Genomic DNA, 72,089 nt, shown 5'->3' on the forward strand with positions numbered 1-72,089 from the left:
ATAAAGTCGCATCATACAGGAAGTGTAAGTGTCCAAGTTGCGGGGATGAGAGGGTGGGGGGTGTTGTGATCATGAACAAAATCTGAAGGTTAAAGGACACCCAGACAGACATTCCTAATAGAATCGTTCCTCTGCTGGGGCTCAAGAGGCTCAAGTTATGATCAGAAGGGACAAAGAAGAGTGAGATGATTTGACGGAATTTTTATCTAGGTGCTCACAACTGAGGCCGTGATGCAGCAGGCTGTGCAGGGGGGTGGGGGTGGGGGGCTGGACATGTACCCATCGACTTATTGTGAAAATAGGGAGTTGGGAAGCAAGCTCAAAGGACAATGAAACATTTCGTGGTATTAGATAATTAGTTGCATAAACTGATGTCTATGGCTGGCAATGAGGAGAGAGAAGTAGGTAGGGGCCCCCATCTAAACAAACGTACAAACAAGCTGGGAGCTGGGACTCACTATTTAGGTATTGGTGAATCAGGCCTCACGGATTTACTCACTTTGTGTAAAACGTGAACTGAATGACTCAGAACAGTTAAGCCAAATGCTAAAAAATTTCATTAACATATCTTGACTTATACTATGAGATTACTAAAGCGCAGACAAAATGAAGGTACGGCTACCTCCCCTCCAAACACACAGTGGTTGTGACAGCTGCAAACAAGAAGTTCATATAGCGAAGAATTAAAGAGGGCACAGAAATCCTAGTTACAGAAACATTGTTTTACATTATATTCTAAGGACCACACCTCACAGTCTGGGTTTGGAAATAACACCTTCCGGTGAGGCAAGCTTGCGGAGAGGAAGTTGCCCTATGACATAACGTTTCAGATCGCTCAGTGCCTGACATGGCACTGGAGTGTATTCCCATAGGAATGCTAAAGGTAAGAGACAGGGATATTCTGTCATCTTCTGGAGCCCCGGGGAACCACGGCTTGCAAGGCCTCACTAAAGCACCTGGTCTCCACAACTTTCACATGTGCTGTCTTTACATTTGAGTCTGATCTCAGGCTTCTGAGATCTAGTGACATCATATACAATGTTTATGACAAGACATAAAAAGCCAGGAGACAAGCAGTCTCTATGCACACCATCCCTAGATGGGGTATGCTGGCCAGACTTGTGCAGAAGACTTGAAAGGAAGCCAATCCTTTCCCTTGGGTAAAATATTCCCCAGGCAGAAGCTTCACAGCTCACCTATTTTTGTCTGGACTAATTCATAACAGTCACCACTTATGAAGGATCTGACCTTAGGTGGGCAAATGAACGCCTATCTTCTATGGACAAGGAGACAGTCATGGATTCATCTCGCCAGCAGGGCTGGTGTAACAGGCACAGCCGCCTACAGCGGTTTTCTGTACAGCGCAGAACTCATTCTCTTTTGTACATGGGAGAAACTCATACAGTGGCCATTGATGGCCACCATGACTGTGAGCAGAGTCAGCCTATCAGACAGCAACTCAACTGTGTTTTATTACCACTGAGAAGGAGCAACAGAGGGATCTGGACAAGGAAGGCCTCGTGTTTGTTTTGGTTCTGGCATTTTCCACATACACAGCCCTGGGAATCCTAAAGAAAACGTATCCTCTTCCCAGCTCTGCTCTGCTCCCATTGTACTCCAATTCCCTCACTGATCAAAGTGGAAACGAAACCCACACAAACACCCCATTGTTAGCTATGAGATATGTACTGGCAACTGCGAGTATTAACAAAATAGTCCTGCTTGTGTCATGACGAGATGTTGAGACCGGAGGGCGTTCCAGGAGCCTTTCCTGCTTCAGAGGTGTGTCCTGAACTTTTGCCGAGGTGCTGAGGCGACAGGACTTTGGGGTTTTTCCATGATACTCATGTAATGCTGGATTTGATTCATTCAGTATGCACTGGCAGCCTCCGTAGGTTTCTGTGAGAGCTGCTCAGCTGCCGGGCTGAGGCTCAATCCCTGCCAGGTCTCCATAGTAAATACAACATGCACAGAGAGAAAAACAAACATAAAGAATTTATTTTCTTGTGTAAAAGATGACATTGTTTTCAACTTCTGGTCCTACTTCACTTTGTCACTTGAGCATGCTAACTGGGTGTCATGCAAGTATGTCATTCCAGGCACACACACAGAAAACAAGTGCAGATGACTTGATGCACACACATCCAGTGGAGCTGAATGCAGACAGGTTCTGGAAGGACGATGCTGTGACCTTTGTAGACATCCCACACCCTTGCACAGGTGACCAGTGTGGGCTTCTCTAGCTCCAGCCCCAGTAGATCCATGGGTCATGTGACTCCACAGAATGGGAAATTCTTCCTCGATTGTATTTTGCTGTTTCTAAAGGCACATTGCTTCCCACCACTGTTGTGCTCAGATCTACTTCCCAATTCTGCTTGTAAGCTCTGAGAGCAGACACCCTGTCCACTTGAGTTCAGCATCACCTCTAAGGTGGTGGACAGAGCCTGGCACAGAGGAGGTGACTGGGAATTGTTGACTGAAAGCCAGAACTCTATTTCCTTTCCTCCCTTAAGCATATAAAAGCTGTTGTCTGAAATTGAATAGTTTCTTCACTGTTTACCAAGTGCTAACAACACAGAGACAGGAACATATGCACATACATGCACGCACACACTTGTGCGTGCACCCCCCACCCCACCCCTATTGCCCTGGCTCAGCTGGCTCAGGGCAGTGTAAGCAGTTTGAAGTGTCAGACTGGCAGTACTAAACCTTCAGAATCTTATTAGTGCCATTAAAAATCCCCTTAATTTTTTCCTGTACTATTTTATGTGTTTAACAACAGCCTTACAAGGTTTGCAACTGTCTTTGGTGATTTTTATATGGGAAAATGTTTTCAGGATTGTATGACCGTTAGATATGGATGGACTCAGAGAAAGGGCTTTGGAGGAAAGTCACATGTGAAAATGTGTAAAGCTTTTTACAAAGCTCTAAGAGTACAAGCTATTGTTAAAACAAAACAAAACAAAACAAAACAAACAAACAAACAAAACTAGTCAAACAGAGACAGGTGAAGAAAATAGGAAAAGCTGTCTAATAACTCTTCTATTCTTTTATTTGGAAGATGTTAATTATCTTAGAAGAATATAAAACCTCTTCTAAAGTTTGCTGATATCAAAATACAATGAGTTAGAAATAATGTCCTTTAGTAAGGAGAGGTACAATATTCCTATCTGTCCTTCTGTTCTCTGTTCAGGACAAAACGTTTGATTCAGCCAGGTGACTGTTCAGCAAAGAAGATTACCGTAAACGCAAGACCTGAGCTCGAGCCATCTTCAGTTCTCACGTAAGACCAAGCTATGGCATATAACTTTTTTTGCTCAGAGATTCCAGTCTAGGGCTCAGTCAACACAGCGATACAGGATGAGCTTGGGCATTTGAAGGTTTGGCTTTAGTACCAGCGAGGAGCGATGTGGAATACTGAAACCATTAAATGTATAAGCAATTCTTTCCTGATTTTTCTAATGACTCAAATGTATGTGTCTACATGTTGGCATGTCTTAACTTATTCATTAAAAAGTCTTTCTTCAATGCCCAGGAGAACATCCAGGTGGAGCAAGACTGAGTATCTCACTTCAAATGACTCACCGCTGCTTTATAAATAAAAGCCCCACATAACTACCAACAAGATAGAAAATAACGCCAAGGAAAGAACAGTCAGTTTCTGAAGGGTCTCAGGAAAGACTATATAGGTCAAGCCTTGGCAATGAGAAATATACACGCTTTTCACAGCAGTTAAGATGGTGGTCTCAGGCCAGTTAACTTGCAAATCTCTTACCAGTCTGCAAATTACGTGGCTTTCCATTTCCTTGTGTGACATAACCTAGTGTAAAATGGGTATTTCTAGGTAGTGGAGTGCAGCCTATTAAAGGAAGACTGTACTGGCTAGTTTTGTGTCAACTTGTCACAGCTGGAGTTATCACAGAGAAAGGAGCTTCAGTTGGGGAAATGCCTCCATGAGATCCAACTGTAAGGCATTTTCTCAATTAGTGATCAAGGGGGAAAGGCCCCTTGTGGGTGGGACCATCTCTGGGCTGGTAGTCTTGGTTCTATAAGAGAGCAGGCTGAGCAAGCCAGGGGAGGCAAGCCAATAAAGAACATCCCTCCATGGCCTCTGCATCAGCTCCTGCTTTCTGACCTGCTTGAGTTCCAGTCCTGACTTCTTTGGTGATGAACAGCAGTATGGAAGTGTAAGCCAAATAAACCCTTTCCTCCCCCACTTGCTTCTTGGTCATGATATTTGTGCAGGAATAGAAACCCTGACTAAGACAAATACTAAAAATAATTTATCAGTTCAGTCTGAAAGACAGCGATTCTGTTTTTATACATGTATGTAAAAATCAAAGCATTATTTTATCAGCTGGATTTTTCCTGTAAGCAGAAAAATATAGTAACAGTGGGGAATGTTTAAAATGCAGTGCCCTAAAGAAAACATACCTCTTAATGTTACCATTAAATTCCAAACATCTTTCTTTGGAATGACGTCTTTCCCTTTTATTATGTCACTATTGTAAATACAAAATAGACAATACAAACTAGACATCAATATACCTAGTAATAGATATATGTTTGCCCTTGTCCTTTTCTTGGGATATGAAATCATTAGTCTGTGTTTTCCTGCTTACACATGTCAACTTTCAGCAAGAATGGGGTGTCAACTGATGTAACTCACAAGCTGGGCTATCCTCTAAATTTAACAAGGAAAAATATTAAACAAAACTCAACTGGGTTTTCCGTTTTTATTTATAGTTATTGTGTTCAACTTAGGGGGATGAAGATGACTCATCCTATTCCCCCCAATTAATATGCCCAGGGATTCGTTCCTTCACCTGCTCCCAGATGATCACAAAGCCAATTCAAGGTTCTTCCCAGGGCCTCCTCTCCCAAAACAAGCACAGTAACTTCCTAGGGAAGCGCAAAGCCTACCTCACCCTTCCCATTGGGGAAGCACCCAGACTCAAGCCCTTTCTGGTGTAGTTATGTAAAAGTCCGAGGGCTTGCCTCACTCCACCCGAAGCTGAGGCCTGTTCTTTAAGTATCCACTTGGGCCGTGTCTTCTCTGAGGCACTGACAAACACTGAACAAAGTAAGATTTATATTTCAAGAGCACACTGTATTTTAGAGAATGCTCCAGAGGTTAAGTATCCAGTGACAGGAATGGAGGGTTTGGAGGCTATGGGATTTCTGAGCTTGGCGTACAGAGGGAAAGAGGAGGAGGCACAAGTACGTTTTGTAAGTTGAACGTTCTTCCTGACTAAGTGACTCTTCTCCTGGACTTCACCTTCCAGGCTGACACTACAGGACCCTGGGGAAGCAGGTTTTGTTGTTTTTCTGTGTAGATGTCAGCCTTCTTGTAGCACATGTGCCAAGAACAGAAGCAGCCATCTCATTCCTTCACTACAATGGCCAACGGTACCACCTCACATTTCCTAACAAGGGCCCCCATCCAGGCCAGGGTCTGGTTTCAGAGCCTCTTTGAGGCTGAAGATGGATTTTTTTTTCCTCCTAAGTTTTAACTCGCTATGTCTGTGGGCAGCTTTCCTTCACTTCTAGCTACTCACACATTTACTACATACAAAGCAGGTTATAAGAAAAGAATTATTGATACTGACTACCAGGGTGCTCCTCTTAGATTCTGTAGGCTGCAGCCAGATGGACTATAAAGAGAAAGTGGAGTTAATGAATGGTAAAGCTTATTATGGCCTTGGTTCTGAATGAGACAAAGAACAGGAGGACTCAAGTTCTCTCCCAAAACAGGGCCTCAGATCCTCTCTACTCTGGCCCATGATGCTTCCATTGGGCTGGGAAGTGATAGTCACTCAGGTCATTCAGGTTCACTGTCAAGTTCATTTCTCTAGTCCCTGAAGCATCACAGTTTCAGAAGAGTGTGTTATCTGGCCTGCCTGGGCCAGTGGTGTGCCTGTTTCTCAAGTTATACCACAGAACACAGGTGGCACTCCTCCTGCCTGCCCTACCCTTACCCAAGCTGTGCCTTCCACATTATGTATGCAACATAAAAACCCAGGTTATAGCAAAACTCATTTAGAAATGTCTAACTGACTCCTCCCTAGTGGTTAAGGTGCCAACAGGCTATTTCTGTGATTGGTTCCCATCCATAACAAACCCAGTCAGATATGTCTGAGGGCATAGTAAGCAAAGCCTTTGCTTTCCTCTTAGCCACAGCTAGTGAAAAAAGCACACAGACATTCCGTTCACAGACTAAGTGTGGGCAGAAACAGCAGGAGGAGCATGAAGGGGGCAGTTTGTCAATTAAAACAGGAAGACTACGTTTAATGCCAGGACAATGATCTCACTCACCAGCGAGGTAAGGGCCATCTGAAAACTACAGATGCAGCCAGCTTTATCTGTCCACTGCTGGTCACCAGAATGTTCTGCAGTTTCAGATCGTGATGCACTACTCTGTGAGAATGAAAAAAGTCCAGACTTTGGAGAAGCTGAAACATCATATCCTGTAGGAAACAACAAACATACAACAGTCAGCAGATGCTCAAATCAGTGTGTGCGAGCCACAGAATTCCCAGCAGTCACCTGAAATGATGCCAGTCTCCCCCCTTCTCATGCTCCCACAGGACACCATCAAACACAATGCCCCGTGAGTATTATATTAGGAAAGGACAGCTTAAGAATAGTCAGACTGGCGGTTCCTCAGAAAACTGGACATAGTACTACCGGTAGATCCAGCAATACCTCTCCTGGGCATATACCCAGAAGATGTTCCAACCGGTAAGAAGGACACATGCTCCACTATGTTCATAGCAGCCCTATTTATAATAGCCAGAATCTGGAAAGAACCCAGATGTCATTCAACAGAGGAATGGATACAGAAAATGTGGTATATTTACACAATGGAGTACTACTCCGCTATTAAAAACAATGAATTTATGAAATTCTTGGGCAAATGGATGCATCTGGAGGATATCATCCTGAGTTAGGTAACCCAATCACAAAAGAAGTCACTTGATATGCACTCACTGATAAGTGGATATTAGCCCAGAAACCTAGAATACCCAAGATACAACTTCCAAAACACAAGAAAATCAAGAAGGAAGACCAACTATTGGATACTTGATTCCTCCCTAGAATAGGGAATAAAATGTTCATGGAAGGAGTTGCAGAGACAAAGTTTAGAGCTAAGACGAAAGGATGGATCATCCAGGGACTGCCCCACCCAGGTATCCATCCCATAATCAGCCACCAAACCCAGACACTATTGCATATGCCAGCAAGATTTTGCTGAAAGAACCCTGATATAGCTGTCTCTTGTAAGTCTATGCCAGTGCCTGGCAAATACAGAAGTGGGTGCTCACAGTCATCTATAGGATGGAACACAGGGCCCCCAATGGAGAAGCTAGAGAAAGTACCCAAGAGCTGAAGGGGTCTGCAACCCTATAGGTAGAACAACAATATGAACTAATCAGTACCCCCAGAACTCGTGTCTCTAGCTGCATATGTGCAGAAGATAGCCTAGTTGGCCATCATTGGGAAGAGAGGACCGTTGGTCTAGCAAACTTTATATGCCCCAGTACAGGGGAATGCCAAGGCCAAGAAGTGGGTGTGGGTGGGTAGGGGAGCAAGGAGTGGGGGAGGGTATAGGGGACTTTTGGGATAGCATTTGAAATGTAAATGAAGAAAATATCTAATAAAAATTTTAAAAAGACCCCCCCCAAAAAAGAATAGTTTTCCCTGGTGTAGGAAATGTTCCAAAAGGCTAAACCTCAAACAATCACTGGTGGTTAGTGCTGGGGGTGGGGGTGGGGATGGGGGGACACAGCATAAGGACTGAGCAAACTTAGGGGGTTGAATTTTACTTCAAATAGCTTTATTCATTAAGTAATTTCAACTGTCAGTATATAGCAAATGATATAATTTAAGTATTTTCAAAATTGTTATTTTTATAGTGCTTATACCTAAGTGTCACTTCTCTGTTTAGCAAGTTTTCTGTTTAGCAACTTATTTAGCCTAAACCACAACTCTGAGATAAGTCGCCCTATTTTCATAGGTCAAGAAACTAACATACTGAAGTAAGCTAGATATTGGGTCAAGGTCACAACACCAGGGTACTGATTTAGTGAAGAGTGTAAAACCAAAACAAAATACAAAACAATGTAAATCTCTTAACACAGTCCTTTATTATTTAAACAGGAAAGAAATACAGAAAGCAAGGCAAGCTATTTAAAGTCCCCGACTCGGTGTTTTCACTATGGCTGTTTCTCCTGCCATCTCTACCCTGAACTTAAGATGATTGCTTCCCGTGATAGATGGTAAATGCCTGAGCTGTGAGCCAAAATAAAGCTCTTCTCTCTCAAGTACAGTCAGATACCCTGTCACAGCAACATAACAGTTACTAATACAAACTTGATATGGGAAGACAGATTATTGCTGTGATAAACCTGGACACATGGCTCACAAATGGTTAGAAGTGGTCTGCAGGAAGCATGCAGGAGGAGTCCTAGGATGCTGGAAGCAGAACAAACTTACAGGAACATTCCACTGAGAGTGTGCAAGGCCAGAGTGCCAAATGTGGACAGTAGACGGCCATCATGAACTTTCAGACAAAACAAGAATTCAACCAGGGATCGGAGTGCAGATAACTGACAAGATAAGTAAATGTGACTGAGTTGTGCTGTACCCTGAATGGCTGAGTGAGGCTAAATTGAAACCTAATGGGATTGTTAGGCAGAGGATACTTTAAGATAACAGAGTGACCAGGCTGTGGTGTGGTCACTGTTCATTGCATTTAGACAGGTTTATAGTAGGATTTCAAAACCAAAAATGGAACAAGATAGTGAAAAGAAAAAAGAAAAATCTGCAATTTGAGAGCACAGAGTGCCCTAGAGCCGTGGACAGGGCTGAGGACGGAGGCGAAAGCAATTTCAGCTGTAAAGGAGATTAATACATGACGAGAAAGAGAAGCCACACTCTCCATGAAGACAAGGGGCCTCTGTGGTCCCACTCATAAAAGAGGTCAGAGTATAAAACTGTAAGCTCATTTTAAAATCTGACATCTGAAAACAGAATCCCAGATTTAAAAGCAATAAGCCTGAGCAAAGAATAGCATCACATAGATCGCCTATTCCAAAGGGCTGCACAGGGAGACATTTCCCCTGGTTTGCTTGCAGGTGCTTGGACGCCACTGCAGCCATCTCAAGCTGGCATCAGACCTCATCACTTAGGGTGCTGTTGCCAGGCAAGCAGAATGTAGCAGTTACAAGGTAATAGATGCTCACCTCAAGGTTCCAGAAGAAAAGAAACAATGTGTAGTAGGGAGAGAGAAGTTGGGAAGAAGATCTAAGAAGCTGATGTGTACAGCTGTGGAAGGGAAGAAGCCTATATTTCAATGGAGACTACATACTATTGGAGATGATAGCAATGAGTTTCAGTCATGCTTTCATTGCTATCCTTCTGATCTTCCCTTTTGCAATCAATGAGAGTGTTTGCTCCATGTTACAATACATTGTAAGAATGTAGCTTGTTTTCCATCTTTACAGGGGCTCACAGCTAAGAGTTCACCCTGAATTTTTTAACCGTTCCACTTATTAACTCTGGGGATTCTTGAAGGTAGACTGAATAAAGTTTGTATTAATTATGAAGTGGTCATGAGTCTTTGAGGGCCAGGAATGCAGTGCTATGGTTTGGATGTGAAATACTCCTCACAGGTCCTCTGTTTCTTGGCTGTCTCATACTTTAGCTGCTATAGCTGTGACCTGCTGCCACCACTGCGCCTGCCTATGACAGGCTATTCTAAACTGTGAGCCCAAACTAATCTCTCTCCAACTGAGTTGTGTCTGTTCAGTATTTGATTAGGACAGCAGAAACATAACTAAGAGCACTGCTAAATCAGTTCACTGAGAACAGCATATGGTTTGGGGGTAATTTTCTAGAGTTTAGAATTCTGTCTTCTGAAAATCAAATTCTTCACTCTTCCACCTGTCACATGGAGAAAACAGCATTTACTTTTCCTAATAAGAGGTTCAAATCAACCAACATAATGCAACATTTGAGGAGAGTTTCAGACACACTGGAAGCATTTAGCAGATGGGAATTATTACGGGGGAGAGGGGAATCGCTGTTTGCCTCCTGTTTCCTGGGAGAGCCAGATTCACAAACAACTAAAGGAACACATAGGCAGCCAACACTGTAAGGTCAGTGTCCACAAGGTGCAAAGAGGGCCCAGGCAATGACACGGGAGTGTGGGCATGATTTCTGAGGCTCCTAATGGGCATTCTGAGCTGGCAGGAGCTACCTCCTAAGCTTCCAAATGTATGATGGACCTGCTCTGGTGAGGGGTGGCCTTGCAATACTTGGGGACTAATATCAGTCAACAACTGTGCGAAAGCAAAGCACAGGCTACCAAACCGAGTTGTCTTCTGCGGAGGCAAATCCATCTTTCTTGGGAACACATGCACACAGCATTTTTAAAAAGCATGACTAACTTCAAGTAATGTCATGCTGGCTCATCATGCTAACTTCCTGTCCACTAACTATCATTCTCTTAAAGTAGCACAGGGAGAGAAATCTGCTTGGTTCACACTGAATTGTTCAAACGAAAGGAGACAATTCACAGTATAAAAGCTAAAAACTTGGACTAACTTATTAATTAATAAAGCCCACGTGAACTTATAAAACGCCTGAACTGTAGAGTAAAAGAGTATGCATTGCCTCTGTGTTTTATATAGAGCATTATATAAAACTAGTAGTTATAAACAACCATCAGTTTAAAGATGAACTGTATGCAGCAGAGGAAGGAAACCTACATATAATTTAACTGCTGAGAACAGAGAAAATGTCACTGTTAAACAATCTTTGTGGATCTTTCTGTTTCCTTTTTGACACATACATTATATTTATAGACATGAAAATGTATTTAATTAATGGTTAGTATGTTTGTGTGTTAAATTACAATTTATTGGATTGGAAGAAAGGTTACTTACTGGGTAGAAGCCCTTGCTGTACAAGTTTGATGGCCTCAGTTCAACCTCTGGAACCCACAGTGGAAGGAGAAAAGTGACTCCAAAAGTTTGCCCCTAGACTTCACAAGCACACATGCACAGGCAGGGGCACATGCAGAGCATCCATGCAAGCGCAAAGCTATTGGGAAGCTGTTGTAAGTTACTTCCTACTTTTATACAACATAATTTTAGTGGCTACGTAGTCTTCTTTCCTGAGTAATGTCATAACTATATTACTTGGCTTTCTTTGATGTCACTTTGGCACCTAGAGGAGAGGTGCCAAAATGTTTGTTTAGAGCAGTGGTTCTCAACTTGGGGGTTGTGACCTCTTTGATGGTAGAAAGACCATAGACCATAGAAAACACATTACAACTTATAACAGTAGCAAAATTTTGGTTATAAAGTAGACAGGAAAATAATTTTATGGCTGGGGCAGGGGGTCACCACAATATAAGAAACTGTATCCCTAGACTGCCTTGACCTACCAGCTTCAAAAATGACAGAGAGTCTTATATTTATTTACAAATGCTTAGGTCTTATAGCGAGGCTTGTTCCCAACTAGCTCACATAACTTCATTAACTAGTTCATTCTAATCTATGTTCTGTCATGTGGCTCATTATCTCTCCTTCAGCCCTGACACCCGTTCCTTCCTCCATGTCTAGCTGGCAAATCTCTAGCAGCTGATTTCTTCCCAGACTCTCTATCTCTGCCTGGAGGCCCCACCTTTCCTCTCTTGCCCTATGTATAGGCCCACAACCCTTTATGAAGCCAATCAGGAGGAGATGGAGAAGAACGTTTGTGAAACACTGAGACAGATGATGCTTAATAAAAAAACAACAATACCAAAGTCTGCACAGTGCTTAGCTCTCCGCTGGCACAGAAATCAAGATTTGAAAAATAAAGACAACCTTTACCCAGTGCACAGGAAGATTACCTCAGCCAAGTCTCTCAGCATCAGGAAGGGTGAGAATCACCGAGTTAAAGGCTAATGGGACTTGCTAAAACCACACCTAACATGGATTAAATAGTATGGATCCACGTACCCTCTTTCAGTCAGTCCATGCTAATGACACCTGCGAATAGTTGTTCTATGTAAGAATGTATCAATCAGAGCTGGGCATGGTGGTGGCATGCCTTTAATCCCAGCAGTTGAGAGGCAGAGGCATGCAGACCATTGAGTTTGAGGTTAGCCTCATCTACAGAGTGAGTTCCAGGACAGACAGGGACACACAGAGAAACCTTGTCTGGAGGGCAGGAGGACACTCCAAACTTGGAACTGTGTCTTAATTTGGAACCCAACTCCACAGAACAGTAATAATGAACGAACTCCAGTATCATTCAAGAATCTGCTTCAGTTACAAGAAGTGCTTTTTTAAAATAAAGAATTCAAAGGGTTATCTTCATGCTTTATCTCACATTATAGTGTTATAAACCATACCATCAAACAGTTCAAGATTTTAATATAAATTATTCTGTCCTATACAAGTCCCAAATACCCCGAAGTAGCTCAACTGAGGCAGTGCAATGAGACCAGAGATCCATGAACCCCAGGGTACTCCCAACTTGACCCTTCCAGGTAAACACACCTTCAGATGATTCCGCTAAAACCCATCAAGCATAGTTTTGGTACAAACGGCCTGTGCTGAGCTGTCACGTGGAGGGCCAACTCTCTCTGCCTAAGCCATGTGACAAGAAGCACATTGTCACAGAATTCTAGGGCAGAGAAAGGCTGGCTCTGGGTGACAGTGGCTTCGAAGGAAGTCAGCCCTCTGCTGCTCCCTCAGAGACTCCAGACATCCCAGGAATCTCCAAGACTTGCTAATGTTGTTTTCAGGGGCTCTAGCACTTGAATCTGCTTACTGCTTTAAATAAAAAATAAGCAAACTAAAAATGACACCGAGGCTTATAATGGTTAAAAGGTTTATGATAGGGTCCTACTTTCCATCTACAGATGCACAGGCTAGTTTTCCAATGATACTGAAATAGCCAACATAGACCATCTGACAAGTCTCAGAAATGGCAGTTTTAAAATGAAAATGACTAGGTAAAAATGAATGTATGCGTGTATATAATATTATGATATATACATATGTATATGTATATATTTGAGCTATTTGCTCAGGTTCTCAAAGTTTATTCCTAAAAATGTACAAATGTTTATTCATTCAAAAATTAAAAATAAGACACATAACAACGTAGACAGTACCACTTATTTTTCCCCTTATAATGCACAAGCCACATTCTTTCCAAAGACGTCATTACAGTTTCTTCAGAGCTGGGTGATGTGGCACCTACCTGTAATCTGAACACTCAGGACCTGGAGCTTGAGGCCAGCTTGGATTGCACAGCAAGAACTGGCCCTTCCAATAAAGCCCCAACCCTACATATGCATAATATCTTGTTCCCAAAGAGTGTCTGGAGTCTGCGGTTGAAAATGTCAAATGTAAAGCAGGACTTGTCCAGCCAACCTGGTGGCAGCAGATTGAACGAAGGCAGGTATTATGGGTACAGGAGGTGTGGTGCAGGCTATCTGAGCCAGCCCACAGGAAGTGATGATGGTTAAGTCAGAGGGAGACCAGCAGTGAAGGCCAGTAGTCCCAGAATCAATTTTTCCTTATTACTAATACTGATACACACATTGTTAATTGTAGTACAGGAAAGCGCTGACTTCCTACTTTGGACCATTTTAACTTAGTGCTCAATACTAAGCCTGAGAGCCAACGTTACTACCTGGGAGCCGATCTGTATAACCGTTTCATCTCACAAAACTTGAAACTCTGTAGACTCCACCACAACTCCTACTTTCCTCTCCTCTCAACCCTGGCAACTACCTTTCCTCTGATTTTCCTCCAGAAACCTCACGTGTGGAATCAGCGTGTATCATTTGGAATTGCCCATTTTCTTAGAGTAAGTCTCTATGAGGGGCTGTGTAATCAGCTCATCCTTTTCAAGGCTGTATAGTATTTAAACACATTAATTCCCACCCGTTCATCCAGGGATGAACACAGACTGCCCCTGGGTGTTGGCTTCTGTGGAAATAGGCTGCTTGGAACGTAGGTGTGCAATTATCTCCTCTTTCAAATCCTTTGGATACATTACTCAGAGGGGTTTGCTGGATCTACTCCTAGCACCTTAAAAAAAACCCCTCAGTTCTTCCACAAAATGGTGCAATATTTTAAAATATAGAACTAAACAGAGACTAGCAGGGCCATGCTAAGGTCCTGTTCAAGGAATCATGTGGGTTAACTCACCCCTCGGGAGATTGTGCCCACAGCTTTCTACACTATACAACTTTCCACACTACACCACACCTTTCTACACTAAGCACATCAAGCTTACACTTTTGACTTATCTCAAAGCTCCAAAGGCGCCTGCTCCTATTGCATTCTCTGGTCAATTTCTAATGGTTATGACAATCTTTAGGGACTTCTATACACAGTCCTGCATGGATAAGACTGACTTCTCACATCAGCTCACAAGAAAATGTTGCCCTCAAAACCCACAAAGAGCAATAAGCTCTTAGGAAGTGAGGGCCGGCTTAAGGTAGATTCTCTCTCTCTCTCTCTCTTTTTTTAATTTTTTATAAGATATTTTCTTCATTTACATTTCAAATGCTATCCCATAAGTCCCCTATACTCTCCCTCTTCCCTGCTGCCCTACCCACCCACTCCCACTTCTTGGCCCTGGCATTCCCCTGTTCTTGGGCATATAAAGTTTGCAAGAGCAATGGGCCTCTCTTCCCAATGATGGCTGACTAGGCCATCTTCTGCTACATATGCAGGTAGAGACAGGAGCTCTGGGGCTACTGGTTAGTTTATATTGTTTTTCTACCTATAGGGTTGCAGACCCCTTCAGCTCCTTTGGTACTTTCTCTAGCTCCTGCATTGGGGGCCCTGTGTTCCATCCTATTCCATCCTATACATCCACTTCTGTATTTTCCAGACACTGGCATAGCATCATATGAGACAGCTATACCAGGGCCCCTTCAGCAAAATCTTGCTGGCATATGCAATAGTGTCTGGGTTTGGTGGCTGATTATGGGATGGATCCCCGGGTCGGGTAGTCTTTGGGTAGTCCATCATTTCATCTTAGCTTGAAACTTTGTCTCTGTAATTTTTCATGGGTATGTTGTTCCCTATTCTAAGGAGGAATGAAGTATCCACCCATTGGTCTTCCCTCTTCTTGATTTTCTTGTGTTTTGCATATTGTACCTTGGGTATTCTAAGTTTCTGGGCTAATATCCACTTACCAGTGAGTGCATATCAAGTGACTTCTTTTGTGATTGGGTTACCTCACTCAGGATGATATCTTCCAGATAAGGTAGATTCTTTAAAACACTCAGCTCTATGAATAGTGAATTTGAAGTGGACAATTAATCAAACCTTGAGACAGGCTCCAAGAGTCACACATGAGCTCTGTTCCAAAGAAGAGTCTGGTTAGCCTGTGCCCATTGGCTTCCTCTTTACTTAGTGCCTGTCACTGGGCGTGAGGGAAATGGGACAGCAGGGTGGCAAGCCACATCACAGCACCTCACAGAGAAACAAAGGCCCGAGACCTCAGAAGTGCAGGCCTTAGTCAAATGGATAAAAGCATGGCCTATGTGGCTGTTTTTAATTATTTATTTTTTTGTGTGTATAAATCTAATTCATCGAGTGGCAGTTTAAGGAGTCTGTATTATTATTATTATTATTATTATTCCCTAGAGGCGGTGAAAATGCTGAGACAGCAAAGACTCGGCCTCAATTACACAGAAACGAGAAGCTCCCTTTCAGCAAAAGTCAAAATGGCACTGGTATTCAGGGGACAAAGCAATGACATAAATGGACAGGCTGGAGGAAGAATCATTACCTCATCACAATGGCTATTATTAACCCACTGTAGAAAGTCATCAGGAAACAAAACTACAAACATGCAATGTTAATTATAACTTCTTCTGAGCAGGATATAAACCCCAGCACTGTAGAAACAGAAACGTATGAAGCTGAAGTACTCGGGTTGCTGGCCAGTGACCCAAATGATCCTGGATTTATTCACCTCGTTCTGCGAAGCTTTCTTTAAAAACTGGATGGCCCACTGGGACCATTTCCCCATTTCCCTGCATGTCCTAAATGAAATAACAGCCTCACACTTTTCAACAGTCATGCCTTTCTCTGTTCTCCTTCTCGATTCCTTCTTTTGAGAGTCTCTCTGGTTACTTCACACTTCCCTCCTCAATGGGGTAACGTGTAACGGAAGTTAGTATCCGTGGGTAGAGGACACAGTCACCTGCCTGCCTGCTTGTCTTCTGCACAGACACTGTGGTGGACAGCTGGGAAGGGATAGTCCAAGGATACCAGGACAATTTTATTTCCACTCACAAGCAACTGATCCAGGGGTGGGCAGGGTGGACAGGCCTGTGTGGGCGAGCAATCAGTCTGGAGAAGCGCTCTCCTCCTCGGTTAGAGCAGCACAGCCGAGGGCACTCACCTTCCTTCCACCTCCCACCAGCCTCTACCCATGGAAAGAAAATGAACTAACTGGATTCAGAGCTAAGAATTTGTGCTTACTAGTCATATAAACTAAGGCAGGTCCCTCTCATCATTGTGAGTCTTTGTTCCTATGTCTACAAAAAGGAAACAACCTCAAAAGGGGAGATTTAGACAGGTTCTAAACTATCTGTATACTTATGTTATACTATCTATCATTGTCTATCATTTATCTATCTATCTATCTATCTATCTATCTATCTATCTATCTATCTATCTATCTATCTATCTATCTATCATCTATTTATCTATCTATCTATCTATCTATCTATCATCTATATATCAATCCACATCTTAGAACACATTATGTAGAATATTATATTCTAAAGCACTTAATATATTTTAAATTACACACACTGACCAGCTACCATTTATTTAAGAGAACTATGAAGCACCTACAACATAGAAGACATCACATTAGGCACTGTTACCAAACAGCACCCAGAGACTGGGGCCCAAGGGGCTCTTTAACAAGGATAGAAGATGTGAGCTTGTACCTACACACTTCAAGCTGGTTTGTGACAAGGACCACATGCGCTCTTATATGCACTGAGGCTGAAGGAGCTTCTGAGCCAACCTGAGCCGTGGGCTAGATCTGTCTGGTGGGGGAAGTGTCTGGCATGTAAGAGAACACTAGCAGAGAGAAGTTTAAAGAGAGCTTGGGGCTTCAGAGTGAGGAGCCCAGCTGCATCCTCACCAGACAGGACCCTGGAGAGGACACCTAAAGCAGTACCACACTACAGAGAGCTTCATTGCTGGGTCTTTAAAGTATCGTATCTTACAGTTAGTGTGGATAAGGAATACAGACTAGGAGGTTATTATTCAAAGTTTAGCATATAGGATGAACAGAAGGTGAAAAAAGAGGTTGTTAATCTACTAAGGGCACAAACTAGAATAACAAAAAGAGAGTAAAGAAAAATAGCAATCAACGGGACCAATGTGATCTTTCATTTTCATGGGTAAAACTACACTGTGATGTCTTCTGAGAGGTTGGTCACATCTCATCCACCAACATCTTGTCTCATGTTCCTTATTGTAAAGAATGGACAACACTCTCTCGTAGAGTGGTTGTGAGGAAACTCCCAGAGTGAGGAATGGGCTCCAGAGTGGTATCATTAAATAGAGGCTCCATAGTCATCATTGGCCAGGGCACTGGCACACACGGCCATCCTACACTTTGGCTTTCCATCTTCCCAAACACTTGTTATTAGGATCAAGAAACAACTGTGCCCCCATCAAAGTACAGAATCTTTGAACAGTTAGCATTTTAACTGAATCAAGTGTCATGTGGCCTGTACTTAATTTGAAACTCCACAGTTTGCTAGTCTTAGGGCTGGAAGGATCTTCAGAATTTATGTTATTACTCAGTGAGCAGAGTAATAAATAATCCAACTTTCTAAGGTACATGCAATTTTTTTTTCTAGTCTACACTTAGAGAAACTTTTCTCTGGGGCCCTCCAATGATTGAAGGTTCCTTCAAATTGTCTTCTGAGTGTTCTTGCACATCAACACCTATATAACTCAATTATGTAACTTTAAATTTTACTTAGTGGTTACACACACATGCTATAGAGGAGGGGGTTTGGTAAGGTTTCTCATGTAATTATTTCCAGTTGCTTTCTCAGCTTAACAAATAAGAACTAGTATTGTGACTTTATTTACATATGTTATCCATTACTGACCTGTGCACATTCCAGTACAGAGAGGTGGGGAGTGATGTTCAATGGTGGTGGTGGGTGGGGTTCAGTGGTGGGGGAGGAATGGGAATGGATTCTGAAAAGAACCTTAGCTTCATTTGATCAAAAATGGCCTTTACAAGGGTTTTTATTATGGGTTATAAAAGACTGCTTACCACAGTGTTACCTCTTCACTTGAAAAAGAAAGGCCCTTGCACAGTGGTAAGAGACTTAGAACAGCACAGAGAATAAACTCGGCCACGTGACTCCAATGCTAGGGAAAAAATATCAATCTGTCCACCCACTAATACATGTGCATGGGAATGAACGCAGGTCTAAAAATACACTGTGATTCAGTAATTCTATTTCTGGAAACTCACCCTACAGACCGAACAGCTCAAGTTTATAATAGATCAAAACAGAAAGGCTTGGTGCTATTTTGCTTAAAAGACTTAAAAGAACCCCTCCCACCTAAAAAAAACCCTGAAAATCCTGGGAAAATAACCCCAAATATTCACCAGTGGTAAATTAATTCTGCATTCACTAATTTCACTCTGACATGTCCTAACCTCCAGTGTGTTAGAGACTTGGCCTTCAGCTTGACACTACAGGGAGAAACTAGAGACTTTAAGACGTGGGACTGTGAAGGTTTAGGTCACTGGGGCATGCTCTCAAAATGCGGGAGATACCCTGTTCTCCTTTTCCTTTACGATTTACTCATTTTGGTTTACATATGTATGCCTGTGTGAGGTTAGGTGCACAGTGTGCATGCAGAGAGTCCAAGGAGGCAGACCAGGGCATTGGATGTCCTGAAACTGATGTGATAGATGGTTGTGAACTGCCATGGGAGTACTGGGAAATGGAACAGTCCTCTGCTACAGCAGAAAGTGCTCTCAACCACTGAGCCATTTCTCCAGCACCTCTGTTCCACTCTTTCTTGTATGTTACCAGATGTAGACAGCTAGCACCACCATACTCTGCTGTCTCCTTACATGCCCCAGCAACAGTCAACAGATGTTGGATGGGAACATCAATCTATCTCTGTTCTACTTATACTCCAATCTGCCACGTATTTCTCACAACACTGGAAAAACAGTATCCTCGAAATATAAGAGGAAGCCATAGAACGATGGGTAACTGTAGCATGTAAATTAAAAAGCGAAAAGAGCCTTACTGTGACACATCAACATCTTAATTTTAGTTTAATGAAGAAAAGGTGAGCAGCTACAGAGTAAGGTTCTGTAAGTCTACTATGTCATCCACATACAGTGTTAAAGGCAGAGATGATTCTGAAGGGCACAAGAAATCCATTTGGTTTATTTAATTTATTGGTTTATATTATTTAAAAGAGTGTCCTGTAGAACACACTGGCCTTCAACTCCTGTCTCTGCCTTCCATGTGTTAGGATCACTGGTTTGTGGTCACCATGACTGAGCATAAACAATATTAAAAAATGTGTCTGGTTGTTTTCTAGTGTTTACTAGGTTTTTTTTTTTTTTTTAACAAAGCACTGTTTTATGGATTTCAGTGTTTGTTTGCAAGTATACACATGTACCACAAGCATACCTTCTGCCTGCGGAGGCCAGAAGAAAGTTGTGGATCATCTAGAACTGAGCTTGTCAGCCTTATTTATAATAGCCAGAAGCTGGAAAGAACCCATGTGTCCCTTAATAGAGGAATGGATACAGAAAATGTGGTACATCTACACAATGGAGTACTACTCAGCTATTAAAAACAATGGATTTATGAAATTCTTGGACAAATGGATGTATCTGGAGGATATCATCCTTAGTGAGGTAACCTAATCACAAAAGAAGTCATTAGATATGCACTCACTGATAAGTGGATATTAGCCCAGAAACTTAGAATACCCAAAATACAATTTGCAAGACACAAGAACATCAAGAAGAGGGAAGACCAATGGGTGGATACTTCATTCCTCCTTAGAATAGGGAACAAAATACCCATGAAAGGAGTTACAGAGACAAAGTTTGGAGCTAAGACGACATGATGGACTATCCAGAGACTACCCCACCCGAAGATCCGTCCCATAATCAGCCACCAAACCCAGACACTATTGCATATGCCAGAAAGATTTTGCTGAAGGGACTCTAGTATAGCTGTCTCGTATGAGGCTATCCCAGTGCATGGCAAATACAGAAGTGGATGCTCACAGTCATCTATAAGATAGACACAGGGCTCCCAATGGAGAAGCTAGAGAAAGCACCCAGTAAGTTAAAGGGGTTTGCAACCCTATAGGTGGAACAACAATATGAATTAACCAGTACCCCCAGAGCTCATGTCTCTAGCTGCATATGTAGCAGAAGATGGCCTAGTTGGCCATCACTGGGAAGAGAGACCCCTTGGTACTGCAAACTTTATATGCCCCAGTACAGGGGAATGCCAGGGCCAAGAAGTGGGAGTGGGTGGGTAGGGGAGCAGGGCAGGGGGAGGGTATAGGGGTCTTTTGGGATAGCATTTGAAATGTATATAAAGAAAATATCTAATAAAAATAGAAAAAAAAACTGAGCTTGTGAGCTGTGATGTAGGTGCTAGAGCACTGTCCTTTTCGTGAGAAGCAAGAGCTCTGATCCACTGAACCTTCTTTCCTGCCCCTAAACTTTCTTCTTTCTTCCTTCCCTCCCCTCCCCTCCCCCTCCCCTCCCCTCCCCCTCCACTCCCTTTCCCCTCTCCCTCCCTCTCCCCTCCCCTCCCCTCCCCTCCCCTCCCCTCCCCTCCCCTCCCCTCCCCTCCCCTCCCCTCCCCTCCCCTCCCCTTGTTTCTTCAAGTCATGGTTTCTCTGTGTGGACCTGGCCACCCTGGAACTCTCTCTGTAGACCAGACTGGAACTACTGCTGCCTCCTGAATGCTGAGATTAAAGGCATGTGCCTCTGCTGTCCCTAAACTTTCTTAATTTAACTGTTTAGAATATTTTAAGATGAAAACCAAACCAATAGTGCTTTTGCACAGCAACTTTGAACTTCTGTTTGCTAAGAGTAAAATTCATAAAAGCTGACAGGCACAAATCCCCAATATTAAACACATGCACACATGTACGCTTGCATACATGCACACACAAACCACTCACAAACAAATGAATAACCCAGGCAGCCGAGCTGCAGCAAGTAGCAGCATTTTATCTCCTGTTGACTACTTCTGCATGCCTGGCTGCTGGATCCTGCTTTTACTTCTGAGTGTTCCAGTCGGTGTGCAATGGAAAACTCTTCACACGAGCTCCCTGAACTTACGATGGCATGTTGTGTGTTCTATAGTTAGACACTTTATAATGAAATTTTATAGGGTTGACCTTTCAGAGGGTCTGAAGACTTTTAATAGCAACTTAGACAACTCATATATTATCAGCAAGAAAGTAATAGAACAGAGAGCCAGGCCAAGAGGAAAACAGGTTTTATGGACACCAAACAGATTAAGTCATGTTGGCAAGCCATAAAGGCCTATTTGCAAAATCTACTTGAGAGGCATCAGGAGAGAGATTGCTGGGAGAGCACTGTGACTCTCAAGGTCTTCTCATCTGAAACACTGGGAGGAACTACAAAATACAAGTTGCCTTCTGTCACCAGGGCAGTGGACACGCACAAAACAGTGTCTCTGACTTGCACACCTTTGTAGCTGCTTTCCAGATAAAGAAACTGAAGCTCAAGGAGCTTAAGCGACTTGCCCAGACGAGTAACCAAGTGTCATGTTGCCAGCGGCTTTCACCACATCAATAGATAAATAAAATATGCAGACACTGCCTTCTGCGTCTTTGGATTATGGGAGTATCAAACGATACTGAGGGCTAGAGTGTAGGTATGACAACCCCACCAGCCATTCCTCTCCAGGACCTATGGAATTCAGGTCTCCTGAGACAAATGTCGTAAGGCAATTCTGTAACTTATGATCAATGGAGAAAGTAAACTAAAAGCCAGTGTCCAAAGCCAGCCCTAAAATTCTGCGGGGTTTGCAAATGAGGTTCTCACTGCCATGGGGCCACCTGCACTTGGGTCCTTTCGGCCCCTTGGTGATTGTCATGTGTTTCACAGGGAATGCCTACTTCTTTGCAACACTTGCCGTGGCATCTTTTCTGTTTTAAATGAGTAGCTTTCCTTGCTGAAGTATTATAGACTCTGTTCTGTGACTTGTATGAAAAGACAGAGGGCTTCAATCCTCTCTAGTGCCGTGCTGGAATGGTGTGTCACATGAGGAAGATGCTTAGCAAATATTTGTGGGGTTCAATAAAAACTGCATGCTGATTTCAGGTATATCTTTACCTAAAAATGCACATAGGATCGGCTGGAAACTGCCAGGGAAATAATTATGTGGACTACACACAGTGATAAGTACAGTATGAGAAGGAAGGCAAAGAGCATCACGGAGAACAAGGCTCTCGTGGAACAGAATACAATGTCAGCATGAAGCTCCAGGGGCCCGAGAGATGGATCAGCGGTTAAGAGCACTGGCTGCTCTTCCAAAGGTCCTGAGTTCAATTCCCAGCAACCACATGGTGGCTCACAACCAACTGTAATAGGATTCAATGTCCTCGTCTGCTGTGTCTAAAGATAGCCAAAATATACTCATATAGATTTAAAAGATTTTAAAAAGCTCCAGACCGTGTGCACATTCACCCTGCCATGTCCCCACAAAGTTACCGATTCTGATCTACATCACCAAAAGTAAAATCAAGATTAACACTGCTTTCAGAGGAGTGTGCAAGTTAAGTATAGCGGGTCATTCAAGCCAGTAAGAAATCACACTAAGTACAGATCTTTATTGCTGAAAACAACCCTACAGAAATGGGAACAAAATTGCCTTTTATGGTTTACAGAATGTCTGATGTCTAGAACAGATGACAAGTTTAGCACTAACATTACGGACAATCGTAGGACTTCTAGTAGCTTACCAATCAATTCAGGATTCACTTCCATAAATGTCATGCAAGGAGTCAGAAGTATACAAACCCCAAGTTGTACGCCGGTATGGACATTTTATGATTTCACTGACTTGTGCTTCAAGTATGCTTTCAAACCTTAGAAAATAACTTCCAGAGGAGGTTGACAATGACTGCCTCAATTCTGTTTGGATTTCTAACTTTTTGGTCTCAATAGATGAACCTTGTCAACTTTTCCAGCTTGAGCTGGGATTGAGCTGTGTTCAGGGAATCGCCTAGATGGTAAAGGGAGGACAGCTGCATGCAGACTCTCAGGAACAAGCAACCAGGCTTGGTACAACAGACCTGGCAGCTCAGCTTGTGGGAGCTTGAGAGGCATAAGTAGGGGGCCCTGAGCTTGGAGGTTACCTGTGCTACACAGGGAGAACTTGTTTTTGTTTTAAAAATGTGTGTGTGTGACAACCAAACATTGGAGTTGGCAACTCTTTACAGGAGAGCTAGGAAAAGGATTGAAGGCCCTGAGGGGGATGGGAACCCATAGAAAGACCAACAGAGTCAACCATTGTGGACCTCTGGGAGCTCTCAGAGACTGAGCCAACAAAGAACACACACAGGCTGGAACAAGGCACCCCCGGTACATACATAGCAGATGTGCAGCTCAGTCCCCCTGGGGGCTCCCCAACAACTAGAGTGGATGCACTCCCTAAAGTTGTAGCCTGACTGTGGAATCCATTCCCCAACAGGACTGCCTTGTCTGGCTTCAGTGGGAGAGGATGCACTAATCTGGCAGAGACTTGAGGACCAGAGTAGGAGGATACCCAGGGAGATGCCACCCTCTCAGAGAAGAAAAGAGGGGATGGAGAGAGGGTGTCTGGGAATGGGGGCAGGCAGAGATTGGAATGTAAATGAATAAATACAAATTAAAAGAAAAAAGCACACATGTGCACTCTTGCACAGGATTCTCATCCTCAGGAGGCCATCCGTACTTGTATCCTTTGGCCTCCTTTGGATCCCTGTCAGGTCTCACAGGTTAAGAATGGCATCTCTTAGGACAGAAGTAAGAAAAGAAATTAGGGAAACAACATCCTTCACAATAGTCATAAATATTATAAAATACCTTGGTGTGACTCTAAGGAAGTGAAAGATCTGTATGATAAGAACTTCAAGTCTCTGAAAAAAAGAAATTAAAGAAGATCTCAGAAGATGGAAAGATCTCCCATGCTCATAGATCGGCAGGATTAATATAGTAAAAATGGCTATCCTGCCAAAAGCAATCTACAGATTCAATGCAATCCCCATCAAAATTCCAACTCAATTCTTCACTGTGATAGAAAGGGCAATTTACAAATTCATCTGGAAAAATAAAAAACCTAGGATAGCAAAAACTATTCTCAACAATAAAAGAACCTCTGGGGGAATCACCATGCCTGAACTAATGATGTACTACAGAGCAATTGTGCTTTTAAAACAAACAAACAAACAAACAAACAAACAAAAATGCATGTTACTGGTACAGTGACAGACATGTAGATCAATGGATTAGAATTGAAGACCCAGAGATGAGTCCACACACCTATGGTCACTTGGTCTTTGACAAGGGAATTAAAACCATCCAGTGGAAAAAAGACAGCATTTTCAACAAATGGTGCTGGCACAACTGGTGGTTATCATGTAGAAGAATGCAAATTGATCCATTATTATCTCCTTGTACTAAGGTCAAGTATAAGTGGATCAAAGACCTCCACATAAGACCAGAGACACTGAAATTAATAGAGGAGAAAGTAGGGAAAAGCCTCGAAGATATGGGCACAGGGGGAAAATTCCTAAACAGGACAGCAATGGCTTGTGCTGTAAGATCAAGAATTGACAAATGGGACCTCATAAAATTGCAAAGCTTCTGTAAGGCAAAAGACACTGTCAATAAGACAAAAAGGCCACCAGCAGATTGGGAAAGGATTTTTACCAATCCTAAACCTGATAAGAGACTAATATCCAATATATACAAAAGGTTCAAGAAGCTGGACTCCAGAAATTCAAATAACTCCATTAAAAATGGGGTTCAGAGGTAAACAAAGAATTCTCACCTGAGGAATACCCAATGGCTGAGAAGCACCTGAAAAAATGTTCAACATCTTTAATCATCAGGGAAATGCAAATCAAAACAACCCTGAGATTCCACCTCACACCAGTCAGAATGGCTAAGATCAAAAATTCAGGTGATAGCAAATGCTGGCAAGGATGTGGAGAAAGAGGAACACTCCTCCACTGCTGGTGGGATTGCAAGCTTGTACAACCACTTTGGAAGTCAGTCTGGAGGTTCCTCAGAAAATTGGACATAATACTATGGGAAGATCCAGCAATACCTCTCCTGGGCATATACCCAGAAAATGTTCCAACTGGTAATAAGAACACATGCTCCACTATGTTCATAGCAGCCTTATTTATACTAGCCAAAAGCTAGAAAGAACCCAGATGTCCCTCAACAGAAGAATGGATACAGAAAATGTGGTATATTTACACAATGGAGTACTACTCAGCTATTAAAAACAATGGATTTATGAAATTCTTGGACAAATGGATGTATCTGGAGGATATCATCCTTAGTGAGGTAACCCAATCACAAAAGAAGTCATTAGATGTGCACTCACTGATAAATGGATATTAGCTCAGAAACATAGAATACCCAAGATACAATTTGCAAGACACAAGAAAATCAAGAAGAGGGAAGACCAACGGGTGGATTCTTCATTCCTCCTTAGAATAGGGAACAAAATACCCATGAAAGGAGTTACAGAGACAAAGTTTGGAGCTAAGACGACATGATGGACTATCCAGAGACTACCCCACCCGGAGATCCATCCCATAATCAGCCACCAAACCCAGACACTATTGCATATGCCAGCAAGATTTTGCTGAAGGAACCCTGGTATAGCTGTCTCATATGAGGCTATGCCAGTGCATGGCAAATACAGAAGTGGATGCTCACAGTCATCTATAAGATGGAACACAGGTCCCCAATGGAGAAGCTAGTAGCTTACTAATTGATTCAGGATTCACTTCCATAAATGTCATGCAAGGAGTCAGAAATATACAAACCCCAAGTTGTACGCTGGTATGGACATTTTATAATTTCACTGACTTGTGCTTCAAATATGCTTTCAAACCTTAGAAAATGGCTTCCAGAAGAGGTTGACAATGACTGTGTCAGTTCTGTTTGGCTTTCTAACTTTTGGGTCTTAACAGATGAACCTTGTCAACTTTTCCAGCTTGAGCTGGGACTGTGCTGTGTTCAGGGAATTGCGAAGATGGCAAAGGGATGACAGCAGCATGTAGACTCCCTCTCAGGAGCAAGGAACCAGGCCTGGTACAACAGACCTGGCAGCTCAGCTTGTAGGAGCTTGAGAGGCATAAGTAGGGGGCCCTGAGCTTGGAGGTGACCTGTGCTACACAGGGAGAACTTGTTTTTGTTTCAAAAATTTGTGTGTGACAGCTGCCAAACATTGGAGGTGGCAACTCTTTACAGAAGAGCTAGGGGAAGGATTGAAGGCCCTGAGGGGGATGGGAACCCACAGAAGGACCAACAGAGTCAACCAGCCTGGATCTGTGGGAACTCTCAGAGACTGAGCCAACAAAGAACACACACAGGCTGGAACAAGGCACCCCCGGCACATACGTGGCAGATGTGCAGCCCAGTCCCCGTGTGGGCTCCCCAACAACTGGAGTGCAGGCTCTCCTTAAAGCTGTACCCTGACTGTGGAACCCATCCCCCAAAAGTGCTGCCTTGTCTGTCCTTAGTGGGAAAGGATGTACTAATCTGGCAGAGACTTGAAGGACCAGGATAGGAGGATAGCCAGGCAGATGCCACCCTCTCAGAGAAGAGAAGAAGGGATGGAGGGAGGGTCTCTGGGAATGAGGGCAGGCAGTGTTTGGGACGTAAATGAATAAATACAAATCAAAGAAAAACGTGTGTGTGTGTGTGTGTGTGTGTGTGTGTGTGTGTGTGTGTGTGTGCGTGTGTGTTTGTATGTATTCTCATCCTCAGGAGGCCATCCGTACTTGTATCCTTTGGCCTCCTTTGGATCCCTGTCAGGTCTCACAGGGAAGGAATGACATCTCTTAGGACAAGAAGCCTTTTCTAAAAAAAAAAAAAAAAAAAAAAAAAAAAAAATCAAGTAAAGGACTGGGTGTATTCCTAAGCAGTTGTTACACAGATCTATAGAAGTAAGAAAATGTTTGCTCTAACTCTAGATGAAACTTCAGAGATAGCAAGAAAAGAGAATGTATAAAGCAACAGCCAGCCAAGAGCTAAGGAACAGCCTTTGTTGCAGAATCTGACACTGATACATAGGTAATAACAACAATAAAATTTACGGCGTCTCTCTTCATTTCATTTCTCACTTAGAAACAATAATTACAATAATAAAAATAAAATTACTCTAATGGCCCAGAGGGTATAAAAATGCTAAAGCATTTATGTAAATGAGGCTTACTCATTAAAGCACATGGACAAAAATATGAATCATATTTAATTCTACTACAGGGGCTGAGATGAAAACAGCCTAATAGACTGGGCAAGAGTAAAGTTTACCTCCTGGCTCTTAACTTGTGTGAACTTGGTCAAGTCATTAGTTAGTGATATCTCCATCTGTAAAGTCACACTGTACTACACCCCAACTGCAGAAGAAGAGCCTGTGCGTGTGAGAAGATTCCCTCAGAACTTAAAAAGCCAAGTCCAGATGTACAGGAAACATTCATTTTACTTCAACTTTGCAGACAAGACAATGTCTCCCAGCGGCATAAGAGACGCTGAAGCATTCCGCTGTTCATAAATACAGTCATGCTTATTGATTCCCAAGGCTTGTGTCTACACGAGAGCATGCTCTGAGGGTAAACAGAGGGTAAGTTCTGGGGGAAAGAATGTAGTGAGTCATTAGCACTTGAAGTGAAATGAAACGCTACATCAAATCCCTTTGAAACTTCAGGACTTAAAACGAGAAACCACCATTTCCCATGAGAACTTGTCAATTATAAATGTAATGAAAGCTAGGAGGGAGTCCTGAGCTGACATGTTTGAACACAAGTGTTTTCAATGAAATCAGCCATTCTGTAAAATGCAGTCACTATTAATTAATGCCCAAACCGGGAGAATCTTTATGGAGTTGCATATGGACACGGGATGACCGGAGCAGCTCACTGTGCTTGATGTTATTATTCTGAATACCACAGTTGTTGGCAATGATTTGGGGGCCTTCTATGAAGTCCATGCCAGGGTGCTTAGTCTAATTGGCTCATCCTTGCACCTTAGTCAGGATCGTCTCTCCTGTGACCCTTTCCAAACAGCCGGTTCCTCTACAGTCCACAGCCTGCAGGTAAGGGCTTCCTCTACAGCTAGACTGTTTTGGACAGATCTTAACATCAGGCCTAAGCAAGAATTCTGAGAAAACCAATCTATTTAAACACCAAGAAAGTATTACAAATTTATTTTCCATCTGTTTTCATATTTAACTAAAATAAGAACCCATTTGATGTTATACTAATTCACTTCTGAAAATCGGGTTGTGACTTTTTTTTATTACTGTATTAAACGTCAGGCTTTAATAAGGTAAGCTCAGAGACTTCAGAGCCAATTACTGCTTATCCTCCTAAAATCAGAGCTTAACAGCAGGAGTAATAGAAAAACTGCATGTAGTCTATCCATCTACACGACAAGGAGACCCCTTAGTTAGGGACGGAGCACATATCTACGTAGGCTCACATATACATACATTTAATGATTTTTCTTTGTGGTCTAATGTTTAAACGATTTTACATACACACCAAGGTTCTCCAAATTCATACCCTGACGTTAACATTAAGCCTGATATTTAATGTCAAAATTATGTGTTACTAGATAAAATTGGACAGGATGATCAGTCTCTGAAACTAGTGACTCTTATTCCACAGAGGCAAGTAGAACCGCTACTATAAACACACACCCTGATATCACAGGAGAAGTCACTGCTGACTGACTGAGGAAGGCTGCATGACTCCAGGTCTTGGGGGTCCTTCTTATATCCTGCTGTCAGTCTGTGGTTGCTTGGATTGGCCATCACTGGGATATACAGACTCAGCTGTGGAGATGCACATAGGGCCTTGCGTCCCTTACCTCCCTGGATACTGCTTTGTAGCCTATGAGAGTCTCAGACTAGATGAGGTCACAGGATGAGACCAGCCTTGACAGTCATCTCTGATAACACCCCAACCTCTTTGGTTGGTGATCATAGCAGCTCTTTTATAGAGAGTCGAATGAAATTGTTTCCAGTGTGTTCGCATGTGCCTACCCTGTGCAGGAATGTCATGGAGGTGCGTGTGGAGGTCAGGGGACAGCTTTAGAGAGTCCACTTTCTCCCTCCAATTTGTGGACACAGGGCGTCTTGCTTCTGCTGACTTCTATACCCGAAGTGGGCCAGCCTCCCAGGAGAATTCTCTTGTCCTCTCCTAACACCCCAACTCTGTCTTGGGGTTGAATTGCTGAGATTAGAAATCTATTTTTGTTTTTGTTAATTTTTAAATAGTAGTTTTGATCAGGCCATTGGCTTGCTTGGCAAGTGCTTTTGAAAGATCCTGGCAGAATGTAAAAGGACACAGAAGCCCTGAAATTGGCAAGATAGACGTCAGTGTTAGCAGAACTAGCTTCACTGATTTAGAAAAATAGAGGTGCACAATGCTCTAGCTACTCCTTGAACCTGTGTGTCTGCCAATGTTTTGACCAGGTGTGTGCCCATTGCTGCACCTTCATTAGACTCTTTCCTTGTACCCCTCCCATACCCATTTCTTGAGAATAGACATCGTTTAGATCTGGAAATACCCTACTCTCCCCCTTCTCCTTCCCCCCCTGAGGGCCTATAAAAACTGGGACCTCTTTCCCCTCGAGGTCGACTTCTCTACCCCTGCGTGGGATATGAGTCGTCCCCAGAGCTCTGGCTTTCCCCGAATAAAGTCTCATGTGGTTTGCAACAAGCTCAGTCTGTCATGAGTTCTTGGGTGTCCGCTATTGTCCTGAGGCCTGAGCGAGGGGCTCCTCTCAGAGTCTTTTACTTTAACCCACATTTAGCCATTTTGCAGGTCCCTTAAAATTATTTTAAGTGGTGTCAAATCATCTGTAATAAACATTAAAAACCCAATGAAATTCAAGTAGTATTACCTCCTCAGTGTTTCCCCTTGTAAGGCAAACATTCAAATAAGCATCTTATTGATTTTATTTTCTTTCTTTTCTTTTTGAAAAGAATTTCTCCCATCTGCATGTTCCCAAGCAAATGGTATCTTTTCTGAAGTTCTAAAAACTATAAAGCCATATCCTCATGGAGTTAAAATATGGCAAGAAACCATTCTTACTCCTTCTCTGAAAGTTTTAGTGGTTAGAGCTAATGAGTGTGTCTCAACAGTTTAACACACATCTCACTCATGTGTGCCAGGAATCAGACTTCCTCAGACTGATCCTCTCCCAGCACAGTTAGATGCTTACAGAGAGGTTGGACGGGGCTCATCCAGGTCACGGAAGCTTAATCCTTTCAATCTTTAGAAAACACAGTAACAGTTTCTGGAAGCTTCTATTTATCCTATAGCGGGTTTCATCTCTCATCATCAACGGCTTTTCTCTTCAGAACCTGGTTCTTATTCCTCACAGCTCTCTTCTGTGCTTTTGTAAGAACCACTACATGTCCTGGTGAAGACAGACTGACAGTCAGTAGGACAGATCTTTGTGGAAATGGACGCTACCACCAGTTTTAACAACGCCAGCTTGAACTGCAGAAGAGTTAACTGCTGAGTGTCCTTTCCATGTGGCAGTAAATTATCAACGATTAAAGAGCCCATTTCCCTCACCCCGTGCTTCACCACTTTTCTCAGCTCCCAGCAATAACATAAAAACCATCCCCAAAGACAAAACCTGCCGCTAAGGGGGCAGCGCTGTGGTGATTTTCTAAGGCATTATGATCAATAGTGATCAACAGAGCATGGGATAATAGCTCCCTTAATTTACTGGTTCCTTTGAAGGGTTAAAATATGGCAGATGTTGACAGCTGACACTTCACACTAACAGGACAGACACATTGCTGTTGTGCCTGGTCTAGGCTTTCCCTTCCCTGCAACTGTCTGTGTAGAACTAATTGTATCCACTTGTTTAACCTCGGGGACGTCTGGAGGGGACCCAGTGCCACAAGGGTACCTTATTTTTTTTTAACGGCCATTTCCTCTCTGGTGTAACTTGCATGATAGCATGTGACAAACAGAAATTAATGGCGACACTGCTGTGCCAATTCCTCCTGAATTGCTGACACTGGCTACAGGCTGCCTGTATGCCACCCAGCCAAGACCCCACATGAATCATGGTGAAGGGCCCACAGCTCTATTCACCGACAAGCAAGCTGGTCAGTGATGAGAGGAGCCTGAACAATGTGGTGTACAAACCAGGAAGAAAATGCTTTCTGAACCAATTCAAACCAAAGAGGCGGCATTTGCTAGGAGTTAATATGACCATTTATTTTCCTGACTGGTACATCGCAGGACTCCAATTTCCAAAGTAATTCAAATGCACAAAGCACATCTCACATAAGGACCCTTAAGGTGTAAGTTTGGAGGAACCGTCACTCCGGCAAGATGGAGCTAGCTATGTGAGACTAGTCTCCAAGGAAGCCTCCTGTTAGTAGGCTGCTTCCAGAAGGGCTTGGGAGCTGCCATGTCTCTTGCCTCCAGCTAACAACCACAGTGCTGGTTTAGAATTCTATGCATGGATATCTCTTGCACTCTTTCTCCCACGTACAAGTGCACACGCAAGCACATACACACAACAGAACCCTCAGTTCAAGCTCATTACCTGCCTGCCACAGAGTTTGCAGGGTTGAGGAATATGCCTCAACTGTGGCAAGACATACTCTCCCCTCTTCACATAATCAAGAATGAACCTTGGCTTGTCATCACTTACAACACTGGCTCTGCTATGGATCAGGTCTGGCTGATCTGAGCACATAGGACTATGTAAATGCACATTTTTTTTAGAAGTTGGCATAAAATCCAGTTTGGGTGGCACACACCTTTAGTCTAAGCATTTAGGTGGCAGAGGCAGGGGGAATATCTGTGGGTTCCAAGGCAGCCTAATGGACACATCAGCTTCCTAGCCAGCCTGGGTTATATAGTGTGTTTACAAGAAAGGCACTAGGCAGGAAAGTTACCTAGTTATGAGTCTGAGTACAACCTACAAGTCAAACCTAAGAAGAAAAGAAGGGAAAGCCTAATTGGGAAAAAAAAACACTCTAGCAGGACTTCTCTACCACATTTATGCAACTCTAAAGGCATTTAAAAGTGACTCAGCATGACTTGATGGGGAATTTCAGTGCTCCAAAGTAATATGTTTAATTCACCTTTTCTCCTGTTCAAGGTTTTAAAGTGTAAAAGTTGTCAAGGATATGTTACAGAGCATATGGGAGCATATGGGACCCAAGGTGACCTGGAATCTCCCAAAGAACAGGTGTGTGCTCGGGCTAAAGGCGATTGGAGGGAGGAGGAGGAGCCAGAGCAAGTAGCAAGCTAGAGTTCCAAGGGGGGTTTTCCAAGCCAGTTTTGAATGATGGCCTTTAGGGTGGTCATTCTTTGGCCACAAAGAGTTAGTTTCAGGGACAGGTAGTCATCTTTCTACTAATGAAGGGAAACAATGTTCTCCAAGTCACCCAGCCAAGACACATAAGACCGGGGAGGGAGGGAGGGGTGAGGGTGGGAGTGGGGATGGGGAAGGGGATGGGGATGGGGAAGGGGACGGGGACGGGGACGGGGACGGGGACGGGGATGGGGATGGGGATGGGGAAGGGGATGGGGATGGGGATGGATGGGGATGGGGATGGGGATGGGGATGGGGATGGATGGGGATGGGGATGGGGATGGGGATGGGGATGGGGATGGGGATGGGGATGGGGAAGGGGATGGGGATGGGGATGGGGATGGGGATGGGGAAGGGGATGGGGATGGGGATGGGATGGGGATGGGGATGGGGAAGGGGATGGGGATGGGGATGGGATGGGGATGGGGATGGGGATGGGGATGGATGGGGATGGGGATGGGGATGGGGATGGGGATGGGGATGGGATGGGGATGGGGATGGGGATGGGGATGGATGGGGATGGGGATGGGGATGGGGATGGGGATGGATGGGGATGGGGATGGGGATGGGGATGGGGATGGGGATGGATGGGGATGGGGATGGGGATGGGGATGGGGATGGGATGGGGATGGGGATGGGGATGGGGATGGGGATGGGGATGGGGATGGGGATGGGGATGGGGATGGGGATGGGGATGGATGGGGATGGGGATGGGGATGGGGATGGGGATGGGGATGGGGATGGGGATGGGGATGGGGATGGGGATGGGGATGGGGATGGGGATGGGGACGGGGATGGGGATGGGAGGTGTGTGTGGCAGAATGGAGTCTGCTGGATATAGGCATCAGGAATAACTGCAGTGAAGGGCTGATATGTTCGTAAGTCAAACTTGAGAGTATGTACTATGTTTAGGAAAACTTAAAACATTTGTAACTTAGAATGGAGGCAAAGAGTTGGAGGGAGGGAAAAATGCAAAAGAAATCTCGTAAACAAACACATTCCTAAAATACACTAAATAATGCAAGCGGAGCCTTTTAAAATGTTCCCTGCCAATTGAATCTTTAAGGACACCCTGCTTTCCCATAACAAAGTAATGCTTTCATGAAAATCCAAACAATCCAACCCAAATCATGCTCAGACTTTTTGCTCAACACCAATATGGAAACGTGAAAATAACAGAAAACCCATTCAACTTCAGTCATCCCCTCATGTCATAAACATCCATCCATCCATCCATCCATCCATCCATCCATCCATTCCCTTCAGTCACAAGCCCATGATCTGAGTGTGTGCATCTCGGAATCCACTCTGTAACCTTTAATAAAGACACATGCAAGCAATGTCCTGAACATCCCCCCTGACTTGCAGTGAAATATGCCTGCAGTCTCCGAAGTGGCTCTGTCATTTGTTCCAGTTGGTACAAGGCCCACTGTGAGGGCAGGTGAGCATGAGGGCCCCACTTCCAGAGGTCAGTTCCCTGGAACCATGTGAAGGATCAGATTCCATTGTGTGGCCCAGTGAAGGCCTTCCCGAATTCATGCTCCCAGAGTTTTGTCTCTCTAATAAAAATACTACTCGCATTTATGAGTTTACCTGCAGTTTATGTTCCTGAGTATCTAAACCTTTCCACATTAGAAGCATCTAATTTAAAAATGCCAGTAGTAGTAAAATAATTCTGTATGTGGAATTTCAGACACTTTTCAGCAGTGTTACTGCTTTTCAACAAAATAGGATCTGTCTACTTAATATAAAGTAGCTTTCTCTCAGCTCGGTGCCACACTGCAGTAATCAAGAAGTCCCATGGCTTGTCAAAGACAAGGTGATTACTCAAAAGTACAACCTGTGTCATAGGGAGCCATGAACGTCATTTGTAAAGGTGACTCGTGAGCCACTGGACATGGTACCTTTTCAGACTTGACAGTTTTACTTAATGCTTCACCATACCTCAACAGAACAAGAATAGAGATCTTTGTCAAGACCTTCCCAGGGCAAGTCAAATAAAGGCAACAAGTCCATTTCCCCTGGCAACAGGCTCGCCAGTTCCCGGAAGCTGGGAACTGCTGAAGAGAAGGCTGCTCACTGATTTCTGCCTGAGGAATGGGCCTTCCCACCGCAGATAATTAAGTGACTATCAGGGCTGTGTGCATCCAAGCACACCGCCTTGATGGTTGAGAAGCTCAAAGCCTATGCACTCTTGGTTTGGGATAACTGTGCTGGGTAGTGCCAATTTTCTAAATGCAATTCAGAGACTACAAAGCTATGGTACTAATCGTTCCTTAAGTGACACATGCCTAGAAGTTCTCAGTTCAAGAAACCATAAGAAGAAATGACAATAGATTTTCAAATAAGACTCTTCCTTCAAAACAAACACCCACCCCCAACACTTTAAAAATAATACAAATCAATGTCCCTGGCATGACTTTACCTATAACTGAGAATTAGAGTAGGCTCCTTTGGGCACATGGTAGACATGGTGGCACTGTAACAGATATGTCACTGTCTGGGAGTACTCTGACTGTGGGCAGCACTGAACGGTTTTAAGCAGGTGCAGAATTACAAATACCTCTTTTTAAAAAGCCTTCGCTCAAATATGTAATATAATCACTAAGAGCTCATGCTAACCGAACTTGAAGCTGACTTCAAGTAAAGACTGAGACCACTGAAGAAACTATACATGAGCCTGAACTGGAATAACAAGTAAGCTTATGACTTTTTTCTGTGGGCAGGCATGCATTTACATTTACTAACGCCTAGTGACTGCTTCCATTACAGTTCAGGAAACTTCCCCCACAGACCGATTTTCTTTTTATTTATTTTTTATTTTTTTATTGGGTATTTATTTCATTTACATTTCCAATGCTATCCCAAAAGTCCTCCACCTGCTCCCCCACCCACCCTCTCCAACTTCTTGGCCCTGGCGTTCCCCTGTACTGAGGCATATAAAGTTTGCACAACCAATGGGCCTCTCTTTCCACTGATGGCCGACTAGGCCATCTTCTGATTCATATGCAGCTAGAGACACGAGCTCCAGGGGGGTACTGGTTAGTTCATATTGTTGTTCCACCTATAGGATTTCAGATCCCTTTAGCAACTTGGGTACTTTCTCTAGCTCCTCCATTGGGGGCCCTGTGATGCATCCAATAGCTGACTGTGAGCATCCACTTCTGTGTTTGCTAGGCTCCGGCATAGTCTCGCAAGAGACAGTTATATCTGGGTCCTTTCAGCAAAATCTTGCTAGTGTATGCAATGGTGTCAGCTTTTGGAAGCTGATTATGGGATGGATCCCCGGATATGACAGTCTCTAGATGGTCCATCCTTTTGTCTCAGCTCCAAACTTTGTCTCTGTAACTCCTTCCATGGATGTTTTGTTCCCAGTTCTAAGAAGTGGCAAAGTGTCCACACTTTGGTCTTCATTCTTCTTGAGTTTCATGTGTTTAGCAAATTGTATCTTATATCTTGGGTATTCTAAGTATCTGGGCTAATATCCACTTATCAGTGAGTACATATTGTGTGAGTTCCTTTGTGATTGGGTTACCTCACTCAGGATGATGCCCTCCAGGTCCATCCATTTGTCTAGGAATTTCATAAATTCATTCTTTTTAACAGCTGAATAATACTCCATTGTGTAAATGTACCACATTTTCTGTATTCATTTCTCTTGTTAAGGGGCATCTGGGTTCTTTCCAGCTTCTGGCTATTATAAATAAGGCTGCTATGAACATAGTGGAGCATGTGTCCTTCTTACCAGTTGGAACATCTTCTGGATATATGCCCAGGAGAGATATTGTGGGATCTTCCGGTAGTACTATGTCCAATTTTCTGAGGAACGGCCAGACTGATTTCCAGAGTGGTTGTATAAGCTTGCAATCCCACCAACAATGGAGGAGTGTGCCTCTTTCTCCACATCCTCGCCAGCATCTGCTGTCACCTGAATTTTTGATCTTAGCCATTCTGACTGGTGTGAGGTGGAATCTCAGGGTTGTTTTGAATTGCATTTCCTTGATGATTAAGGATGTTGAACATTTTTTCAGGTGCTTCTCAGCCATTCGGTATTCCTCAGGTGAGATTTCTTTGTTTAGCTCTGAGCCCCATTTTTAATGGGGTTATTTGATTTTCTGGAGTCTACCTTCTTGAGTTCTTTATATACATTGAATATTAGTCCCCTATTTGATTTAGGATAGGTAAAGATCCTATCCAAATCTGTTGGTGGTCTTTTTGTCTTATTGATGGTGTCTTTTGCCTTGCAGAAGCTTTGCAATTTTATGAGGTCCCATTTGTCAATTCTCGATCTTACAGCACAAGCCATTGCTGTTCTATTCAGGAATTTTTCCCCTGTACCCGTATCTTTGAGGTTTTTCCCTACTTTCTCCTGTATAAGTTTCAGTGTCTCTGATTTTATGTGGAGTTCCTTAATCCACTTAGATTCGACCTTAGTTCAAGGAGATAGGAATGGATCAACTTGCATTCTTCTACATGATAACGGCCAGTTGTGCCAGCACCATTTGTTGAACATGCTGTCTTTTTTTCCACTGGATGGTTTTTGCTCCCTTGTCAAAGATCAAGTGACCATACGTGTGTGGGTTCATTTCTGGTTCTTCAATTCTATTCCATTAGTCTACTTGTCTGTGGATATACTAGTACCATGCAGGTTTATCACAATTGCTCTGTAGTACAGCTTTAGGTCAGGCATGGTGATTCCACCAGAGGTTCTTTTTTCCTTGAGAAGAGTTTTTGCTATCCTAGGTTTTCTGTTATTCTAGGTGAATCTTCCGATTGCCCTTTCTAATTTGTTGAAGAATTGAGTAGGAATTTTGATGGGGATTGCATTGAATCTGTAGATTGCTTTTGGCAAGATAGCCATTTTTACTATATTGATCCTGCCAATCCATGAGCATGGGAGATCTTTCCATCTTCTGAGATCTTCTTTAATTTCTTTCTTCAGAGACTTGAAGTTCTTATCATACAGATCTTTCACTTCCTTAGAGTCACGCCAAGGTATTTTATATTATTTGTGACTATTGAGAAGGTTGTTGTTTCCCTAATTTCTTTCTCTGTCTGTTTATCCTTTGTGTACAGAAAGGCCATTGACTTGTTTGAGTTAATTTCATATCCAGCTACTTCACCTGTTTATCAGGCTTAAGAGTTCTCTGGTGGAATTTTTAGGGTCACTTATATATACTATCATATCATCTGCAAAAAGTGATATTTTGACTTCTTCCTTTCCAATTTGCATCCCCTTGATTTCCTTTTGTTGTCGAATTGCTCTGGCTAGGACTTCAAATACAATGTTGAATAGGTAGGGAGAAAGTGAGCAGGCTTGTGTAGTCCCTGATTTTAGTGGGATTGCTTCCAGCTTCTCACCATTTACTTTGATGTTGGCTACTGGTTTGCTGTAGATTGCTTTTATCATGTTTAGGTATGGGCCTTGAATTCCTGATCTTAATAAAGTTCTCGCTAACCAAATCCAAGAACACATCAAAACAATCATCCATCCTGACCAAGTAGAATTCATCCCAGGGATGCAGGGATAGTTCAATATATGGAAATCCATCAATGTAATCCATTATATAAACAAATTCAAAGACATAAACCACATGATCATCTCGTTAGATTCGGAGAAAGCATTTGACAAAATCTGATTTTCCTAATGTGCGGTACAATGATGATTAAAGAAGATAACCATACCCGTAGGTCTTTGGAAGGGTTAGTATCACTGAGGTTTTCAATTCTGCTATTTTATCAAGCACATCATCCACACCTATGCACCCAATACTTTAATGTGCACAGCGTGCTTGTTTTATAAGGCTTTTCCTCTTGTGCTGCCTAAAAGAGGAAGTGACAGAGTGCTACTAGGTACAAAAAGAAGAAGAAGAAGAAGAAGAAGAAGAAGAAGAAGAAGAAGAAGAAGAAGAAGAAGAAGAAGAAGAAGAAGAAGAAGAAGAAGAAGAAGACTGGCATGAGAACATCTACTCTGTAACCGAAAACATCACTGCTAAATATGCACTAAAAGATCATTTGGTTGGATGATAAAAATGGGCTGTTACTAGGAATTTCATCCAGTCTCATATAGCATTAGGGCAATGGGGATTGCAGGTGGCCACCGAAAAGGTGCAAGTTGCTTGTATAGGAACCTTCCTAGGGTCACTCATTTATCCTGACAAAATTGTTCCTCAAAAATTAGAGATTCACAGAGATCAACTACATACCTTGAATGAATTCCAAAAATTGCTGGGAGATATTAATTGGCTGAGACCATTTTTGAAAATTCCATCAGCAGAATTAAAGCCCTTATTTGATATATTAGAGGGAGATACCCACATCTCCTCCCACAGAGCACATACCCCTGCTGCATGTCAAGCTTTACAAACTGTAGAAAAGACCTTACAAGATGCTCAATTACAATGCATTGATGAGTCGAAGTCATTTGAATTGTGTGTATTAAAAACTGCACATTTACCAATAGCAGTCTTGTGGCAAAATGGACCCTTATTGTGGGTCCACCCTAATGCTTCCCCTGCAAAAATCATTGAATGGTATCCTAATACAGTTGCTCAACGTGCACTTCGCGGGATAAAAGCAGCCATTACTCATTTTGGGAAAGAACCTCATATGCTAATTGTGCCTTATATCTCTGCTCAAGTTCAAACCCTGGCAGCAACAACTAATAATTGGGCAGTCTTGGTTGCCTCCTATTCAGGACAAATTGATAATCATTATCCAAAACATCCAATCTTACAGTTTGTCTTAAGCCAAGCCATAGTGTTTCCAGTAATGACAGCCAAACACCCACTTGGGGATGGGGTGGTGGTGTATACAGATGGATCCAAATCTGGCATAGGTGCATATGTAGTAAATGGCCAAGTAACATCCAAACAATATAATGAGACATCACCCCAGGTTGTAGAGTGTTTAGTGGTACTGGAGGTCCTTAAAACTTTCCCGGGACTGCTCAATATTGTATCTGATTCCTTATATGTGGTTCATGCAGTTAATATGCTTGAAGTTGCTGGTTTAATTAGACCCTCTAGCAAGCTTGCTCACATTTTTCAGCAAATTCAGTCTGCCTGTTACATAGAAGACATCTTGTTTATATTACTCATGTCAGGGCTCATTCTGGCCTTCCTGGCCCCATGTCTCATGGAAATGACTTGGCAGACAAAGCCACTAGAATTGTGGCTGCTGCTCTGTCCTCGCAGGCAGAGGTTGCAAGGGAGTTTCATAAACGCTTCCACATGACGGCTGAAACTTTGCCCCGCCATTTCACTTTAACCAGGAAAGAAGCTCATGACATTGTCACCCAATGTCAAAATTGTTGTCAATTTTTGCCTACTCCTCATGTAGGGGTAAACCCCCGAGGCATCAGGCCATTACAGGTCTGGCAAATGGTTGTCACTCATATTTCCTCCTTTGGAAGAAATCAATATTTACATGTTTCCATTGAAACCTGCTCTGGTGTTATGTTTGCTACACCTTAAACAGGTGAGAAAGCCTCTCATGTTATACAGCACTGTTTAGAAGCGTGGAGTGCTTGGGGCAAGCCCACCATCCTTAAAACTGATAATGGGCCAGCATATACCTCTACTAAATTTCAGCAATTTTGTCATCAAATGGATGTCACTCACCTGACTTGCCTTCCTTATAATCCTCAAGGACAAGGCATTGTGGAATGTGCCCACCGTACACTCAAGTCTTATTTTATAAAACAAAAAGGGGGAGTTGATGAGACTCTGCCCTCAGTGCCAAGAGTAGCTGTCTCCATGACACTCTTCACACTTAATTTTTTGTGTCTTGATGAGCAAGGTCTCTCTGCAGCTAATCGACATAGCTCAGACCCTGATGAACCAAAAGAAATGGTGAAATGGAAAGATGTCTTATCTGGTCTGTGGAAAGGTCCAGATCCTATTTTAATAAGATCCAGGGGAGCTGTCTGTGTTTTTCCACAGAGTGAAAACAACCCATTTTGGGTGCCGGAACAACTCACCCGCAAGATATTAATCAAGGATGGTGTGGAAGATGCTGATCTCCCGAGGATTTCTTCTGATTCTGACAATGCTGAACTCGTCTCAGGTTCCTAGTATGATGGGCGAGCAGAGATGGGCCATTCTTTTGGCTTTCCCTAAACCAATGCCAGTTCGCCATGATGCTATAGTTTTTCCAAAATTCTTTACTACTAATAAAAAACTGGATTTACCATATTTGCCATTTGACCCTTTACAGGTCTCATTAGGAGAAAATTGCTCCCTCCAAGAACAGGGTTCCCTATATTTTCAATTATCGCAAAAGGGGGACTGTATTCAGCTCAGTATTCGTATGTTAGGATCATTTAAGGATAGTGGGACTGTAAATCTCACCCAAACCCGAGGAAAAGGAAATAATAGTATTATTCATGTTACATGGTTTTGGTGGCAATCGACAGTCTGGCTAAACGGTACATTCCTGTCTCCCAATTGGAATGAGACGGAGCGTCCTTGTCAACCCAGAATTGCTCCCCATTGTGGTGGAGAGGATGAAGGGGAGTTGCCACCATGGTCAGACTGCCAGTCGTCTGTAGCCAGATGGATTGATGATCACAAATATTTTACCTTCTCCCCCAATATGTTGTTTCGGACTGAAGAAGAGTTTGTAATGAGAACGGGCCTCTTTTTGCAGGACCACAGAATGAGCCCGTACCACTAATGGCTACTTTGTGGGATTAATGGAAGCTGTACAGATCTTAATCCCCTTGTTTTCTTAAAAGGAGGTGCCGTAGGAAAGGCCATTTACACTGGTGTCTCCAATTATACCAGGATTGGGGTAGATGGACAACCAACGAGATATGTAATTCATACTGAAGAGATCTCTAGTTTAAATAAGACACAGATTAATCAAACCATCTATATATCGACTCCAGTATGTGTCTATCCTCCCCTTTTGTTTATTTTGTCTAATGATTCATTTGAAAACTGTGTAAATGATTCCTGTTGGATTTCTCAATGTTGGGATGCAACAAAGGACACCCGCATCATGGTGGCCCGGATCCCACGTTGGATCCCTGTTCTGGTGGAAACACCCTCCACCTTATCCCTGTTTCGACAAAAAAGAGATTTTGGCATTACTGCTGCTGTGATCAAAGCAATTTCAGCCAGTGCAGTTGCTGCTACAGCTGCAGGGTTCGCTATGGCTGGTACGGTCCAAATAGGCACAAAATTAAATCAGCTTTCAGTCGAAGTGACTGATGCCATCAATGTCCAAACTTCTGCTAGTGCCCAGTTGAAGGGAGGGCTGATGATTTTGAACCAGCGCCTTGATCTGGTTGAGGAACAGATAGGCGTCCTATACCAGTTGGCCCAGTTGGGTTGTGAAAGAAAATTGGGTGCTTTGTGTATTACCAGTGTTCAATATGAAAATTTTACTCGTGCAGCTAATCTGTCTAGACAGATTTCCTTGTATCTTGCAGGAAATTGGTCTGAAGGGTTCGATGAGACTCTTGAGGCCCTGAGGGCGGCAGTTTTAAGGATCAACTCGACTCGAGTGGACCTGTCATTGACAGAGGGCCTCTATTCCTGGATTTCATCTGCATTTTCTTGTTTTAAGGAATGGGTGGGGGTAGTTTTATTTGGTGCTGCCATCTGCTGTGGGCTTGTGTTCATGCTCTGGTTGGTCTGCAAGCTCAGAGCCCAACAAAAACATGACAAGGTCATCATTGCTTTCGGCCATTGAACAAGGGGCCTCCCCCGAAATCTGGTTATCTATGTTGAAATAATTAATGTTGTGGTGATAAGTTTAGGAACATCATGATCAGCCCTTGCACACCACTGAGGTCTCCTCATTGCACGTGGTAGGGTGGTCTTGGATCCTCATCACATTTTGCTTTGGCTAGCCTCTGATATAGAGTTCGCCGTAGGCCAATTCTAACCATAGCATAAGTACTGTGGTATCCAGAGACAGACCAACCTAAGACATGGGACCTGGTGGAGATAAGGTTTCCCTATGACGGGTAAGGCTGTAGCATTAGAGGAATGACCTAAAACAGGAGCCACAGCTGATATGCAGATCAACAACTCAGGCCTAGACTAGCCTTGCTTTAGTAAAACAAACTTTTGCTTTAATAAAACAAAAAGGAGGAGATGTTGAGAGCCGTGAGCAGTCGCCATTACAAGATGGCGCCGGCTTCCACTGCGCCTAAGTGGTAAACAAGCAATGTGCGCAGGTGCAAGAGTGAATTCGTGCCAAGTCACTGCCCGTCCAGGGGTGTAGCAATGAGGCGATGGGCGAGCAACAAATCAGGTGCTGACACGCCACACTAAGGTGTATATAAGCAGCACCATTTTCTGGGGTTCGGGGTCTTCCTCCTGATGAAGCAATAAAGCTTTGCTGCAGAAGAATCCAGTTGTCCAAGTGTGTTCTTGCTGGCGAGACATTAGCTTGGGACAGTTTACTTTGTAAATGAAAGTTCAGAAAGATCAAATGTGTGTCACACAGCAAATTAGGAGGCACTGGACACTGGACCCTCTGCCTCATGAATTCACATTTTTCTTTCCCACCTGCCAGTAATTTGAAGCCCGTGTTGTGTATTTTGGGAAACACCCTGAGAGTCATCATTAGGGAGGTCAAGGCATTCTTTTGGGGGTTGTATTCTGGCCCGGAGGTTGTGCTCCAGATTTCACAAAGCTGTTGACCATGCAGGTCATGACATCATAGGCGTCTTCATCCTGTGCTCTGATTTGCATTCACTTCAATTTGAGGTAAGTAGGAGGTTAAATATCCAATTGTGAGACGTTCCTTTTTCTTTTAATCAATAAAGACCAAGTCTTATAATGTTTGTTTTGTCTAAACTCTTCCCTAAAGTTATCCAATAGCTAGCACATCTGTAGTTTTATATTTTATATTTTTATTATTTTATAATCATCAGATAATTCATTAATTTATTAATTGTGGTTCTTCAGAACTTCTTAAATAACTACTTGTTAAGCCTCTTACATGTGGAAGCCAAATTATGCCCCTCGCCAGAGTCCAAAGAATAAAGCTGTAGAGTTTTTGGAATTTTTCCAAGGGAGCACAGCAGTGTGAATCCATGAGTGCATGTGACATGAAAGAAGTCCCTACATATGTGTTGCCTCCATGAGAACTGCTGTTTGGCACGATAAGCTTCTTCTAAATCCACTGTGCTGTGATAGTGTGACTAAACTGTGTACATATGTTACATTTTTATCACAGACTCTTTGTATCTGATGATAAGGCTGGCTGAGTGCAGTGGTTTAGAGTAGGATGAAAGCTGAGTTGTTCTGAAAGAAAATGAGATTTTGTATCTTGTGATTCATGTAAAAGCTTTGTCTATGAACCTGTGGCCTGGGGCCGAGAACAAAGCAGAACAGACAGGGCTGTTGTTAAGACATTCCTAAGAACAACTTGATTGTACAAGCAGGGCTATCTTGTCTGGGTCAACACCACCTGGCCGGAACCTCCCCTCTGTCTACTGCCCCTTGACACCGGGTAAAGTCATACATCAACTGGTTGCTATGTGAACAAAGATAAGACCCCAGTCCACAGGAACAAAGTCCTGTTGCCCTGTAATCTTTCTGTTAATCTTTAAATAAGCCAATAGTGTGTCACTATGCTGAATTCCACACCCCTAAGCCCCTTACCCCATAAAACCCCCTAGCTTTCAAGTCTCATGGCCGACATCTGTTATCTCCTGTGTGGGATGCATGTAGGTCCGGAGCTCCGTAATTAAACGTCCTCATGTAATTACATCAAGAGATGGTTCTTCGTGATTTTTTGGGTGCACACCAAATCAGGAATTGGGTGGGGGTTTCCCCACTAAGTTCTTTCAGTTCAAACAGACTTAACTATGTACAATCTGTACACAACCTCTCCTCTATTTTTCTTATTTTAACCCCATTCTCTTGTTTTCTAAATAGAAAGAAATCCTGTCTTCTGCTTAAACCCCAGCTAATCAAATCTGTTACCTTAGAAGCTTCTTTTGGGATGGTACCCCCTGTGATGGTTAAATCTGTTTGTCACTTTAAGTAGTTTGAAACACACTTGAACTGGTCCCCATGAGTCTGTGAGGGAATTTCCAGAAACAACTGGAACATGACTCAGGAAGGAGTAGGATGGTGCCCACTACACAGGCAACATCCTTGGATGGAGTGGATACGGAAAGAGTGGAGAAGCTTGCACAGGAGTCTAAGTTCTGTTCACCTGCACTGGGGTCTGAATCTGCTGCTCCATCACCCATAGCCACCTGACTTGAGTATGTAGCATGGTCTCAGACTTCTGATCCCATCCCCAGCTTTCAGGCTTCACTATAAATTGGTACTGCAACTCCAGTCTGTCTTTTTCTGAGGTTTCCTGAGCCTTGAACCTAGTTGCTGTGATTTAGCCTAGATCTCATGCCTAGAGTTAGTCACTAAAGGACCCCTCACCCTCTCAAGTATATGTCAGTCTCATCAGGACTCCATGTTTGGAGAAAGTGGAGAAGGGGAAAACCTGATCAAAATACATTGTATGAAAATTAAAAAATAAAAACAAAAAGACACAGCTGTCTCGGAAGGCGAGAATCCTCTATTAATTTAGGAATTCTTGGATTGATCAGGTACACACAGTGATATAAGTCTAGGCAGAGGGAAAATTGGTTTCTCAGCAAGAGGAGTGAAGTGAGTCACTTGGTGGCTTCAGCTTAAGTGGAAACTTAAACAAAGGAACACAGGGGCAGGCTCAGCTCACAGGGATCCCCTGCTCTGAAATGAGTGAGGATGGCTGTCCTGAGGCAGAGAGCCAGGTTAAAGCTAAAGCTGCCTGCTTCTTACAAGCTGGTAATCAAAGAATAGTATCTTAAAGCTTGGTTTAGTTGTTCTTAAAGATAGAAGGGAATACAAATTTTGTCGGGAATTCTTCCTGGGGTTTGGACTGATTTGAAAGAGCTGCTCACAGGCGCTGGGAGACCTTGCTGTGCAAAGATAGGCTACTTGAAGAAAGGCAGAGGCAGACAGTAAAAGGCTGCTGGCCTCCAAAAAGCAGAGAAAAGAGAGAGATAAGGAAATTTGATTTAATTGTTTTTAGGGACAGAAGGGAGTATAATGGTAATCATTTAAGTATACAGAAATATTAAGCTCCAGAGAAGAGAGATTGAGTGAAAAAATGCTTTAGAAGATTTGAAAAGGTCCTGCTAGGATATACTCATTTTTTTTTTTTAAAGTGGGCTTCACATGAATTCTGGGATTCCTGGCATGACAGATTAGAAGCTTAAGAAAAGGCTTATACAGTAAGCAGAAGGGAATTTAATTACAGATATCAAAATATTGAGGCATTAGATCTTAAAAAATTAGACTGAAGTAAGGGGATAGAGTGCCTAGCCTATCTCAGACAGTAGAAATTTAGGCCTTGAGAATTATATAAAAAGGAAGCTTGGAAATAGGCTCATATAGTAAGTAGACAGAGATCTTTTTTTGGTTTTGTTTTGTTTTGTTTTGTTTTCTAAGACAGGGTTTCTCTGTGTAGCCTTGGCTGTCCTGGAATTCACTCTATAGGCCAGGCTGGCTTCAAACTCAGAGATCTGCCTGCCTCTGCCTCCCAAGTGGTGGGATTAAAGGCATGTGCCACCATGCCCGGTGACAGAGACCTTAAATAAATAATTTAGGCCTTGATCTCATGAAGGTTGGGGCAGGGCAGTACAAACACTGTACTGGATTTTTGTGTTTTCAGTTTTGTATTTTGTTTGTGTTTTTTATTTTGTTGTTTGTTCTTTGTTTGTGGTTATGATTTTGTTGTTTGTTGTTTTTTTCTGTCTGTCTGTCTGTTTGTTTGTTTTTTGTATTTTTGTTTTTTTGTTTGGTTTTATCTGCCTGGCCCTAACCCACTGACTGTTTTCCTTTCTTCATTTGCAAACCTTGGCCATTGTCAAATTCCAATCCTATAGTCCTTTTTTGAACTATTTCTGAAAGGAATGCTCATCACGGTGCCATTTCCTGTTGAAGACCAGGAGGGACATCAGCAGGAAGAGGCAGAAGCCCTTCACTAGCATCTCTAATGACAGAGTTGTGTGCTGTTAAATTGAAGCAGGGGATAGTGGTGTGGGGTTTTTTGTTGTTGTTTTTGTTATGTTTTCATATTTTTTAAAAGCTTGAAAATAATATGAGAAATGAAAATAAGTTGCACAGACTGCTGCTATTCTGCACAACCATACTCTGCTGGACCTCTACAGGATGTAGAACTGCAGCCAAACTACTGACTGGACTCCAGACCAGTAAGAAAAGCACCATGGTCATTTAAAGACTCATCCTTTCCCAGACCTGCCTTAGTTTTGGAAGTTGATTTGAAGTAACTATAATGGCAAAAGTCCATTTCTTTTTTTTTCCTTTTGTTTTTTTTTTAATTAGGTATTTATTTCATTTACATTTCCAATGCTATCACAAAAGTCCCCCACCCACTCCCCCACCCACCCACTCCCACTTCTTGGCCCTGGCGATACCCTATACTGAGGCAGATAAAGTTTGCATGACCAATGGGCCTCTCCAAAAGTCCATTTCTATCTCAGGTCTCATTGAATACAAACCCCATCTATTGCTGTATTGAATTGGTTTTTTTTTTTGAAAAGTTCCAATTAATTTAAATTTTTTTTCTTAAAAAGTTTTGGCATATGTTAAGACGAAATTGAATTTTTTTCCCATTAGATTAATATTCCCACTGTGGAAAATTGGGTATTTAGTATTTATGGTTGAAACCACCAGTTATGTAATAATCTAATTTCAAGTGATTATTTGTATTTAACTTTTCTACTCATTATTTTATGGTTGTGTTTATGCAATTTTTACTTAATAAAGTTTAAAGTTATTTAAACATTTTACAAGATCTGATGTCTCCTGTTTCTTTTATGGCATAGTAATAAAACCTGGTTTGTGAGGTGACCTGAGAAGCAGGTGTTGAAGGTGTGACTCACCAGCTTAAGCCTTAGATACATTGTCCACACCAGTGATTGTTACTCTGTTCTGGGCCTCTGCAGTGGAGTTAGAATGTTCCAGAGAGCATCCACTCCTTTAGAGTGGTTTGTAGAGGGAGAATATATGTGCAGCTCAGTTGAGCTGTGTCCAGCTGAGCTGTAAAGTAGGATCAATGGAGAAATGTATTGACATACAAGGGGCTACTTGTCTTTGAGGCTACTCTGCATTACTGAAAATGGGAAGTCAGGCAGGTCCACTCTTGACCCCTACCACAGACTGATACACACACTGGAAAAGGAAACAGTATCTTCATACTTTGTACCAGATTTAGGGCTAGAAAACTGGACCAGATTTAGGGCGAGAAAACGTCTCAATTCTCTTTTGTCTATAGCAGCTTGAGGATGTATAGAAAGGACAACACAGAGTTAGGGGAATGGCTCAGTTGACCAAGTACTTGCTAATAAGTGTAAGGATCCAAGTTGCACCCAGGGCCCCATTAAGAGAAGCCATGATGGGTGGCCGTGAGCTGGAAGAGCCCAGGTCCTTTATGGCAGAGTGGTTTTCCATCTTATCTCTTTCCTCCTGCCCAACTTCTCCCTTGGGAGTATCTTTTTTCCTAATCAGTCATTCTTGCCTTTTCTGCAAGTATAAATCTGTAATTGATTCCTTGAGGACAGAAGATCCTCGAAATCCTCTCGAAGGTCTTCTGAACCTTGCTATCATCCAATATCAGTAGTGTCTATTTTCAAATGCTTAATGTGTATGTGGAGAGATGGCTGACAAACCTGAAGCTAGGTGGTAGATGGGAGAGCTTACCAACATATGATGTGTGAGTCTAAGTGTTCAGTCATCAGCACCTGCAAAAGGAAGAAAAACAGAGTTTGAAACGGTAATGCATACATATCAAAAGAAGTTTTTTCATTGTCAAACTGATAATTAATAAAAACTACAAACTAAGTTTTATCAAGAAAAAAATACAATGTATCAATAGACATACCATCTAATATATAAGCACTTAATAACTAAACGAAGTAAGGCTACAAATTTGGGGGGAGGCGCAGTCTCTAGAGAGATGGCTCAGCAATTAAGAACAGTGACTGTTTTTCCAGAGGACATTGGTTCAATTCCCAGCACCCACATGTCACAGCTCTCTGTACCTCTAGTCCCAGGAGATCTGACACCCTCTCAAAGACATACATGCAGGCAAAACACAAACCAATGCTCCCACAATAAAAATGAATTATAATTAAAAAGGCTGAGCATCTTAATTTATTTAGAAACCAGTCAATTATGAAGAAACCACAGAATAAATGTGTGTCTACACAAAAAAGCAAACATTGCAGAGAGTTTTGAGCTAAAAATGAGAAAATTACAAAGACAAAACACAAGAGTATCTAAAGCTTTATTTCATCCTTGACCAAGGAATCATTGAGAAGAGTGTTGTTCAGTTTCCACGTGAATGTTGGCTTTCTATCTTTTATGTTGTTATTGAAGATCAGCCTTAGTCCGTGGTGATCAGATAGGATGCATGGGATAATTTCAATAATTTTGAATCTGTTGAGTCCTGTTTTGTGACCAATTATATGGTCAATTTTGGAGGAGGTACCATGTAGCATTGAGAAGAAGGTATATCCTTTTGTTTTAGGATAAAATGTTCTGTAGATATCAATTAGATCCATTTGTTTCATAACTTCTGTTAGTGTCCATGTGTCTCTGTTTAGTTTCTGTTTCCAGGATCTGTCCATTGGTAAGAGTGGGGTGTTGAAGTCTCCCACTATTATTGTGTGAGTTGCAATGTGCGCTTTGAGCTTTACTAAAGTTTCTTTAATAAATGTGGCTGCCCTTGTATTTGGAGCATAGATATTCAGAGAAAGCATTTGACAAAATCCAACACCTCTTCATGATAAGAGTTTTGGGAAGATCAGGAATTCAAGGCCCATACATAAACATAATAAAAGCAATCTACAGCAAATCAGTAGCCAACATTAAACTAAATGGAGAGAAACTCGAAGCAATCCCACTAAAATCAGGGACTAGACAAGGATGCCCACTTTCTCCCTACCTATTTAATGTAGTACTTGAAGTTCTAGCCAGAGCAATTCGACAAGAAAAGGATATCAAGGGGATACAAATTGGAAAGGAAGAAGTCAAAATATCACTCTTTGCAGATGATATGATAGTATATATAAGTGACCCCAAAAATTCCACCAGAGAACTCCTAAACCTGATAAACAGCTTCAGTGCAGAAGCTGGATATATAATTAACTCAAATAAATCAATGGCCTTTCTCTACACAAAGGATAAAAGGACTGAGAAAGAAAGTAGGGAAACAACACCCTTCACAATAATCACAAATAATATAAAATACCTTGGTATGACTCTAACTAAGGAAGTGAAAGATCTGTATGATAAGAACATCAAGTCTCTGAAAGAAGAAATTGAAGAAGATCTCAGAAGATGGAAAGATCTCCCATGCTCATAGATCGGCAGGATTAATATAGTAAAAATGGCTATCCTGCCAAAAGCAATCTACAGATTCAATGCAATCCCCATCAAAATTCCAACTCAATTCTTCACTGAGATAGAAAGGGCAATTTGCAAATTCATCTGGAAAAATAAAAAACCTAGGATAGCAAAAACTATTCTCAACAATAAAAGAACCTCTGGGGGAATCACCATGCCTGAACTAATGATGTACTACAGAGCAATTGTGATAAAATCTGCATGGTACTGGTACAATGACAGACAGGTAGATCAATGGAATAGAATTAAAGACCTAGAAATGAACCCACACACCTATGGTCACTTGATCTTTGACAAGGGAGCTAAACACATCCAGTGGAAAAAAAGACAGCATTTTCAACAAATGGTGCTGGCACAACTGGCGGTTATCATGTAGAAGAATGCGAATTGATCCATTCTTATCTCCTTGTACAAAGCTCAAGTCTAAGTGGATCAAAGACCTCCACATAAGACCAGAGACACTGAAATTAATAGAGGAGAAAGTAGGGAAAAGCCTCGAAGATATGGGCACAGGGCAAAAATTCCTAAACAGAATAGCAATGGCTTGTGCTGTAAGATCAAGAATTCACAAATGGGACCTTATAAAATTGCAAAGCTTCTGTAAGGCAAAAGACACTGTCAATAAGACCAAAAGGTCACCAACAGATTGGGAAAGGATCTTTACCAATCCTAAATCTGATAGTGAACTAATATCCAATATATACAAAGAGCGCAAGAAGCTGGACTCCGGAAATTCAAATAACCCCATTAAAATGGGGTTCAGAGGTAAACAAAGAATTCTCAACTGAGGAATACTGAATGCTGAGAAGCACCTGAAAAAATGTTCAACATCTTTAATCATCAGGGCAATGCAAATCAAAGCAACCCTGAGATTCCACCTCACACCAGTCAGAATGGCTAAGATCAAAAATTCAGGTGACAGCAGATGCTGGCAAGAATGTGGAGAAAGAAGAACACTCCCCCACTGCTGGTGGAATTGCAAGCTTGTACAACCACTCCAGAAATCAGTCTGGAGTTTCCTCAGAAAATTGGACATAATACTAGTAGGAAGGTCCAGCAATACCTCTCCTGGGCATATACTGACAAGATGTTCCAACTGGTAATAAGAACACATGCTCCACTATGTTCATAGCAGCCTTATTTATAATAGCCAGAAGCTGGAAAGAACCCAGATGTCCCTCAACAGAAGAATGGATACAGAAAATGTGGTACATCTACACAATGGAGTACTACTCAGCTATTAAAAAAAATGGATTTATGAAATTCTTGGACAAATGGATGTATCTGGAGGATATCATCCTTAGTGAGGTAACCCAATCACAAAAGAAGTCATTAGATATGCACTCACTGGTAAGTGGATATTAGCCCAGAAACATAGAACACCCAAGATACAATTTGCAAAACACAAGAAAATCAAGAAGAGGGAAGACCAATGGGTTGATACTTCATTCCTCAGAATAGGGAACAAAATACCCATGAAAGGAGTTACAGAGACAAAGTTTGGAGCTAAGATGAAAGGATGGATTATCCAGAGAATACTGCATCCGGGGATCCATCCCATAACCAGCCACCAAACCCAGACACTATTGCATATGCCAGAAAGATTTTGCTGAAGGGACCCTGTTATAGCTGTCTCGTATGAGGCTATGCCAGTGCATGACAAATACAGAAGTGGATGCTCACAGTTATCTATAAGATGGAACACAGGGCCCCCAATGGAGAAGCTAGAGAAAGCACCCAAGGAGCTGAAGGGATCTGCACGCCTATAGGTAGAAAAAAAATATGAACTAACCAGTACGCCCAGAGCTTGTATCTCTAGCTGCATATGTATCAGAAGATGGCCTAGTCAGCCATCACTGGAAAGAGAGGCCATTTAATATTGCAAACGTTATATACCCCAGTACAGGGGAATGCTTGGGCCAAGAAGCGGGAGTGGGTGGGTAGGGGAGCAGGGCGGAGGGAGAGTATAGGAAACTTTTGAGATAGCATTTGAAATGTATATAAAGAGGATATCTAATAAAAAAAAGAGCGTCTAAAGAAGAAAAATGGATCAGAAATTACAAAGAAGAGAGAGTGGTATATTTGGTGCTGCTTAGAAATTTAAAATTGACGTGTATCTAAAGACAGGTATCCTAAAGATGTCTAAAGACGTGTATCCTAATCCAGGATGGTGGCAAACATCCTTAGTCCCAGCCGATGTAGGAAAGTCAGACTTTGAGGCCAGCCTGTTGTACAGAGTGAGTTTCAGGGCAGCAAGAGCTACAAAGGAAGACCCTGTCTTGAAAATTAAAAAGAAAACAAACAAACAAAAAACCCAATAACTCCAAAACCCCAAAAGGCATGCAATTAAAATGCAATCAATATCAAAATTCATAGCAATTGTGACTGAAAAATCTCTATTGTCATACAGTGAGGATGGAGATCTCATAAAACTCAGTAAAATGCTAAGACCTTCCCCTCCCCGAGACAACGAAGAAAAATACACAATTGATGAGTAATATGTAAATAGTCTATAAGCATGGGAAAATATAAACAAAACCAGAACAAAGCAATGCTTTTCAACCTATACACAGATACGTGTTATCAAACACTTAAAACCATCTGTAGATTTATTTTCTGTGTAGAAGTGTTTTGGCTGCATGTATGTCTGTGTACCACTTGGAAGACTGCTACCCTCACAAGTCAGAAGAGGGTGCTGGAACCCTTGGAACTGGAATTATGGGTAGCTGCCATCTGATCCCCAGGTTCTGGAAACCAAACCTGGTTCCTGTGCAAGAGCCACAAGTGATCTTAACTGTAGAGCCAACTCTCCAACACCTCCCTCCCATTTTAAAACCATTTTTAAAGAATGCACTTGAAAATGCTAAGCTAAGGAACCGGGGATATAGCCTAGTGGCAACATGCTTACCCAGCATGCATAGAGCCCTGGGATTGGTCCTTAGCACACATGAACCAGGCATGGCTGTGCATTCCTACAAATCCAGCCCTGGGGAGGCAGGGCCAGGGAGATCACAAGTTAAAGCAATCCTCAGGAACACAGAAGTCTGAAGCTAACCTGGGGTACATGTGTGTGTGTCTCCCTGAGTTTTCAATCTGCAACAATACTGCTATTGATCCAAATACTGCCCACAAATCCAAAGTCAGTAGTGCCAGGAGCTGGAAGACACGAAGGATATTTTTACAGAAAGCATCAATGGCACAACTGTGTTCTGATGTCCCAAAATAACTTAAATTGAAGCTATTTCTCATACCCTGTGTTGCCAATGCCATTAACACTCTATTAGACTACTAGAGGTGTCTAATATTTAAGACCCTGGCTATACCCAATGCCTAATGGACCAGAAAGAGTATCTGGATTGTTGGACTGAAGGACCTGAAACCCAAAAATCTGTCAGGATATTTCAATAATCAAGAAACATCTGGAAACCTGCTGACGTCTCTATTCCCAGGATAAGTCCCTGAGAACCTTTCCATTGAAACCAAAGACTGCAATGCTATTAATAGCATCATCTGTGCAAAACAGCACTGAGGCCTGGCAGCTTAAGAGACCCAGGGATGGGTACCATTGCTGGGATACAAAGCTGTTCCTTTAAAATGTTTGTGGATGTTCCATTCCACAGGGAGCATGTAGCAGACAGCCAAGCTCAGTAAGAAGATGAAGTTTCCAAACAGTGGTTGTATTGCAGATGGCTCGTTCCTTCACAGGACAACTCATCATGCTCATGTGGTGTGCCATCGATGTAGCTGGCCTTCAGTAAAGGCAATGCAGCCTTTGGAAGAGCAAAGTGGGCCTAGAAGAGTAGACATGCTGTTACAGTTATGATCGACATGCTCTAGATGCTTGGAGTCTCTACAATACAATCAGTCCCTCATCCTTTTGGAATTTTCCATCATGAGTTTCATTGAGGCTAAGTAGTGACCTGGGCAGTGATCATTACTGGGCCTGAAAATCCAGCACACTACTGGCCCTGGGTGGATAAAGAGCTTGCTATGCAAGCATGAGGACTTGAGTTTGGATCCTTAGCATTTGTGTGAGAAGCCAGGCGTGGCAGCAATGAGTGGAGTCCCAGGATTGGGAGGCAGAGATATGGTCAGACAACCTAGTCAGTCAGTGAGCTCCAGGTCCAATGCACAAGGCAAACAAACATACACTCAGGCCACACACATGAGATAAAAGCAAATAAATCTTTAGAAACAAAGAGCAAGATGAAACCTCAAAAAGGGACAATTACATGTCTTGTAAAAGAGCTTATTTTAAAGCAGGACATCGTGACCTCTGCCTCTAATCCCAGCATCCAGGACGAAACAACAAAAATGAAATGAAAGAAAACTGGGCTGCTGAGATGGCCTAGCAGTTAAGGGCGCTTGCTGCTCTTCTGGAGGATCCTGGTTCAGTTCCCAGCACCCACCTGCTCACTCACAACTGTCTCAAATCCAGCCCTTGAGGAGCTGATGAGCTCTTCTGGACTCTGTGTATAAACACATACAGCGAGAAAACACCAGAAACATGAAAACCACAAATAAATTACAAAAATATGAAACAGACTCAGAGGAGATGGCTCAGCAGTATTCACCCTTAACTGTACATTTTTGTGCAGTTTTACTCCATGTAATGAAAATGTTCTACTGTAGATATCTATTCCTTTGCAATGAGGAACAACTATTTAAAAAACGACTCTGCAAATGACTCTTTATTATCTATCTTGTGTTTGGTCAAACAACTTTGCCAAAATATGATCTCCGCTCCCTGATTAGGACACAAACATGCTTTCAAGTACAGAAAAGTGAGTACAATCTTCTGCTTGCTTACACAGATCAATACTCTCTGCAGTGCTCCCCCAAGGATATGCCATTCACACTGTATGGGGTCCTTGGGAATAAAGCAAGGTCTGCAGCAGATCTTGCTGATGCAAACATACCTTAATGCTATGTTTACTGCAGCTCACACACTAGGATATAAGAGGAGCCTGTCAAAACCATTGTGCAGTAGCTTTCCTTGATATTTGTCCTGATTTAAAATCTGCCTGCTTTGAAAATTCTTTTCCCTCTCAACATCAAAGTCAGATCTGGGTTCAAAGTTTGCATGCTCTAACTCTCAAGCAGTAATAGCCTGAAACCTATACACTCTGGCACCAGACATGCTTTGTCTACAAGGAATCTGCTTACTCAGCTCTGCCTTCTGAGAGTTTATGTCACCCTCTGACATTGGGAGCAATGTTACTGTATGTTCATTGAAATCAAAATACCAAACTGACATGAGATAGATTGATGCTGGTTAAAACAAGTGACGAACTGTAAGTCATCCAGAGGCTTGTGAAGTTACTATATTACAGTTAGAACAGAGGTTGATGTAGTTAGCATATCACAGTTAGACCAGAGGCTGGTGCAGTTAGTATACTATAGTTAGACAAAAGGCTGGTGTAGTTAGCATTTTATAGGTAGATCAGAGGCTGTGGTAGTTAGCATATTATTGTTAGACGAGAGGCTGTGGTAGTTTGCATATTACAGTTAAACCAGAGGCTTGTGTAGTTAGCATATTACAGTTAAACCAGAAGCTGGTGTAGTTAGTATATTACAGTTCCACTGCTCAGACCTGCTAGGACCAGCAAGGCTGACCAAGGTGACTGACAATCCTTCTCTGCTTTATTAAAATTCTTTGCCTTTACAATTTGCAGTTCCCATCATGCACCTGACACCGAGGCACATCAGCATCCTGAACCCATCAGTGTAGAAAAGGGAACTAAACCCTATTCTGGAAAATCCCAAACCCATCCTTGGATTTCCCATCTTTCCTCACTTAACTCACAATTTTCCCCATTAACATTTTCCCATAAGTTGAGCTTCCCAAAATCCCAAGATGCAACTCCTTCAGGAAACTTGAAACAGGCAGGGCAGAGGGAGTTTTGATCCCAATACTTGGGAGACAGAAGCGTGCATGTCTCTATACATTCAAGGCCAGCCTGGTCTACAGAAATTTTCCAGGACAGCCAATGTTCCATGAAGAAGCCTCGGCTTGAAACATAGTTCCCCACCAAAAACAAACCTGATCCACCCCTGGGGTGGGATCCTTTGTCCTGTAACAGTCTTCACCCAAATTGCGAACTTTATCTGGTCTCTGAAGTCTTTCTTTGATGGAGACAGGGAATACTGGAAAGAGATTTCTATATGGTTTCTAACTTTATGGTCTTCCCAGTCTACACCACACATATACCATCTATGAAAAGTCACTGAAAGTACAGGGTCTAAACTGAAACAGTAAAAATAGCAATCTACAAAGGACACACATAGCCTATTTTGTTCTGAAATGTGTATTTTCAAGGATTTGATTGTTGGTTTTTAATTAATTAATTAATTAATTAGTTTATTGAGAAAGGGTGTCTTTATGTAGCTCTGGCTGTTCTGGAACAGTTATGTAGACCAGGCTGGCCTCTAACTCAGAGATCTGCCAGACTCTGTCTCTTGAGTGCTTGGATTAAAGTCGTGAACCATGACCACTTTGCTGAGTTTTTTCTTTAAAAACTTGTTTATTTTTATTCCATATGCTATGATGTTTTGTCTGTGTGAGGGTGTCAGCTCCCCTGGAACTGCAGATATAGACATCTCTGAGCTGCCATGTGAGTGCTGGGAATTGAACACGGATCCTCTGGAAGAGCAGCCAGGTTTCTTAACCCTTGAACCACTCTGTAGCCCTGAAACGTGTATATTTCATAATGGCATTACTGTAAACAGAGAACTGTCGTTACATCAAAGCTGTGTTGATTCATAAGTGATGATCCCTAGATAAAAGGAGATGAAACAGACATCCAGCCTTCAGTGAGAAACAGAAAACCATCAGCTTGGTTACTGCGCCAACAGGCATGCATGCCCTCATCCTTCTCCTCAGGGAATCCAGCAAAGCTTACCCACTTCCAGTTGAACCCAGCTCCAGTTCCCAGCACTCACGTTCAGCCTTAGGGCTCCCCACTCAGTTTGCACCTAAGGTACTCGGAGTGAACCATTTTCTCTGGCTTGGTGTGGCCAGCAGGCTCTGTTACTATCCAATCATCTTGTGTGATTTCACTCTCTGCTGGAGCAGCCAGCAGCTCTTACTCTAGGGGATCTCCCAGCAATCTCCCAAGTACCACTTAGTTTGTGTTAGTATTTTGGTTACAAAGTTATATACCTTCATTAAGTGGGCTCCTGCCACTCTAAACATTCTAATTACATTTTATTCAACTTGATATTTATTAGGCCATAGAATAACACCCTGTTATAACACTAGAGACTCTTGTTTGTTTCTATGTAACTCTGGCTGACTTGAGACTTGCTGGGATTGGCTTTGAACTTGCTGTGATCTTCCTGCTTCTGCTTCTGGGGTGCTAGCATTCCAGGACTACACTTTAATACTGGCTTTTTACAATAAAACTTGCCATAAAACAATTTAGTGGTTGAGAGTCAACTTTTTTTTTTCAGTAAAACAGGAAAAATCCCTGCAATAACTACACTTCCCATAAAGAGAAACAAGTGGTATATTATTAAATGAGCGTGTTTTGTTTTTCTGACACAGGGTCTCACTCTTCAGCCCTGGCTGGCCTAAAATTTGCTATGTAGCTCAGAATTCACAGAGATCTGTGTGCCTTATTCTCCACTTGAATGATGGGACTAAAGGCACATGCCATCAGGCACAGCATAAAATATTCTGATTTTATATGGGTGATAATCAAAATGGTTTATTTCAAATTGACATGTATTCCTATAATATTTCAAAATACAAGACATTGCAAAGTGGCTTAAAAGAAAATCTTAGAGTTAGATATTGAAATGTTATAGAAATTTTTTATATAAATGACGACTAGTTTTAGATTCAAAATGCCATTGAAGGAAGGAATGTGCTAGTCTTGTAATTTCCTTCCTTTCCTTATTTCCTCCCTCCCTCCCTCCCTTCCTTCCTTCCTTTCTTCCTTCCTTCCTTCTAGTCTTCTGTCTTAGGGTTTCTTTTATCGTGAACAGACACCATGACCATGGCAACTCTTATAAAGGAAAACATTTCATTGGGACTGGCTTACAGTTCAGAGGTTTAATCCATTATCATCATGGCAGGAAGCATGGTGGTACACAGACAGACATGATGCTGGAGAAGAAGCCAAGAGTTCTATATCTGCATCAGCAGGCCAGGGGAGAAGAGTACCACACTAGGCCTGGCTTTGAGCATCTTAAACCTCAGAGCCTGTCCCCAGTGACACATTTCCTCCAACAAGGCCACACTTCCTAATAGTGCTGCTTACTCCCTATGAGCCTATGGGTACCATGTTTTTTCAAATCACTGCTCTTTCTTTCTTTCTTTCTTTCTTTCTTTCTTTCTTTCTTTCTTTCTTTGTTTCTTTCTTTCATTTTTTTCATTCTTTCTTTCTTTGATACAGGGTCTCTCTATGTACTCTAGGTTGTAGTGAAACTTCCTATGCAGCCCAGGCTGGCCTCAAACTCATAGAAATCTCTTTTCCTTTGCCTCATGTGTGCCAGGATTAAAAGTGAGCTCTAACATGTCTAATGATGCAACATTCTTAATGGACCAGTCAAGCCTGAAACACCCACATTTGACACAATGAAAAAAAAGGATTATTTTTCTAGACAATAATTATTAACTGTGAACCCAACACTGCCTAGAGGACCTAAAAAAAAAAAAAAAAAGGTCTCAACTGAGTAATTAGCTGTATAAAGCTGGGCTGTGGGCATGTATCTGAGAGCTTGTCTTCATTATCTTAATTGATACAGGAGAGCTTAACCCATTGTGGGTGGCACTATTCCCTGGGCAGGTGGTCCTGGGCTGAACAAGGAAGCTAACTGAGCACGGCTGGAACATCTTTCCTGCAAGGGTCTTCCCTCAGGTTCCTTCCTGCCCTGACTTTATTCAAACATGGATGTGACCTAGACATGTAAGCCAAACACACCTTTTCTTCCCTAGGCTGATGTTGGTCAGTGTTTTATCACAGCAACAGAAAGGAAACTAGGACATGTATGTTTAAGAAGAAGTTAGAATAAGGCAAAAGTAAAATAGGCTATTGGGTTTCTTTGCAAGTTAAAAAAAGAAAATGGAGCCAGGCGTGGTGGCACAACCCTTTAATCCCAGCACTTGGGAGACAGAGGCAGGTGTATTTCTGAGTTCCAGGCCAGCCTGGACTACCAAGTGAGTTCCAGGACAGCCAGGGCTACAAAGAAACCCTGTCTCGAAAAACCAAAATACCAAAAAACCAAACCAAAAAAAAAAAAAAAAAAAAAAAAAACCAGACTTACTCTTTCTTTGAAATAATTCTTCCATACCAATTATATTATATAGCTTATATTTAAACATACCCAGATAAACAATATAGAGGTTCAAAAACAAGTTTTCAAGTACATTTGTTTTTCTTCAGTGCTGGAACTGAATCCAGGACCTCACATATGGGGAGCAAGCACTCTGCCAATTTACAATACCAGCAACAACAAAAAACCTTCCAATTATGAAAACGAAAAAATAAAAACAAAATATCAATTCTAGAGGGATGTAAAGAACATACTTCGAAGCAGAACATGATTATGATTGGCTGCTTCTAGCTGGTAATTTCCAAAGTAAAAACTGTGGCTCAACAAATCTGTCTCACTTTCACATAGCTAGGGCACAAAGCGCCACCTACTAGGAGTTCCTGACTGAATTCGAAAGCTCACTTTTAATTTATACTTGAGGAGTTTAACACCAATGTTTGAAACTTTAAGGGATTTTACAACTCATCGACGTATAGTTATTTGTTTCTTGTTCCCATACAGATAATTTTCATCATTTCCCGTCAGAACCATCCTAGCCTCACCACAAACGTCAGGGCCTCCATATTTCTCTGTTTTTCCACTACCTCTCTGCAACATCCCATCATGCCTTCCATTCCCTCCCACCCTAGGTGCGTCTCCACGTGGGTGCTGAGAACAAAACCCAGGTCCTTTGCAAAAAAAGGTGCTCTTGACCTCGGAGCCAACGCTCCATCCGCCTCCCACACACACTAGGATCCGCACCTTCCAAATCCCAGTGAGGGACTTCAACTCTGACCCCCTGAGCCCCCGCGAGTTTCCGGAGCTCGGCTGGGTGGGTGGGAATGTGGTGCGCTGGGGAGGTATAGATCGCTTTGCTCAGCGCCTGCCCGGAGGGGTAGGGAAAGTTCTGCCCTCCTCCTGTTGCTCCACACTAGGACTCTGCCTGTCCCGCTCCAAGCCCCTCCCTCAATCTAATTGCTCTACACCTGGACTCCGCTTTCTGTGCTCCCAAGCCCCGCCCTTGGCCCAATTACTACAGACCCGGGCTCCGCCTTCATCGTTTCTAAGTTCTGCCCTCATAACTGTTGCTCCCCTCTGGGCTCTGCCTCTCGCGCACCAAGCCCCGCCCTCAGCCTATTTCTCCACATCCGGGCTCTGCCCTCTGGGCCCCTGAGCTCCGCCCTCAGCCTCTGACTTCACACCGAGGCCCCGCCTCCCACGTGCGGGCGCTCCTCTCCCAGGGCTCGCCGGTCCTTCCAGCTGTCCTCCTGTTGCATGTAACCAGCAGTGAACTTTACTGCGTAGGGGTGGGAAGCCGGTGGCTCCGGGCAGCCGTGATAACCCGGCACAGAAGCAGAGTCGCATTTCGGAGCGTCCACCCGTAACGCGGTTTTTCGCACACGGAGCCCGTAGTCCAGGGGAGAGGAGGCCAGAGCGGCCCTGGAGAGGTTGTAGGTGCAGGCGGATCGGCGGTGGAGACCCCGTCGGGCACAGAAAGGCACTGTTAGCCGCACCGAGCTGAACCCCTTTCCCAGACAGTAGAGTCTCCCTTCCCCCTCCGGGGACCTTTACCTGTCACCTCCTGAAGGATCGAACTGGGATTGTCCACTAAAGTGGCCTTAGGCACCATTTGTCTAGAGCACGCTGGCTTGTGACCTCAGAAGCTGCCATGTGGGTGTGGGAATTGAACCCAGGTCTCTGGAAAAACAGCCATTGCTCTTGAGTCATCTCTCCAGCCCCTAGAATATTTATCAAGACATTTCTCATCTGTGCCTTAAAGACTAATAGAACTGTTACTTTTAAGTGTATCTTAAAGGTTATTTTTTTTCCTGGAAGAAAGGTTTATTGCATAAGGAAATCAATAGTGTGAAGGTAATTGAAATATTTTTAATTTATGCAAAACTTTCATGTGTATGAAAGTTTTTCTTTGCTGCATTGTAGTATTCAAGAAGTTCTGGAGATTTTCAGATTTTCAAGATTTGGGACATTTAATCGTTTGGTTTTTTATTTTTTGTTTTCTTTGAAGTTTTTGGTAGTTTTACTTTCTATTACTTTCACATTTGGGGGTGGGGGGCTGTCTCAATATATGGCCTGTACCTGTCTCTAACTCCAAGGCACAAGCAATTCTCCTGCCCCCATCATATGCTGGAATTACAGGATTGTGACTTCATAAATTTTTACCTATATTTTGATAAGATTTTGGATTTATAATTTGATAGTGAAGTGGAATAAGAATTTGGGGACTGTCAAAGACATATATGAGAACTTAGAAGTCTCAAGAGCAGAGTGTTATGGATTGAATTAGGTTCCTTAAAAACTTATATGTTAGCCTGGTACGGTGCCACATATCTATAATCACATCACTTGCAAGATAGAGATATGAGAATTCTTGGATAAGGCCATTCTTGGATATATATATAGTGATTTTGAGGCCTGGCTTGGCTACATGAAACCTTGTTTCATATGTGTGTGTGTGTGTGTGTCAGTCTGTCTGTCTGTATATATACATACATATATATGTGTGTGTGTATATATATGTATATGTGTATATATATATATATATATGCCAAGAAAAATTTTACACTCCCCAATGATATCATATGGCTGCCCTCACAGACTAATACAGCCATTGTCAAGAAAGTAAAATGGCCCAGGTACAGGGTCATTCCAGGTTCTGTCATCCCAGAACCCGGTACAGCAGGGCAAGAGCCTGGGTTACATAATGGCACTACCTGAAGAAGCAAATGGAAAGACAATACAGAAGGCTGGAGAGATGGCTCCCTGGTTAAGAGCTCTTGCTATGCCAGGCATGGTACAGAGTCAGGCTGATCTCTGTGAGTCCAAGGCCAGTAAGTAGAGGGACCCTTTTAACCCCCTTCCAAACAACAACAACAACAACAACAACAACAAGAATCAGCTCCTGTTGCTTTTGCAGAAGACCTAGGTTTGGTCCCCAGCACCGACATGGTAGGTTACAGTCTCTTATAACTACAGATGAAGGGGATCTGATCCCTCTTCTGACCTCCGTGTGCACCACCACACCTGTGAAATCACACAGATACATGCTGGCAAAACACTTGTACACATTAAATCTTTAAAAAGTTTTCTTTTTTAAAAGATAATACAGATTGGGAAAACAATTTGCACATTCTGTCTCTTAGAGTCTGTCTTAAATATATGAATAACTCTAAACTCAACAAAAGACATCCCTATTTAAAAATGAGAAATGAAGCTAGGCAAGTGGCTAAACTCTGTAATTCTAGCTACTGGGGAGGTAGAGGCAGGAAGATCACAAGTTCAAGGCCTGCCTCAGCAACTTAGTGAGACCCTGTCTCAAATTTTAAAAAGGAAAATGAGGACAGAGTGTATAGCACAGTAGAACAGTGAGGGGAGAGAGAGAGAGAGAGAGAGAGAGAGAGAGAGAGAGAGAGAGAGAGAGAGAGAGAGAGAGAGAGAGAGAGAGAGAGAGAGGGAGAGGAAAGGATAAGAAGGAGTTGAAGAGATATTTCTTCTTTCTTTCTCCTTTCTTTCTTTCTTTCTTTCTTTCTTTCTTTCTTTCTTTCTTTCTTTCTTTCTTTCTTTCTTTCTTTCTTTCTTTCTTTTTGTTTGCTTTTTATTGGATATTTTCTTTATTTACAATTCAAATGTTTTCTCCTTTCCAGGTCTCCCCTTCAGAAATCCCCTATATCATCCCCCCATCCCCCTGACTCTATGAGGATGCTCCCCACCCACACACCCACTCCTCTCTTTCCTCCCTGGCCTACACTGGAGCATAGAACACCCTCAGGCCCAAAGCCTCTCCTCCCACTGATGTTCAACAAGGCTACCCTTGCCACGTATACAACCAGCACCATGAGTCCTTTCATGTGTATTCTTTGGTTGGTGGTCTAGTCCCTGGGAGCTCCGGGGGTGGTGGTCTGGCCTGTTGACACTGTTGCTCCCTCCATGGGGGCTGCAAACCCTCTCAGCTCCTTCAGTCCCTTCTCCAACTCCTCCATCTGGGGCTCCTGTGCTCAGTCCAATTAATGGTTGGCTGCAAGCATCTGCCTCTATTTGTGAGGCTCTGGCAGACCCTCTTAGGGGACAGCCATATCAGGCTTCCATCAGCAAGCACTTCCAGGCATCCACAATATTATCAGGGTTTGGTGGCTGTGTATGGGATGGATCCTCAGGTGGGAGAGTCTCTGGATGGCCTTTCCTTCAATCTCTGCTCAACACTTTGTCTCTGTATTTTCTTCTGTGAGTATTTTGATCACCCTTCTAAGCACTGAAGCATCCATATTTTGATCTTCCTTTTTCTTAGGCTTCATATAGTCTGTGAATTGAATCCTGGGTATTCCGAATTTTGGGCTAATATCCACTTTTCAGTGAGTACATACCATGTGTGTTCTTTTGTGACTGAGTTGCCTCACTCAGGATGATATTTTGAAGGGCCATCCATTTGCCTGCGAAGTTCATGAAGTCGTTGTTTTTAATAACTGAGTAGAATTCCATTGTGTAAATGTATCATGTTTTATGTATCCATTCTTCTGTTGAGGGATATCTGGGTTGTTTCCACCTTCTGGATGTTATAAATATGGCTGCTATGAACATAGTGGAGCATATGTCCTTATTACATGTTGGAGCATCTTCTGGGCATATGCCCAGGAGTGGTATAGCTGGGTCCTCAGGTAGCATTATGTCCAATTTTCTGAGGAATTCCAGACTGATTTCCAGAGGGGTTGTACCAGCTTGCAATCCCAGCAGCAATGGAGAAGTGTTCTTTCTCCACATCCTCACTAGCATCTGCTGTTACCTGAGTTTTTGATCTTGGCTATTTTGGCTGGTGTGAGGTGGAATCTCAGGGTTGTTTTGGTTTGCATTTCCCTGATGACTAAGGATGTTTCTTTAGGTGCTTTTCAGCCATTCAAGTCTCCTCAGTTGAGAATTCTGTTTAGCTCTGTTCCCCATTTTTTAATAGGATTATTGGGTTCTCTGGAGTCTAACTTCTTCAGTTCTTTGTATATATTGGATCACATCTATCAGATGTGACATTGGTAAAGGTCTTTCCCCCAGTCTGTTGGTTGTTCTTTTGTCCTATTGACAGTGTCCTTTACCTTACAGAACTTTTGCTATTTTATGAGGTCCCATTTGTTGATTGTTTATCCTAGAGCGTGAGCAATTAGTATTCTATTTAGGAACTTTCCCCCTGTGTCCAAGTGTTTGAGACTTTTTCCCACTTTCTTTTCTATTAGATTTAGTGTATCTGGTTGTATGTGGAGGTCCTTGATCTACTTGGTCTTGAGCTTTGTACAGGGAAATAAGAATGGATCAATTTGCATTCTTCTACATGATGACTGCCTGTTGAACCAGTACCTTTTGTTGAAAATGCTGTCTTTTTTCCAGTGGATGATTTTAGCTCCTTTGTCAAAGATCAAGTGACCATAGGTGTGTGGGTTCATTTCTGGGTCTTCAATTCTATCCCATTGATCTACCTGCCTGTCTCTGTGCCAATACCATGCAGTTTTTATCACTATTGCTCTGTAGTACAACTTGAGGTCAGGGATGGTTATTCCCACAAAAGTTCTTTTATTTTTGAGAATAGTTTTCACTATCTTAGGTTTTTTGTTATTCCACGTGAATTTGAGAATTGCTCTTTCTAACTCTATGAAGAATTGAGTTGAAATTTTGATGGGGATTGCATTGAATCTGTAGATTGCTTTTGGCAGGAGAACAATTTTTACTATATTAATCTTGCCGATCCACAAGCATAGGAGATCCTTCCAACCTCTGAGGTCTTCTATTTCTTTCTACAGACACTGAAAGTTCTTCTCATACAGATCTTACACTTGTTTGGTTAAAGTCACACCAAGATATTTTATATTGTTTGTGACTATTGTGAAGGGTGTCATTTCATTCTCAGCCTGTTTATCCTTTGAGTAGAGGAAGGCTGCTGATTTGTTTGAGTTAATTTTATATCCATCCACTTTGCTGAAGTTGTTTATCAGATGTAGGAGTTATCTGGTGGAGTTTCTTTTATTTATTTATTTATTTATTTATTTATCTTTTTTTAAAATTAGGTATTTATTTCATTTACATTTCCAATGCTATCACTTAAGTCCCCCACCTGCTCCCCCACCCACCCACTCCCACTTCTTGGCCCTGGTGTTCCCCTGTACTGAGGCAGATAAAGTTTGCACGACTAATTGACCTCCCTTTCCACTGACGGCCGACTAGGCCATCTTCTGCTATATATGCAGCTAGAGACACCAGCTCCGGGAGTACTGGGTAGTTCATATTGTTGTTCCACCTATAGGGTTGCAGATCCCTTTAGCTCCTTGGGTACTTTCTCTAGCTTCTCCATTGGGGGCCCTGTGATCCATCCAATAGCTGACTGTGGGCATCCACTTCTGTGTTTGCTAGGCCCCGGCATAGTCTCACAAGAGACAACTATATCAGGGTCATTTGAGCAAACTCTTGCTAGTGTATGCAATGGTGTCAGCGTTTGGAGGCTGACTATGGGATGGATCCCCAGATATGGCAGTCTCTAGATGGTCAATCCTTTCGTCTCAGCTCCAAACTGTGTCTCTGTAACTCCTTCCATGGATGTTTTGTTCCCAATTCTAAGAACTGGCAAAGTGTCCACACTTTGGTCTCCATTCTTCTTCAGTTTCACGTGTTTCGCAAATTGCATCTTATATCCCCGGTATACTAAGTTTCTGGGCTAATATCCACTTATCAGTGAGTACATATTGTGTGAGTTCCTTTGTGGTGGGGTTACCTCACTCAGGATGATGCCCTCCAGGTCCATCCATTTGCCTAGGACTTTCATAAATTCACTCTTTTTAATAGCTGAGTAGTACTCCATTGTGTAAATGTACCACATTTTCTGTATCCCTTCCTCTGTTGAGGGGAATCTTGGTTCTTTCCAGCTTCTGGCTATTATAAATAAAGCTGCTACGAACATAGTGGAGCATGTGTCCTTCTTACCAGTTGGATCATCTTCTGGATATATGACCAGGAGAGGTATTGCGGGATCCTCCGGTAGTACTATGTTTCTGAGGAACCGGCAGGCTGTTTTCCAGAGTGGTTGTACAAGCTTGCAATCCCACCAACAATGGAGGAGCGTTCCTCTTTCTCCACATCCTTGCCAGCATCTACTGTCACCTGAATTTTTGATCTTAGCCATTCTGACTGGTGTGAGGTGGAATCTCAGGGTTGTTTTGAATTGCATTTCCTTGATGATTAAGGATGTTGAACATTTTTTCAGGTGCTTCTCAGCCATTCGGTATTCCTCAGGTGAGATTTCTTTGTTTAGCTCTGAGCCCCATTTTTTAATGGGGTTATTTGATTTTCTGGAGTCTACCTTCTTGAGTTCTTTATATACATTGGATATTAGTCCCCTATTTGATTTAGGATAGGTAAAGATCCTATCCAAATCTGTTGGTGGTCTTTTTGTCTTATTGATGGTGTCTTTTGCCTTGCAGAAGCTTTGCAATTTTATGAGGTCCCATTTGTCAATTCTCGATCTTACAGCACAAGCCATTGCTGTTCTATTCAGGAATTTCCCCCCTGTACCCATATCTTCAAGGCTTTTCCCTACTTTCTCCTCTATAACTTTCAGTGTCTCTGGTTTTATGTGGAGTTCCTTAATCCACTTAGATTTGACCTTAGTACAAGGAGATAGGAATGGATTAATTCGCATTCTTCTACATGATGACCGCCAGTTGTGCCAGCACCATTTGTTGAAAATGCTGTCTTTTTTCCACTGGATGGTTTTAGCTCCATTGTCAAAAGTCAAGTGACCATAGGTGTGTGGGTTCATTTCTGGGTCTTCAATTCTCTTTCATTGGTCTACTTGTCTGTTACTATACCAGTACCATGCAGTTTTTTTTATCACAATTGCTCTATAGTAAAGCTTTAGGTCAGGCATGGTGATTCCACCAGAGGTTCTTTTATCTTTTTTGCTATCCTAGTTTTTTTGTTAGTCCAGATGAATTTGCAGATTGCCCTTTCTAATTTGTTGAAGAATTGAGTTGGAATTTTGATGGGGATTGCATTAAGTCTGTAGATTGCTTTTGGCAAGATAGCCATTTTTACTATATTGATCCTGCCAATCCATGAGCATGGGAGATCTTTCCATCTTCTGAGATCTTCTTTAATTTCTTTCTTCAGAGACTTGAAGTTCTTATCATACAGATCTTTCACTTCCTTAGTTAGAGTCATGCCAAGATATTTTATATTATTTGTGACTATTGAGAAGGTTGTTGTTTCCCTAATTTCTTTCTCTGTCTGTTTATCCTTTGTGTACAGAAAGGCCATTGACTTGTTTGAGTTAATTTTATATGCAGCTACTTCATTGAAGCTGTTTATCAGGCTTAGGAGTTCTCTGGTGGAATTTTTAGGGTCACTTATATATCGTATCATATCATCTTCAAAAAGTGATATTTTGACTTCTTCCTTTCCAATTTATATCCCTTGGTCTCCTTTTGTTGTCGAATTGCTCTGGCTAGGACTTCAAGTACAATGTTAAATAGGTAGGGAGAAAGTGGGCAGCCATGTCTAGACCCTGATTTTAGTGGGATTGCTTCCAGCTTCTCACCATTTACTTTGATGTTCGCTACTGGTTTGCTGTAGATTGCTTTTATCATGTTTAAATATGGGCCTTGAAATCCTGATCTTTCCAAGACTTTTATCATGAAGAGGTGTTGGATTTTGTCAAATGCTTTTTCTGCATCTATTGAGATGATCATGTGGTTTTTGTCTTTGAGTTTGTTTATATACTGGATTGCATTGATGTATTTCTGTATAATCAACCATCCTTGCATCCCTGGGATGAAACCTACTTGGTCATGATGGATGATTGTTTTGAAGTGTTCTTGGATTTGGTTAGTGAGAACTTTATTGAGGATTTTTGCATCGATATTCATAAGGGAAATTAGTCTGAAGTTCTCTATCTTTGTTGGGTCTTTTTGTGGTTTAGGTTTCAGAGTAATTGTGGCTTCATAGAATGAGTTGGGTAGAGTATCTTCTCCTTCTATTTTGTGGAGTAGTTTGTGAAGAACTGGAATTAGATCTTCTTTGAAGGTCTGATAGAACTCTGCACTAAACCCATCTGGTCTTGGGCTTTTTTTGGTTGGGAGACTATTAATGACTGCTTCTATTTCTTTAGGGAATATAGGACTGTTTAGATCATTAACTTGATCTTGATTTAACTTTGGTACCTGGTATCTGTCTACAAACTTGTCCATTTCATCCAGATTCTCCAGTTTTGTTTAGTATAGCCTTTTGTAGAAGGATCTGATGGTGTTTTGGATTTCTTCAGGATCTGTTGTTATGTCTCCCTTTTCATTTCTGACTTTGTTAATTAGGATGCTCTCCCTGTGCCCTCTAGTGAGTCTGGCTAAGGGTTTATCTATCTTGTTGATTTTCTCAAAGAACCAGCTCCTTGATTGGTTGATTCTTTGAATAGTTCTTCTTTTTTCCACTTGGTTGATTTCACCCTTGAGTTGGATTATTTCCTGCTGTCTACTTCTCTTGGGTCAATTTGCTTCCTTTGGTTCTAGAGCTTTTAGGTGTATTGTCAAGCTGCTAGTGTTTGCTCTCTCTCTCTCGTTTCTTTTTGGAGGCACTCAGAGCTATGAGTTTTCCTCTTAGAAATGCTTTCATTGTGTCCCATAAGTTTGGGTATGTTGTGGCTTCATTTTCATTAAACTCTAAAAAGTCCTTAATTTCTTTCTTTATTCCTTCCTTTACCAAGGTATTATTGAGAAGAGTGTTGTTCAGTTTCCATGTGAATGTTGGCTTTCTATTATTTATTTTGTTATTGAAGTTCAGCCTTATTCCATGGTGATCTGATAGGATGCATGGGGCAATTTCAATATTTTTGTATATGTTGAGGCTTGTTTTGTGACCAATTATGTGGTCGATTTTGGAGAAGGTACCATGAGGTGCTGAGAAGAAGGTATATCCTTTTGTTTTAGGATAAATTGTTCTGTAGCTATCTGTTATATCCATTTGTTTCATAACTTCTGTTAGTTTCACTGTGTCCCTGTTTACTTTCTGTTTCCATGATCTGTCCATTGGTGAAAGTGGTTGTTGAAGTCTCCCACTATTATTGTATGAGGTGCAATGTGTGCTTTGAGCTTTACTAAAGTTTCTTTAGTGAATGTGGCTGCCCTTGTATTTGGAGCATAGATATTCAGACTTGAGAGTTCCTCTTGGAGGATTTTACCTTTGATGAGTATGAAGTGCCCCTCCTTGTCTTTTTTGATAACTTCGGGTTGGATGTCGATTTTATTCGATATTAGAATGGCTACTCTAGCTTGTTTCTTCAGACCATTTTCTTGGAAATTTGTTTTCCAGCCTTTCATTCTGAGGTAGTGTCTGTCTTTTTCCCTGAGTTGGGTTTCCTGTAAGCATCAAAATGTTGGGTACTGTGTATGAAGCCAGTCTGTTAGTCTATGTCTTTTTATTGTGGAGTTGAGTTCATTGATATTAAGAGATATTAAGGAAAAATAATTGTTGCTTCCTATTATTTTTGTTGTTAACATTGTCATTCTGTTCTTGTGGCTGTCTTCTTTTAGGTTAGTTGAAGGATTACTTTCTTGTTTTTTTCTAGGATGTGGTTTCTGTCCTTGTATTGTTTTTTTTGTGTTATTATCCTTTGAAGGGCTGGATTCATGGGAAGATAATGAATAAATTTGGTTAGGTCACGGAATACTTTGGTTTCTCCAGCTACAGTAATTGAAAGTTTGGCTGGGTATAGTAGCCTGGGCTGGCATTTGTGTTCTTTTAGTGTCTGTATAACATCTGTTCTGGATCTTCTGGCTTTCATAGTCTCTGGTGAAAAATCTGGTGTAATTCTAAAAGGGTTGCCTTTATATGTTACTTGACCTTTTTTCCTTACTGCTTTTAATATTCTATCTTTATTTGGTGCATTTGTTGTTCTGATTATTATGTGTCGGGAGGAATTTCTTTTCTGGTCCAGTCTATTTGGAGTTCTGTAGGCTTATTGTATGTTTATGGGCATCTCTTTCTTTAGGTTTGGAAATTTTTCTTCTATAATTTTGTTGAAGATATTTGCTGGCTCTTTGAGTTGAAAATCTTCATTCTCATCTATTCCTATTATCTTTAGGTTTGGTCTTCTCATTGTGTCCTGGATTTCCTGGATGTTTTGAGTTAGGATCTTTTTGCATTTTGTATTTTCTTTGATTGTTGTGCCGATGTTCTCTATGGAATCTTCTGCACCTGAGATTCTCTCTTCCATCTCTTGTATTCTGTTGCTGATGCTCGCATCTATTGTTCCAGATTTCTTTCCTAGGGTTTCTATCTCCAGTATTGCCTCACTTTGGGTTTTCTTTATTGTATCTACTTCCATTTTTACGTCTAGTATGGGTTTGTACTTTTCCATCATCTGTTTGGATGTGTTTTCCTGTTTTTCTATAAGGATTTGCAACTCTTTAGCAATGTTCTCCTGTATTTCTTTAAGTGAATTATTAAAGACCTTCTTGATGTCTTCTGCCATCATCATGATATATGCCTTTAAATCTGGGTCTAGGTTGTCGGGTGTGTTGGGGTGCCCTGGACTGGCTGAGGTGGGATTACTGGGTTCTGTTGATGGTGAGTGGTCTTGGTTTTTGTTAGTAAGAATCCTACGTTTGCCTTTTGCCATCTGGTAAACTCTGGAGTCAGTTGTTATAGTTGTCTCTGGTTAGAGCTTTTTGCTCTCGTGATTCTGTTATTCTCTACCAGCAGATCTGGGAGACTAGCTCTCTCCTGAGTTTCAGTGGTCAAAGCACTCTCTGCAGTCAGGCTCTCCTCTTTCAGGGAAGTTGCACAGATATCTGGTCTTCAGACTTGCCTCCTGGCAGAAGATGAAGGCCCGAAACAGGACCTGTCCCAGAATCTGTTAGCTTCTGTAGTCCACATTCTTACCTGTGCAGACTAGTCTCGGTGGAGTCCAGGATCCAAGATGTCTCCCGAAGATTCTCAGGCAAAACCCTCCCGGGCCGGGTGGACACCTATCCTCTGGCAGGGAACGTGCCCAGATGTCTGGATCCCGAAAAGGGGGCTGCCTCAGAAGCTCTGTGTCTCCTGCCTGTCCCAAAAGCTGTTAGTTTCTGTCCTGGTGGAGTTTCTAGGGTTACTTAAGTAAACTATCATATCATCTACAAATAGTGATATTTTGACTTCTTCATTTCCAATTTCTATCCCTTTGACCTTCTTTTGTTGTCTAACTGCTATAGCTAGAATTTCAAGTACTATGTTGAATAGATAGAAAAGAGGAGACAGCCTTGTCTAGTCCCTGATTTTAGTGGAATTGCTTCAAGTTGAAGAGGTATTTCTTTAATGTTATACAAGTAGTACTCTCTGCAAAGACCCAGTGCTAAATGGTACATAAGGAAGCAATACTGTCTATTTAGCTTTTATCGCTGTTAGACTGTCCCTAAGACCCCAAATGAATACATGATCACCCACTCGTCTCTGCTTTGGAAAGGTATTCTGGAGGCTCTCTGCCGACTCCCTAGCCCCTCTTGCTCTTCCTGGCACCCTCCTACCAGAGCCTTAGAATCCGTCCCCCATGTGTGTCCGGGTGAGACAGAGAGATGACAGACTGACTTATGTCAAGGTTTCCAGTTTTAGATGCCATTTATCTCCATCTTCTTGAGCATAAAGGGGAAGCCAGGCTGTACCCTTAAAGTGGATTGCAGCCTAGAG

The 72,089-nt window shown here is 42.3% G+C and overlaps 1 long non-coding RNA gene across 1 annotated transcript; it reads right to left on the minus strand.

The window, feature by feature from the left end:
- Positions 1-1,402: 1,402 nt before the first annotated feature.
- LOC146999641 (uncharacterized) lies at positions 1,403-60,489 on the minus strand. Its single transcript, XR_015046469.1, has 5 exons — positions 60,432-60,489; positions 53,188-53,288; positions 48,426-48,466; positions 6,316-6,467; positions 1,403-1,947 (listed from the first exon to the last, which is right to left on the minus strand). It is a non-coding gene; the product is annotated as an uncharacterized LOC146999641 (long non-coding RNA).
- Between the last annotated feature and the right edge of the window lie 11,600 nt (positions 60,490-72,089).

Source organism: Mus caroli, unplaced genomic scaffold (genome assembly GCF_978045245.1).
Source record: "Mus caroli unplaced genomic scaffold, Mus_caroli_1 scaffold_157, whole genome shotgun sequence".
Taxonomy (NCBI): Eukaryota; Metazoa; Chordata; class Mammalia; order Rodentia; family Muridae; genus Mus; species Mus caroli.